The sequence below is a fragment of the Mixophyes fleayi genome, chromosome 6 (assembly GCF_038048845.1).
Source record: "Mixophyes fleayi isolate aMixFle1 chromosome 6, aMixFle1.hap1, whole genome shotgun sequence".
Taxonomy (NCBI): Eukaryota; Metazoa; Chordata; class Amphibia; order Anura; family Limnodynastidae; genus Mixophyes; species Mixophyes fleayi.
In genome coordinates, this window is record NC_134407.1 from 42155718 (window position 1) to 42227806 (window position 72089).

The window sequence follows — 72089 nt, forward strand, 5'->3', positions numbered from 1 at the left end:
CATGCAACATTTTTTGAATGCACAGCAAGGCTTCTGTACTGCAATGCCTAGGTGTAAACAAATAATGCACAATAATGCAGTGGTTCCCTAACTTTCTCAGTTCGAGGCACTCTTAGGGTCTCTATAATTTTTTCAAGACACCGCTAAGCCAAAATAATTACATAATAGTCCCTTTTTTAAGTAGTTGGGTCAAAATAAAGTAATATGTATTTAGGCCCCTTCATCATCACACTGTGCTCTCTCATCATAACACTCTGCTCCTTCACCATCACACTGTCATCATCATCATTTATTTATATAGCGCCACTAATTCCGCAGCGCTGTACAGAGAACTCATTCACATCAGTCCCTGCCCCATTGGAGCTTACAGTCTAAATTCCCTAACACACACACACACACACACACATTTTGATAGCAGCCAATTAACCTACTAGTATGTTTTTGGAGTGTGGGAGGAAACCCACGCAAACACAGGGAGAACATACAAACTCCACACAGATAAGGCCATGGTTGGGAATCAAACTCATGACCCCAGTCCTGTGAGGCAGAAGTGCTAACCACTAGGCCACTGAGTTGCCACTTCATAACACTAATCCTTCACTATTGCACAGTGTCTCATCATCATCACACTGTTCTCTCTCATCATCACACTGCTCCTTCATCATCACACTGCTCCTTCATCATCACACTGCTCCTTTATCATCACACTGTGCCCCTTCACCATCACATTGTACTCCTTCACCATCACACTGTGCCCCTTCACCATCACATTGTACTCCTTCACCATCACACTGTGCCCCTTCACCATCACATTGTACTCCTTCACCATCACACTGTACCCCTTCACCATCACATTTCGACCAGTTACGTCACATTGTGCCCCTTCATCATCACACAGTGCCAATTCACCATGGCACTGTTCTCCTTCACCATCACACTGTGCCCCTTCACAACATTAGCAGGTCTGTTATTGCATATTTTACATGTATCTCTTTTCCAGGGGGATACAGGGAAGGGCAAATTTTAGCCTGGGGGGCAAGACCCGACTCAGCAGCCTAGTAGGAACATTTTAAAGGAAAAAAAATGCAGGGGACCCAGCCCAGGGTAGCCCACTATTGGAACGGCCCAGGGGGCAGGTGCCCCCCTACCCAGCCTGCCCCTGGGTGTCAGTAAAGTGGGTGCATATCTGGATCTTGGTCAGGGGTGGGCAAACCTGTCCTCAAGGGCCATATCCAGTTCATGTGTTTAGGATTTCTTTAATCATGTACAGCTGAGTTAATCTATTTGGCTGGGTCAGTAATTATCCCACCTGTTTCTACAGACAGAAATCCTAAAAACATGAACTGGATATGGCCCTTGAGGACAGGTTTGCCCACCCCTGATCTTGGTGTTTCACCGTCATGCTCCAAATAAGCTCCATTTTGTAATGGTGCACCAACCTTCTGCTATGGGTACCTATGGACTAGCTCAGTCTCTTTACACCCCTGGATTGGAATGTGGAAAGGCAATTACACATGCAGGTTTGAAAGCCAGGCTGAATGACGGTCATCTCTGTTAGTTTAAAAAGGGCTCCAGACCATCTCTCAATATAGTTCACACTTTTATTGAACATCTCTAAGGTACAGGAGGTCAGGCTCTATTCATGTGATTGTGATCACCGACATCACAACTCTACTTACAGAATGGGTGATTTAGCAGTTTTGGTCTTGGTGTACTCGGGGACAGCTTAATGGCTACATGGGCCTGGAGCTGGAAATTTGCAAGGGTCTATTGTGAGCACTGTGCCACTAGAGGGGTTGTGGCCAGCACCACGGAAGTAAGTGCCTCCCTCTCCTCTTACCTTACTTTATATTCGCACCACTAACTGGTTTCATCATCATCATCACTATTTATTTATATAGTGCACCTGATTCTGCAGCGCTGTACAGAGAACTCATTCACATCAGTCCCTGCCCCATTAGAGCTTAAAGTCTAAATTCCCTAACATACACACAGACAGACAGAGAGAGAGACTAGGGTCTCTGATAGCAGCCAATTAACCTACTAGTATGTAAACCGGAGCACCCGGAGGAAACCCACGCAAACACGGGGAGATTATACAAACTCCACACAGATAAGGCCATTGCTGGGAATTGAACTCATGACACCAGTGCTGTGAGGCAGAAGTGCTAACCACTTAGCCACCATACTGCCCAGGTTTCTGCAGTATTTTGCTGAACAGGACTGTCCCCCAAAATAGGGACTATACTGATGGAATCAGGACAGTTGAGAGGTACAGTCATGTTATTTTACTGACCATAAATAATGACAAAACAAATTGAATATAAAAATGGCGTCAATCGAATTAGTGAAGCGTAAATTATGTCAATATAGACAGAAGATTGCAAATTGCATCCTCAGTGAGAAATAACAGGGATATATTGAAAGTATTGTCAGTTCTCTGCCTAGACTACTGATTATCAGACCCAGGTCAGAAATGTCTGTAATCTATTTGCATGCAGTAGCATCGTAACATCTATCCGTGTAGGGAGAATCGCACAGATGTGCATTTGGAGCCGTTGGTTCTCTTTCTTGCCTCTGTCATCCATGAGGGATGTTCCACTACTGTACTGGTAAGCAGGCGTTTGGGAAACTACAATTTAAGGCTTCAAATTATTTAGATTGTGTAAGGCCATGGTCGGGAATTGAACTTTTGACTGTGCTGCTGTTAGAAGTGCTAACCACTAAGCCACTATGTTTCTCTTGCAAATAAAAATTGCTTAATGATAAACATTACATCAATTGTTCTAAAGATTTATGCTACCTGAGGTCTGGGTTTTTGAGTGCTTCACTTTGTTCTTAGTATTGACATACTAACAGCTGCTGTTATGTGCACCCAGTATGAGGCCAGTATGTGTGGTCAGTATAGCCAGATGCTGGGTAAACGTGTGTCCAGTACGACCAACTTGTAATTAAGGACACTCACCCTCATCACAGAGGTCCGCCAGCCTTCCTCCACTGCCGGCGACCTTTAACTCCTAATCCAGGTTGTAGAGTAGTTCAGTACCCAGGCTATCCGCAGTGAGTGTGCGCTCCACTTGATCAGCCGCTGACAATCTGTCAGTGGTGGGAAATGTGTCTGTGTTTTACTTGTCCGACGCGATCGATACCTCCCCTGCCAATGCTGGTAATTCACAGTACATGAAGCCAGCCAACCAGCCCATAAATTATGAGTTATAACAATGACTCATAATTATAGTGCCTGCCAGATAGTGTCTTTCTTGTTCCCATTCACTGGCAGTCAGTATGATTTATTTGCGATATATACGGAATCTAAAATAAAATATATTAAACAATGATTCTTCATGGGCCTATTTGTGTGGAGGGGCCTGGAGCTGCAGCCCCATCAGGCTCGTTATTAATCCAGCCCTTGGTGTACTATTGGTTCCAGCATGCCATAAATCAATATTTCTGTAGCTCTGTGTGGCTCTTACTGATCTCACACTTGAAATACTGCCTATATTTTTTTACTGCAGCTTTCTTTGTATCTCAGGTGTCAATCCTGAACTCACTGTTTCTCGGGTTGACTACAAGACAAGGTCAAGGCTATCTTGAAGCCTTGTGGCAGAAATAGAGGTAGCCTCTATTATGGTGCACAACCCATCAAGCATTGCTCAGGCTAATAGGGGTTACACCTGTTAATATTCATTGAACTGGGGTATACAGAAAAAAAAATTGCACTATGATCTTCAGTAGTCTTGTTATGTTGGAAAATGTAGAGTACCTTGGGGTCTATTTGTCCATCGCATATTGCTCAGGTTAATTCTCATTTTTTATTGCAATAATAAGAAATTAATGTGGCAATTTATTAAAATTGATTAGCCGGGACAGTGTCTCCGCTAGAAGCCTGTCCCACCTAATAATCTATATTACAGTTTCTTATGAGGATTTCTCTCCTGCGATGCTCTCCCCATAGAATACAACAGCCAACACCTTCTTCAGATGGCATTAGCTGTCAGGGTCAAGCTTCAAATTTTGGAGGACCTTGATAATTAGTGCATAATAGCAGTCCCCATAGCCACCAATGGGGATTTTATTATTATCCCATATTTATAAGGCACAAGATTTTCACAGTGCCAAATCTAATACAAATAGTAGAGTATTTGCAATGAATGTGGGTCTCCATTATCTGCTGCAATGATCTAATAATAAATTGCCTTGTTACTTGATAATGTTTCAGGGATTTAAACCTCTTCTGAGATTCATACATAGGCCCCTTTGTCTGCAAAAAGTGAATAGCTTGGCTAGCAGTAAATTATCTAACAATAGGCAACCCAAAATACCCCCATATTCTGGTATTATAAATCTAGAATGAATGGATATATTTTTGTTCCTTCCTGGTGTAATGAATAGAACAGAAATCCAACAATGAAAATAATCTGATCTTTAGTATCTCAATAAAGTTATGTTGATAAAAAAAAAAAAAGAAGTGGGAAACTCGCTCGTGGACTACAATATCCGTGATGCTCCTGTCTGACATCATCTGCTACCAGCGGAAAGAAAAGGAAGCGCTACGGCCGTAGCTCCTCCCTGCTGCGTTCGTCTCCGCCCATAGTGAGTCAGGCCACGGGCCGGCAGTGATCGCGAGTGAGTCGCTTCCTTTCCACAGCACAGGAGCCGCAGTGACAGGCCTGACCCGCGTCCTATCACACACGCTCGTTGCTCGATCCCTTCTGTCCACGGAACGGCCGCAGGGAGCGGAAGCCTCTGAACCCCGGCGTTCGGCCATTTCTTTCCTACCTTCGTCGGCTCCTCTCCCGCCCTCCTCCATGGCGCTGAAGAGAATACAGAAAGTAAGTATGGCTGGGGGGAGCCCCGGGGAACAATGGGGGCCTCCTGGTTCGGTCTGCTGGCATCCACATCCATCGTCACCAGACGCCCCATGGCAGGCCCTGTAGGGGGACGATGAGCCCCAGTGATTGGGGCGTCACAGGGTCACCAGCGCGGCTGTATCTCCTTAGTACACTATATTATATGGACAGACCTGTGTCATCTGTCACCTTACAGTCTAACAATCTTCATGTAAGAAGAACTAGCACCATGTTAAAATTATATATTTTCTCAAATATTTTTGCTCCTCAGCATTTATCTATGTATTCAGTGTATGTGTGTGTGTGTGTATATATATATATATATATATATATATATATATATATATATATATATATATATATATATATATATCTCAATTTAGAATGTTAGCCCGAAGACTGACTCATGGCTTCTTATGGTAAACCATATAATATAATAGCTACTTTGTATTTAGGTCATGGTATTTGACTTGTTTATGTGAGATCTATTTATTACATATTTCCTTCAGCTATTCAGCATGTCTTGTAAGCATTTCCTGACATTTGTAGTAAATCTGCTTTAAGGGTGGTGTAATACTGGTGCTTTTGGATGCTAGCGCTTTTACAGCTTAAAAAGTGCTAGTTATAGTGCTGTAGCTCTAAAGGTGCTGTATATAATGTTTTCAGGACATCAGCCCTCCTGTGTGATAGGTTGTGTCCCCTATCCACTTTAGTGTGTCAGCATAGACTGCAGTGGTTCCCAAACTGTGTGCCATGGCTCCCTGGGGTGCCTCGGCGATCTTGCAGGAGTGCCATGTCCAGGGCTGCTGGTAAGCAAGCCGGGGGACTACTTGGTAATTATTTTGGCTTAGGGGTGCCTTGAAAAAATTGAGACCCTGGGGGTTCCTCGAAGTGAGAATGTTTGGAATCCACTGGCATAGAGGGATTTAAGCGCTATAGATGTTGACTCTCTTTTTAGCTAGAAACCTATAAGAATTTGAGCAGCTTCAAGGGAAGCCTGCTAGCAAGCAAAATATGTAGCTGCTTTTTATTTGTTATGCTTCCTATGACTACAAGGTTTAAATGTTGATGTGTGTTTGCATTTGTTTCCTGTGATCCTTTGTCATATATAATGACATTAGCAACGTTCATGGAGATGAAAGTGTAGGTGTTGGGAATATTTATTAAAATACTGAGTTCTCTTTGTATTGGTCTTGGTCAGATTTTCCACCCAACTAATTTAGTGAATAGTGATTTTCTTAGGAAATTATCTTATGTTGCCTTTCAGCTATGTGGGGGTTTGATAGGCTTCCAAAAATATATAGCTTGAGTAATGGTATTATATGGATGTTTGAATATGCTGACTTCCCCTCCTGAGAAATTGTTGTTTACATTGACCACCTAGTCTGCTAAATTGTAAATGTGTGTAGAATAATGTACCTGATACTTTATTTTTTGGACAGGGAGATTTGTTTACCAAAAAATACCGTATTGCTTTTCCTACCCATAATTATGCCAGCAGCACACTCTGCATTGTCTGCTTTGGTCTGGGCCTTCCTTCTCACAATTTCCTCATGTCTTTATTGCTGACTTATGTTATCACTTGAAACGCACCCTGCCAGAACCACTGTGACTCCTCTTGGAGCTCACATGATTCATTGTGAAATGTGTAGTGAGTAACCCTTAAAGGACCAGCAGTATGTACTAAATCATTTAAATATGTGCTGAGATGATGGGGAAACAATGTTTTTGAAAGACACAGCATTATATTGATTCAAGGGCTTTCAGATGCATTATTGAACAGATTGCTTTAACGAGCCCCAAGGAATATTTTTGAACTAGAGCAGAATGCAGTCTGCTGACTCTTAAACCTCTCTAATATTGTAATTGTAGGTAGTTCATCAGATCCATATTGATGCAAGGTTGTGGAAAAATAATGTACACAATGTTGACTGCTTATGAACGGGGTTGAAGTTGTCAGTGGATATTCAGACAGATCTCCCTAGGAAATTTGGCAATAGAAGCCAACATGTCTGTTTAATACTGTTTTGCTGGAGTTGTCAATTGGCCAGTCTGGACCTGATAGTTTTGTACAAGTTCCATACGTTATTTTAGGGTTTTGGGGGTTGTTTTTTTTTTTAACATTCTGTTATGAGGGTAATCAAAGATCATTCAGATAATGTTTACTTAGTCTGACACAGGCTGTGATAAGTACATAAATTCCTGTACTGGTAAATTTTGTAAGGTACAAATTGTAGAGGCTTCTTTAGTTTCAGTTTTGATTTTTAGACAATGATCTTTAAATAGCTTTTATATTCTGCTAAATGTTTGTAATATTCTGTGTTTTGATGACTTGAAACTTCAGACGATAAATGTTTGTTTTGCATCCTTACTAATGGCACTTATTTAAAATCACAGCATTTCCAAAATGGTTATCATCAAAGCTTTAATTACATATAGACAGTGGAGAGCAGAACATAGGGAAAATCCAAATAGAAATGATGGGAGTGAGTCTAACTACTTTATATATACGTTGTATTCATTCTACCAACCAGAGAGTCGGTACTTAATTTAGCAATGTCAGCTAGTTATTGGGGGTAGGTGGGAGACCTAGTATCTCTGGTATCAAGGGTTGGTGTGGTTCAGATCCCTATGAAAATGCTACAGTGGTCCAAGCCAACATTTAGTTCAGTTAACCTCATAAGTGAAGATGAATACAAAATATTTTGGATTTTTCTGTATTTACTATTCAGAAACCAGCTTCGGCAGTGATGTTTTATAAGGGACACCAGCAGATCATAAATAAAAAGGGAAACTCTGTACTCCAAAATTTGGCCCTTCACTCTGTGGAATGCATGCTTTACCCTGTTGTGATCTCCAATGTCTTCATGGTCAAGCCTAATAAAAGGGGAATCCTTAACCAGTGGAAATTCTGAGCCAGATTATTACGCTCCACTATGTTTGTGGTAATAATTTTTGGTTGTCTCTAGCAAGAGACCTCTTAATACCATTTTATTCAACCCAAAGTGGTATTGGCAATTTAAGCAATCAGATTTTTCTTTGGGATAATGTTTGTAGTATTGTCCTAAGTGGTCAAGTTTACAACTTATGATAGAGTGGAGCCTACGTGCTAATATATATTTATATACCGCCACCAATTATGCAGTGCTGTACAGGGAATATGACATTCACATCAGTCTAAATTTCAGCCTCCTCGCTATCCGTGAAAACAAGAATATGTATATTGAAATTCAAAAGTGCGATCAGTTGTTGGATTGGGTATAACTGAGAACTTCGCTTTTCCTCTCGGGTGGCATGGTTTATGCTCTGTAATATTATTCAAGGCCACAGCCAGGTGTGATACCAGAATATCCCCACTTTTATTTTATTTTATAGCCTAAAGAAAAGTTGTTTGACTCTGGGGTTTTCTGTGCCTTGTGGTCCTTGATGCAGGATGCTGTGGATGTATATTTATTTATAGTTTATCACCTTTATGTCAATACATTTAAAAAGAAAATGTGCATAGTCTGTTCCTTTTTACTGTTATAATTGGATATGTTGGTTCTTAAATTTAGCATGGTAACCATTTTTTGTGAATGATTTAGGAAGTTTGTCTGAGTGCTTTGTGCCAGGCTTATTATGCTGTCCATTAAGGTAACAAGTTGTGTTGGTTACAAGTACACTTTAGGGATATTGTAAAAAGGAGATTTTACACTAATGAATTTTGTCCACCCCTGCTGTACATAGAACTTTCCTATGAATATTTGCGTTTTTGAATAGCAGTATGAATAGATGTACTGCTTGCTGGGCTCTGATAACTTGAAATATTATTAATAGTGTGGTCATTAGTTTTGTGAGAAGCAGTGGGTGGGTTTAGGTTAGTGTGGTCAGGGGTGACACAGGCAGTGTCTACTGAGGGCAATGGAGGGAAATAGGAAACCAGATTGTGTATGGAAGGAGCAGGGTCCCCCATTTACACACAGTAGTGATGTGAAGCACTGTAATTCTATTGAATTTGCTTATCTGCCTGGCCCTTGCTATAATAGTAACATTTGTTGGTCCTACTGTCTCACGACCCCTCTTAAAATGTAAGCCCTCTCTACCTGTTGTCACACATCTGTGTACTGTCCCTGGTACTGTCATGTTTTTTGCTGCACTCTGTGAGAGTCCCCATAGCATTACTCACTCATCTGTGCTATTACATGTATTACCTCATCTATCTATTTGTTACTTGATTCTGTGTCCGGCGCTACGGAATCAGTGGCGCCTTATAAATAAGTATATAATAATTGAACTTGGATAATTCATAACAACCACTACAAGACATGGGGTTATTGATCTCAACTCTTAAACACAGATGTTAAGAGACCATGGGGCATATTCAAATAGGTTTCCGGTCTGCCGGGTAGCGCCGGAACGGGCCATGAAGTTAATCCACGGTACCGCAATAATGTGGATTTTCGTTCGCACTCCATAGGGTTGCGAACGAAAATCCACAATATTGCGATACCGTTTTACCGGCAACCTAATTGAATATGCCCCCATATGTCTGTAGCAGGAAGATGGATATATAGATATATGTGTAAATTATCTCAATTATGCAGATCAGTTTTGATATAGGAATCAATGATTCCTTTGTCTAACATTTTTGTCATTTTTGTTTTTAACTAAAATAAACACCACTGGTTATGAAGCCTTACTGCCTTCTAACCAATAATTCAGGTTTGTTCTGTTTTACAAATATAATTGTGACACGTTGTAGGATGTGCAGGCCCTGTACTATTTTGGTTTAATTCCTCAGGAGTCCATGGCCTTCCAGTATTTTAATGAGACCTGTAATGTACAGATTATCCAATAAGCAATCATTCATTTAACATCACATTTTGCAGAACATAGTTGTACTAATATTCCTATGGGAGTGCAGAGAATGAAAATTACATTTTTCACCTTTATAAGTCTTCTGTGGAAATGCTCCTGTTTTGCCTTGGATTGAAGGATGCACCTGCGTTGAAATAACTTAGATTTTTTCAATCAAGGGCTTTCACCATTTTATCCAGCGGAGTGAAGATGGTCATCGGTTCGTCAGTCAGTACAGCATGCTTTTAATTCCTGTAACCTAATACTCTGCCCTGTGATTGAAAAACAAGACCTCTAATATCTGAGGGTTTTTTTCTTCTCAGTGGAAAAGATACTTTTGGCAGATTATCAGAGAGGTGTCAACTAGGGGTACAGAGAACAGTATCTTACACATACAGAACAAATATTTGTAAGTTTAAGTGGTTTTACTAAAGCAACCCCAATCATTTTGTGCAAACAATTGTAATATTAAATATATTTGCTTTATAGATTTTTATTTTAAATAATGATAGTGTTTTTATTTCACATATGTAGTACATAAGACATCTTGTGGCTCTAAAGTAAATCTGCATAAGCTTTTAACCCCTAAATCAATAACATTTGTCTTGCACTTGGATCAGAGTGGAAGCTGCACAGAATGATCTACAGAGTAGAGGTTTGAGGGGGGGGGGGGTGGGGTCTTGGCACTATGGGAATAATAACACCCACTGCAAGATATATTGTCAAGAGGTATGCAAATACATCTGTTTTTTGCTGTTAGGACAGTAATCTAACCTATGCTGTTGCACCATATAATAAGCAATTTAGTATATCTTATCTACAGTTATGATGACTTAAGGCTTAAACAAGAATTTTATAAATGGTAGGATGCGAGGAATATATTCTATTTCTGTAATGGAAACATTATGTAGACCTTTAAAAAAAAAAATAAAAAAAAATACAAAGCTTATTGTACAGTAATATACATTGAAAGAGTGTGGGTGTCCTGCTTACAATCAAAAGGGTTGAGGGAGACACCCACATATACAGTATGAGGAGTCTTTTTTTTTTTTTTTTTTTTTTTTTTTTTTTTACATCTGTGCTGTTCATTTGCAAATACTTCTGTTAAAGAGATAAAGCACTCTCATGTGACAGATGATCAGCGGTTCCGATTACTACTTGGACTGAATGCGTTTTTGTTTTTTTTTTGCTTTCTAGGCACGGAAAAATACTGCATTCAAAATAGTACTTCCCCTTCAGTTGCATTTCACATTTTTACTTTCTCTTCTAACCAGTGCTCCACCTCTGTATGTCCTCATATGAGAGGAGAATCCTTTCACATTATAAATAAACCACTCGGCAGTGTCAAGGCAAATAAATCATCCAAATTTGGGGGTTTATTAATGTGCCTGAATGTATAGGACCATTTTGTAGGCATAAAAAGTGGTTTAATGTATGTAGTCTTAATTTTGTTTTAACGTCCCAAAAATACCCTACCTTAAAGTATTTAACTATTGCTTTGTAGTATGTGAAATGTTCTTTGCTTTATTGCATACTTGTGATTAGCCTTCTATGTACTGATTTGAGTCTTTCCTTGTCTTTTTATCCAAAGTGAACATTAGATGAGTCTGCAGTCTGTAGGAGTACTGCACTGCATATATTTGCAGTCTTCATGTGTTGGCTGTAAGTGTGAAGCTGCTAATAGCCATTTTCCCACATCATTGCTTGTAGATGTGAGGTGTTCTGCAGACTCTGATTTATAATTTCATTGTGGAGGCACGATAGGTTTTTTTAAAAAAATATTTTAAATGTTCAATTTTTCTTATAGTATGGAATTTTAGTGCAGAGTTTGTTTTTTTTGTTTTTTTTTCTTTCCAAGTGTATGTATATAAAATTAAACGCAAAAATTTTATACAAGTCTTATTTAGGCCTCGCACCTACTGGTGTTAAAAAAGCAAGCGTTAACTGGTGTTTTTACTGCTATACAATGGGTGCAAACCAGTCTGACAATGGATTCCATCCTCATATCCACTTTTTACTTGTGGCCCTGTGTGTTGCACCGTTGGCTTTTCTGCATACATTTTGCTCCGTTTAATGCGCTTAATGGAAATTGGACGTTAAGGTCAATGTCGTTGGGTTTGACAAGTATTTCTAAGTGCAAATCAGGAGTTTGTTTTTGTATAAATTAAAGTACCACTAAATCTAAAATATAGTTGTCTTAAATGAAAACGCTACAAATCTCATTCTCAACTAATCTTGGCCAGGTTTTAAAAAAAAAAAAAAAAAAAAAAAAATGGCCCTTGGCAGAGAACAGTAACTTGCAGCCAATTGCATAGCAATCGTGAATAAAATGTCAAATCTATGTTCTTCTACATATATATTTGGAAACTGCTGAACCAGTATCCATGATTATGCTGCCTAAGAATTCACTTAGAAACTAGTGCTGAGTGCCTCATTCCTAGTGACTTGATAGGCTATCGTTCAGCCCAGTAAATGGCTGTCCCACTAGATGTCTGGACCACTTAAATGCAGAGTGAGTTCTTTTAGTGGCCCTTGAAGAGCAATCACCAGCAGTAGACTTTAATCTTTGCTCTTTATGAAAAGCTGAAAATTCTGTTGCAATGTTCATTTCCTTCTACTATGCACATTATCTCATTGAAGTGGGAAATGTCTGAATCAATTCCTCCATTAGTAAAGTTTATAATCTTTCAGTATGTTATTAATCATGTCGCTGGTAATTGCAACCAGAAAGGATATATATATATATATATATATATATATATATATATATATATATATATATATATATATATATATATATATATATGCAGGTTATGCACTCTGAAAGAAGAAACTAACTTTAACATGAAAGTCTTCCTGCAGCTTGCTTTGCCTTTCTAACTAATTCGGGGAATTAAGAATAATAGATGTGTAACCGTTTTCAGGAACTTGGCAGACTTTAAAATAACTACTGTGCAATGCTGTTGAAGGGCTGCTAAATCCTGTAAGTTGCCCTATAGCAGGGGTAGGCAACCTGCGGCTTTCCAGGTGTTTGCGAAACTACAAGTCCCAGCATGCTTTGCCAGTAGATGACCAGCAGATAGGTGGCAAGGCATGCTGGGATTTGTAATTTCACAACACCTGGAGAGCCGCAGGTTGCCTACCCCTGCCCTATAGGAAAGAATTACCAATGACATTCAGAAATGTATTGGCTTTAGTTAAATATATTAACTCCTATCTTGAGATAAAGTTGTGATCCTGGGGTAAGATTTTTGTCCCATGCATAATAGACTTTTATTTCCATACATTTTGCAAAGTACACTGCCTTTTAGCCATGATATGGCTTTTACTTGTTTGCACTGCAATTGCAAAAGTGTCACGAACACGCTCTCAGCTACCGTGACTTTCTGGTGTTTGCTATGAGGTCACACGATTCCAGCCTGCAGTCTCTCTACCTATCACACAGGTTATAGACCTACTGAATCGCCCCCAAACAGCGCTCGCACCTCACACTTCAGGTTTGCCACCACCTATTGAATACGGGCAATAAGACCCCAATATACTGTCCCACACCGGCACACAAGGCTTCTATATATCCAGACTAGCAAGACTCACACCAGCAAGCAAAGGGTTAACTCCTCACCTCCAGACTGTTACACAGATGTAAATACAAGCACACACTAAGCTTAATCAAATGTATCAACAAATCACACACCGGGATTCAAAGGGTTAAGTTTGTCGAGCTATTTCTTAACAGGCTAATTGATTCGTTACCGTATCAAAGACGCAATATATAAAATTATAGAATTAATATACAAAAGTAAAGGGCATACAGATAAAAAAAAATAATAACCATTAATAGATTGGCATAACAAGCAAAACAGTTTAAAATAAAATGAATTCAATTCAGAGCATACCTTACAGATAAGTGATATATTCTGGCCAAGAGAAATTGGCTTGGAAGATCGACAGCTTATCCCCTTACACCTTGCCTTTTCAAAACACAGGTTTTTAAGCAAACTTAAATGGGACGGCATTCACAATGGCAGTGTGAATGTTAATGTGGGGGCGGAAATGTCCGTTGGGTGTCATCTAAGGCTTGTTCAAAACTATTCCTAAGATTTGACCGGTCTTAGATTTTCTCAGATTTTCCCAGAGACATAACTTTCCCTTCAATAAACCGGTCATAACTTCCCGCACATTTAAATACCAAACATGATGGAATTTTGAGAATGTGACATACCTTTTCCAAATATATGTGATTTTAGCTGTTCACGGATACCACTTGTACCTGTCATTCACAACCCTGGTGTGATTTCTTCTCCTGAGTATGGAGTGACACCCGGATTTCCCAAAATATGAACTATAAGTCATTTTCCTTGGAAGCTCATATTTCTATATACCTGTGTGTATATATACTGCCTTGGACTTCAAGGATGTCCAGCTGTGACCCTTGGGCTTGGCAGATTGTTGGTGACTTTAGTAAGTGCAGTTTCTCTGTGGAGTGGTGAGATGAAGCTGGTAAGGTGTTTGTAGTTTGAGTAATTTATTGGTGAAAGGGACAGATATTTTGTGGTTGTTATAGGCAGAGTCGAGAGAGAATTCTTAAGGATGGGTCATGGCAAAATTATTAAATAGAGAAGGACAAGTTGAAGAGATGAAGGCAGACATTGAGAGAGAGTAGAGAAGGTGTGAAGAGAAGAACTTTGACCCAATCACCAGAAATGATGGGACTGGGGGTTCCTGACGGAAGTTTCTTGATGAATGGGGTAGATTTTGAAGGTGAAATGGGTGTTGGAAGACTGGGAAGAAATAAGTCTGCGAGGGGAAATTCAATTGACTGTAATTTTAACGTAGATTTTTGCTCGCGGCTCTCAGAGCTGCGAGCAAAAAAGAGCATTGAAATTACCGTATAAACGGTAATAGTGCGTAGGTTGACTGATGCAGTCAATTGAATTCCCCCATGAATGATTGTTTAGAGGGAGAGTGTATAGAGCTGTTGGAAAACTAGTTGGTATAGAAACTTATTCTTTCTGGTATTAGTAGGTTGTGGGGTTTTTTTGGGGTTTTTTTTTTTTAATAAAAGGTAATCTCATAATTTTAGATGTACCCTTAAAGAAAACGCAGTGAATGTGCCACGAGCCATTTTAAATTTGTGGCTGGTTACTTAGGATGAAAGGTGACTATTCAGTTTGTGATGTTGGGGAAATTGTGCTGTTTTTTAAGGACATAATTTTGTGTTGTAAAGTTGTTTTCAATTGTATATTTATTTAGTTTTTGTTGGTTTCACATCAAATTTCATAGAAAGTTTTTAAATGACCATTTTGTTTTGAAATCTAAAGTTTTCTGTTCAGAGCACCCTTTGTAAAATCATTAAAATACTCTAATTTATAGTCATGGATTGTGTGAAACTTTATTTAAATTTAGTTCCGTCATTTACACATTTTCTGTGAATAAAGCTCATGTATTTATTTTACATTTATTTTAAATTATTTCTTTCCCTCTTTAAGGAGTTAACTGATTTGCAACGTGATCCTCCTGCTCAATGCTCTGCAGGACCAGTGGGTGATGACAGTAAGTTGCATACAGTCTGTTTATTTTTTTTACATATTGTGGTAACATTGTTTAAGTTTCTTGTTTTCTCTTTTCAGTGTTTCATTGGCAGGCAACAATTATGGGACCTGTAAGTATGAAGCTAGATGCATATTTACCCTTATTGCTTCGTAATAGCAAACATCAGCCTTAGAACTAGAAATACTAGATTTGCTAGAATGTATATCTGTAAATCAAATACAGGCTCCAGAGAACACTCTATCTTGCTTTTTAATTCTAAGCAGCATAATTACATATTGTGGTAACAGGCCCAGTTCCACTTCCAAGCCCTTGATTTCATTGGAATTGTACAGGGATGACCTAGCGAAAGCCACATTTTTCTGAAAAAAATGTTAAGTCATACACTTGTAGTACCGTTTTGTGAGGTGAACCGATATACATGAATGCAGCCTATTCATTCACCAGGAACAAATCCCTCCTGTATAATCATTCATTTACTGGAGTGCCCCTGGTTCCTGGTAAAATGTTAAGCTGTATTCTTATCAATTCAACTGTGGACTTCACTGTGTAGGTGTTTATTGAGGAGATATTTACACAGGAGTTTTCTTGTCTTCTGTTTCTCAGCCTGACAGTCCATATCAAGGTGGAGTCTTCTTTCTCACTATTCAGTTTCCAACAGACTATCCATTCAAACCACCAAAGGTAAGATGATGATCACACATTATTTTTTTTATTTTTATTTTTTTAAAGTATATTACATTCACCTATACATTAATGTCCGTCTATATTACGGACTTAAATATAATATAGATGAAATGTTATACTTGTCATCTGTCCATTGCGCTTTCTGTCCCATATCTGAATGTTGACATGTTTTAGGAAGTAGTATAGGGAGCATAGCTTAATAACATCCTGAAATGGCAAGGCAATGGGAATTGAGAGAACCAAAACCTTTATTGGTCCATGGATTCAATTACGACTGTGGGACATTATCGATAAATTTCAGTGGGCACGTGACACTTTGCTAATTCAGTGTTGACCAATATCTACAGCAGTTTAGTCAATGACTTTATAGTGTAAGGTGTTTTGTGATGGGATGTAGCTACTTTTTATTTTTAACTTATTTTTTTAAACCACTACAATGGAAAGTTGGGATAAGATTGAAGACTACATGGTTTATTTGTTGTTGTTTTTTTACTGTGTGGTTTACTTGATTTTGTTTTTAATTAGGGCAATCACTTTCATCAATATTACTCTGTATAGAAAATGCTTAGTGTACACTTCCATTGAAGCTGTAAGAACTGTCCTGTGCTCTTCAACAGTTAAATTGAAGTCAAACAATTTGGTTATGCTCTCCAGTAGCCTTCTAAACTGCAATATGAATGAGGTTATGGCCCATAAACCTTACACATTATTTACTTTAGGAGTGTAAACCTGTCCATACAAGATAAAATTTGAACCCCAAAATAATGCTGTTAACCCTATTGGGTACAAATCGCTGTGTATGTGGAAGCACAAATAGACCACCTGTCCCAATCTACGTTTTGTGTAGCCATCACGTCTAATGGGTTTGATTGCAGGATGTGTTGTAGATAACTGCATCTGGCTGTGCATGTGGTCTAAAGGAGTCTCTAGTAACGGCCACTTTAGCCACTATTTTTATCTATAGATTAATATAGAGATAGATCTGTATTCTCTGTGAGCTACTGAACTAATAGAACTGTAGGGTTTACTCTTGGCCAAATATGTCCAAGTTTAGGATGCTATGTTAGAAGGCAGGTGCTTTTCTCACTAAAGAGGGGACCGTGATTGACACCTTGGTGGACTTGCTCTGTGTAGTAGTTTATACACAGGGGTGGGGCCAGTGATGGCACAACAACCTAAATGTCTCCAGAACCAGCTTTTTTCCCATCAGGACACTGTCATTAAGATGTGGGAGGGGCTTCAGCTGTTTATAATGGGATGTGAAGATAACACTTAACGTTAATGCATTAGAATATGTTTAACACTAACTTGTTACCTTCCTGGGTCATGTACATCTGTTTTTATGGTTTATCACAAAATGTAAATGAATAAATGTTGGCAAACTAACATTTCCTGTTTGGTCATTTAATATTGCATTTTGTGTTTTCAGGTTGCATTCACAACAAAAATATATCATCCCAATATTAACAGCAATGGAAGTATTTGTCTTGATATTCTGAGGTCACAGTGGTCTCCAGCGCTAACTGTCTCTAAAGGTAAATGACCCAAACAGTGAACATTCACACCTGTTTTTTTGTTTTGTTTCTGGTTAAAGTTGTTACCCTCTTGAATTATTGGTTCCTGCCTCTAGTCTAATACAACATGTTTCAATCTGGTTCTTGCAAACAGTGCCAAGTCTTGGATACAGCATGTGGATTAACTAGTGGTTAATCTCTCTGGTGTTTGCTATAGTGAGATCAGAGCAAGGCCACAGGGCTCCAAGTGATCCAATAAGGGTTACAGTTGTGGTCCCACACTGACTGGCAGCTGCCGCCTCCCTTAGTAACGTCTCCTAACACTGAGCAGAGTTAATATACAGCGGCAGTGTGAATCAATAACATTTCAATACCTGTTTTATGATGACTGCTTTACCTTGAGCCTCTGCAATCATGTATACTTTAACCACTAGGTCTTACTAGTTTGTTTTGTTTTTTTGCAGTTCTGTTGTCCATATGCTCCTTACTTTGTGATCCAAACCCAGATGATCCCTTAGTACCAGATATTGCACAGACCTACAAGACAGACAAGGAAAAGTATGTTGCTGTTCAGCTGAAGATGTATACTGATAAATAATGCTCAAATTGTCTTTTAATAATTTTGTAATATCTGCAGAATATTCTGTTACCCCATTTCACAATTCTGATAGCCCCAAGTTACTAATTGGGAGGTATAATTCTGCTTGTTGACTAAATAGATTAACAAGCAAAGCTATATTTCTTCTGTAGACATTATTTTCTGATCACTGCAGATGGAACAAGATTTGTTCTTTAAAAACAGGTCCTGCCAATAGGAGGTACAGTATTTGTGAATGGTGTCCGTGCTTTATTTTCTCTACGTTTGTCTTGTATGTTTTTTACCCTGGCTGTGCCGCTTGTGTGGTGGTTGTAAGAAGGTGCATCCAATAGTAATTCTGAATGATATGTAAAAAATGGTGACGTACATAATAGGACTATGGATAGATTTATCTTTGGCTTTTCGCTTCTCATGCCTCCCGAGTGTTTAAGGGCCCTCAGAATAGTAGCAGTGTAGCATGTTGGTACTGGATAATTTTATTTATATACTAGCTTTACAGTTGGACATACAAAGAATACATGACTTGGTAACGTGTAAGCACAGGTGATACAAAACTATATAGTAAAATGACATTTGCATGCATAAGGGAATCGGTCATCTTGGGCGCACTCAGGTTATGCATTGAATACAAGGGACTGGAATACCTGTGACACTGACAAGGTATAGACATGAGACGGGGAAGAGATGGCCCTGCTTTTGCAAGCGTACAATCTAGAGGGAGGGCTGGGGGTTCACACAAGGATCTTGTAGGACTGGGATAAAACTGATGTATTATCCTTTCCCCTCTGAGTAAATGTGGAGAAGCGGGGTGGAGGAATTAATGATGGTGTGACGAGTTACTGGCTGGAGGGGGGGTGTATCGTAACTTTGTGTGTGGTCTGTTAGCAGACATTGTCTAAAATGTTTTAACATTTGCCTTGCTCCTAAATTTGTAGGCTTGCTCCAAGGTACATCATCATGGGTTAAGCCCAATCATAGCATATCTCCTGTGCTCAGAGTAATTTTTTAGTGCCCACTCTCAAGCAGTACTAGCTGCGCACTGAACAAGCATGCAGGCAAATGGGATAACTGGTAGATTACCTTTGCTTTCTTCGTTAATGCATGTTTGGGTTTTTTTTTTGGGGGGGGGGGTGTTCCCCAACTGCTGGGTTTTGGCAAAGGGTTTAGTCTAGATTCCATAGCTTACTGCACTTCAGTCTAAGTGCGCACTTCTATTGAGGTCTTGTCAGACTGTTCCCAGTCTATATACAGTAGCTTTCCACACAGGCTTACAGAAGTGTCTAGTTAGTAGCCCTGTTTCCACAACTAGAAAACGCCATCAGCCATTTAAAACTGAAAACACTTGAAATACACATGTTACATTTACACCTTTGCATTTACTACATGCATGATTCAACAGCATTAACTGTAGGCATGCTGAATGCATTGGAACTAATGAAATTGAATCCGGTGCACTGTCTAGTTTTAAACTGCTAACCCAGTAACACCAAGTGAGGAACTGCAGTGTATAATATTTATGTATGCCTAAGCATGGTGACTGAGCGGGGGTATGGGGTTCTTAAACTACATAAATCTGTCCGTTTTTTTCTTTTTGTTTTTTGACAGAATGATATTGGGGAGGAGGGTATCCTATTTCCTGAGCCCTTGGTAGTGTTCTATGTTATCTAAAATGGCAGAGATTGGTTCGTTGCAGGGCTAGTTACATTGTCATTCCTCTAAGAATCACTCTTTTTAAATGATTTAGACTTTTCTTTGAAAGACATGATGGTTATCAAAATGTCACTGTTAGTGTTCAAAATGTTTTTAAAGGTTATATGTAATTGGGGTAATAGTTCAGAAAATAAGACTCCAAGTTATATTGACCTGTATTATATTGAATGTCCCTTTTTTTTTTTTTTTTTTCCCATTACAGATACAACAGAATAGCAAGAGAATGGACTCAGAAATATGCAATGTAAACTTGTGAAACTATGATTTCTTATAATCAGTGTACTGTAAATTCTAGGTTTTTCAAAATTAGAAGAAACCCAACAGTTTACTGTTCCAGAGACCGTGAAAGACCCTTTTGATTTTTGTTTTGTTTTGTTTTGTTTTGTTTGGGTTTGTTTTGTTTTTTTTGTTTAGACACTTAAATATTTCTCCAGTGAAAAACAAATTCCAGAAATGAAAATTAAAAAGTATAATTTAAGTTTGTGTACTTTGCAAAAGACATTTGATGCTGTTTTTAAGACACCTGGATCTCTGCATGCTAATCTGGTAACCAATCCTACTGCAGAATTAAAAGCAACTAGACAGACTAGATTTTTTTTTTTTTTTCAATTAACTTGACCAATACGTCATATGTAACATTTTTTGTTTTGTAAATCTGTGTTCAGATTTTATTCTGTTAGCGCACTATTTAATTTGTATTTTTTACTGTATAGTCTAAATATTATTTAACTTTGTAAGTAAACTCATTTTTAGATTTTTTTTTTTTTTATGCACAGTATTTTCAAGGCAAAGCAGATAGTCCTAAAGAAACTATAAAATAGTATTTAGACCCCACCTTAGAGTAAATGATTGCAGATTTCTTAAAAACAAAAATGATCTTTGCACTGTAATTCTTGATATGCTAATTGTAGGGAAATGGTAATTTTGTTTTATTCTTTTGCATACTTGACCAGTTTATTGCAATGTGAGAATTGCACTGCTAAGAAGAAAAACATGTATCTGTTTGTTTCTTGCTCTGCGCATTTTTATTTTTCTAGTTTTGATTTTTCATATGGGCAATATATAATACAAATCACAGATCTTTTACAAACCTTACTGTCACTTTTTTCCATACAAATAAAATGCATTTTCTACTATGTTTTTCAGGAGTTTGTGTTTTTTGTTTTTGTTTTTTTGCTTTTGAGCTTAACACTTTTTTTTTGTTGTATGGGTCCGATCCTTCAGAAACTAACCCACATTTCTGAACAATAAAGTTTGTATTGTCTTGTAATCTAGGATAAACCTTGGGCATCCTAGGTGTTTATAAATATTGAATGTTTATTTCCCAGAATTCCAGTTAGGTGTTACAGATTTAATAGATTCTATGTTTACTTTGCCTTCTGAAAAAAGGTTAGTGTTATGGGGGAGGGGAGGGGGGGGGGTAATGGTAACATTTAAGTATCTCATATGAATGGACTTCTCCTTTTTTAATTATGCCCAAATTATCTATTTCACATGATCAGTGCACAGTTTCTTGTCTGTACTGTCACTTGAAAATAAATTGTGTAAATACTTAAAATCAACAAGTGTTGTGATCAATCTTTATCTAAAGATGTGTATTTGTTTTTTATTTTTATGTCTGATAACCAATAACACGGTAAAATCCCTCTTAGAAAAATAATTTTTTAATCTTTTTTATTATATATACTACAAAATATTATATCCTCCACACTCCCGTCTCGACACACATTGGGGGTTTTCACTTAGGTTTCTGGTCCTCTGTAACGCGCGTTACTGTGATAAGTGCGCAGTATTGATGGTATTACGGTGTCGCAATAACGCGGGTCTTCCTTCCCGACCCTATAGCGCGTGCACAAAAATCCACGTTGTTGCGGTACCATGGTTTGCCGTCGCGGAGCATTACCGTAGACCGGAAACCTAATTAAATACCCGCCATTGACTTTCAAAGGAAAAGATTTTGGTGTAAGGGGGAAGTCCATGCTGCTTCAGAGTTTGTTGCTCTTGAAGACCAAACATTTGAATTAGACTCTTTTGTCTTAACAGCCACAAAAGTGGAGGTTGGGGTATTACATATAGAACTTGAAGTGTACCGGTTATGAACATACAGTGGGAGAAACCATTTGTTGGCAGAACAGACATTCACGATTAACTAAATCTTAAATTTGTTATTGGACCTTATGCCTAAGATTTTGACAAGATGTTGCTCTTCAGTACAAGGAAATGTTGATACCACTCACTATACAACCAGTTATGGCCTTTGGCAGACCTTATGAGGAGGGAACACCTCAAATTAGGAAGATTCATAGATATTCTTTAACAGTTGCGTAGAAAAGTTGCGTTTTCCTTTATCGGTCAATCAGATGCTTCCTTCTAATCTGCACTACAAAAAAAATCTACAGGGAATTTTTTTCAGAACCATTGCGCAATAGACGTGTAGATGTGAACCTTTTACTGCTACTGTTTATACAAGCATGCATTGCTTATTCTTCTCACAAATTTAATTGTTTTTAGATAAATCCAAAGCATAAGTTAGTAATCTTCAGTACTACTACACTTTTGTACAAATTTGTTTCTAAGAACTGTAAGCAGCACCTGTGACCTGAAAGATTAGCATCAAGATAAGTCCGTTCAAGACTGGGCAGTGAAACTTTAGATAAAAGGTTCTTGTGTGCGCTTTTGTCTGGCGGAAAGGATCTGTCATCATGTCTGAAGTGGAAGAGGATTTTGTGAGCCAATCATTGGATTATTAATGCCATTGTTGGCTATTTTGTTTGTTTTTAAACGGCCTATAATTTTTGCCTAGCGTAGCAAGTAATTTAGGGCACACACTGACACTAATCCTGCAGGCCCATGTGAGCAGTTATCTGTCTTCTCCCAATCCTAACTATAACCTACCCAGACCTGTAATTGTTTCCATTGTAAACTGTTTCTATTCCCAAGATGGCAGGAATAGACAATCATATAGTTCATCTTTTAATATCCCAAATAACTATTGAATGTTATCTTAATATACCTACACCTAGAATAATTGCTGGGTAATTGTTGATATTAGAAAGTAGTGCTTGTGTTACCAACTCAGAAAATAATAAACTGAATTCAATAATGAGCACAAAGCCTTTGAGAGAGAACCCCAAAACAAATCTGCCCCATTGTTTAAAGGGGTGTTTAGAATAGCCTAACACAGAGGTGTCTAAGTTCAGTCCTCAAGGGCTGCCAGCAGTTCATGTTTTCAGGATTTCTTTAATAATGCACAGGTTAGTTAATCTATTTGGATCAGTAATTCTCCCACCTGTTTCAACAGACGGAAATATTGAAGACATGAACTGTTGAGGACTGAATTTGGACACCTCTGGTCTAACAATTTTGGTCAGGGCTAACCAGCCTGTGACTCTCCAGGTGTTGTGAAACTAAAAGTCGCAGCATGACCTGCCAGCTATAGACTGACTTTCTACTGGTAAAGCATGCTGGGGCTTGTAGTTCCACAACACCTGGAGAGCCACAGGTTGGCCAGGTATATTTTAGGCTTTTTCTTGCTAATGGAAATCACTGGCAAAAATGGAAAATCTAAAATGTCATTGAAATATTAAACGATAAATTTGACCATATAAAACTTTGCACTTTTGATAGTAAAGACAAGATAACAAACCATTTCCTTGTTTAAGGCAACAATTGAAATTACTTAAGTACATATATCCTTGTACAAGTAACCTTTTACTTAAATTTTTACATATATGGTTGTTTTTGCCTCTCCGTAGTTGGGTGATGCTGTAATTCAAAATCCAATTGATTCAAAATTACATGAGAGATCTTTTTGAAAATATCTGGGATCCATTGATTTAGTTGACTCTCAATGCCACACACTGTGATTGATAGACCATACAGATGAGTACACTATTCAAAACTGGCAATGGAGTATCCACCTCATTCCAGCATTGTGATTGGCTGGCAGTAAAGTTTTACTTTAAAGCAGGCCTGTCCAACCTGCGGCCCTCCAGATGTTGAGAAACTACAAGTCCCAGCATGCCCTTCCAGCTATCAACAGGTTGTCTACTGGCAAAGCATGCTGAGGCTTGTAGTTTCACAACACCTGGAGGGCCGCAGGTTGGACAGGCCTGGTTTAAAGTGTGTAATTTGTAAAATGGGCAGTGGGCTTATAGAGCGCTGTCTATTTTACTCAAAACATTTGATTCCTGATCTTTTAAATTATATCATCTCCTATAGCTTGTTGGGGAGGGGTCAGAAGCCACACTGCTTTTCAGGAAGGGGCACTCTGATTTCTGGGCAATTTTCAGGTTGTACTGGCTTTCCCAAAAATGCATTTTTATTGTTTTTTGGGGGTTTTGTTTTGTTTTATACGTTTATCCAATGGGTTTTCGCATTCAAGTAAAATCAAACATTTGTTCCTTATTAACTGTTTCCATAGCCCATTTGGTGGATGGAACTTTTTCCATTGAGTTCAATGCTATTGCCTTCCTTGCAAAAGCCAAGGTCTTGAATTGCTTATAGAGAAAAGGTTACTACATGTAAGAGGCACTCCTATTCATTCAACAATTAACACACACATACACATATATATATATATATATATATATATATATATATATATATATATATATATATATATATATATATATATATAATTTTTATTTATTGGTAAGGCTAGGTACACACAAGCCAGGTTCTTGCATGGAGAACCTCCAATCAGCTGCTATACGACTGGTCTGTCCGATATCGTGTGTATACTTGCACAATGATCTAAAGGGTGGATCATCTCTTCATTTGGTTGGTTGGGAGGAAAATATTAAACAGCACAATCACCTGATTATGCAGTGTTTATGCAATTCATGGACTGTCGGCTAATAGTGGATCTCAGTTTGACAGGTCTCATTACAATATGTGTCTGCTGTCATCTCCCTGCTCTGTTCGCTGGCTACCTGGCATTTTCATTCAAATGAATCAATTTACTGAGTTGTGACTCAAGTCAAAATAACTTGTGACCGTTCTATAACGCTCAGTGCAGACTGCAGTTTTATAAATTAAAAAGCATGGCTGTAAAATATACAATTTTTGGAGCACTTGGAGAAAACTAACCATCCCTCTTCCTTTTAGAGTGTAAGCTCTGTAATGAGCAGGGTCCTCCATACCCTTTGTTTTCATGTCTCCATTTAGTTTGTCTGTTCTTGTTTTACATATGTCCTTGTCTTCGCTGATCTGCGGAGCCTTACAAATCTATGATAACTGTACAGTTCTAGATCCAAGTACATAAAGAATGACATGTGGCTTGAAAAGTAACTATCAATATTTTTTGCTACATATGTAACAATTCTGATGGATTTGGTTCTGGGGAAGGGTAGAAGACTGAGCCCCAAGAACTGCGAATTTCTAAAATAGTTTTCAGTCTTCCTTATCCACCCCTTTCCTTTTTTCTGTGAGGTCACAAAGTGTGTGAGTATGTTAATCTGTTTTACAACTTTTAGGGACCTTTCTGTTCAAAACACTTAGAGTAAGGTTTTCTATAATTAGGATAGCTTTCTTCTGGAACATATGTCCATAAAATGTGTTATGGTTTTTTGCACATATCCATAGGGAACATATAAGTTATTCTGATTTCTTATCAATGGCACATGTAATTTGGCTGGTTACAGATTTGTACAGTGGTCTAATTAAAAATGGAAATATGAAAAAGATTGTTTTGATGTATTTTCTCTACAGGAAATATACCTGCATTTGTGGGGTCATTTCCAGCTGAAAGGATGTTTCAATTTTTTATGAATTTGAGGATGGGCCATAAATCACAGTTGGCATGTTAAGATAGGCATCTCCGAATACACAATCTGATAAGATAGTTTACAGAATTCTGCTCTTGGGCAGTAATAAACCAATGATCTACCTATAAATTGAATCTGGCACAATTGCAAACAATGGACTGAAAATACAGTGCTAAAAGCAGTCTATAACACACAACCAATGTAATAAAAAAAAATGATAAAAATCTTAAATTAAAAAAAAATTACAATATATACTACTGTTGTAGAACAGTTATTCATACTATGTTAATATGATAGCAAATCAGTACATTTGCTATGAAATACATTGGCGCACACTGCAACACTAATTGAAATGAATTTCTACAATAAATTATTTATAAGTGATTCAGCTGTAATAACTAATCTAGAAAAAAATATATATTCTACACAGTATTATAGTTGTTCCAGGTCCAATATGAAGGTTAACAGTTGATTGAGATAAAAGGGTTATAGGGCTTTGTAATTAATTTAGATATTACAAGCTGAAGATAAAATTGTGTTTGGATGTCTAAAGCTGGGTACACACTACAGAAATTTCAACCAACTTTTTATGCCGAGCGATTTTACATGCGATCGATGTTCCGATCGCTCGGTCCATGGTCTGCATACACACTAGCCTTGTTTAGAACGATAAAGGGAAGAGTGGACGTCCCTTTAGCGACTTTTTACAGCCATGTTGTTGTGAGCAATGACTGTAATTTCGTACTCACTGTTGTGGATCGGTCGGAAGTTTATACACAGTGGAAATGAGATTGGAACGAAAATATTAAACGGTACGACCAACCAAATGAGGTGACAATCGTCCATTTGGGCAGACTTTCAACCATCGTGTCACTGTACACACTGACCCAACTTTTGAATGAGCGGCCGTATGTCGGCTGTTTGAGCCGATTATTGGACGAAAACAGTGTAGTGTGTACCTAGCTTAAAGCTGCCTATACATGTATCAAGCTGCTAAACAACTGGATTTCACTGCAGGCATCTGCCTTTGTCAGTCAAATGACCCCATATATGTGGTAATAGAGGATGACTGTTCAATCATGTTTTCTGTCACACTAGACCCATTAAGATTGTATTTGGGCATGTGCCTGTGTACATCTTCATGTTTGGTCAACCTGCTTATTTAAAAGCACACTGTGAGGCTGATATATAGTTAAGAGTAAAGGAGGATATTGTGGGTGTAGTATTTGTCCTTTGTATTTACACATCTTGCAATGCAACATGGATTACTTGGCTGTAAATTCCTGGGCAAAATTAACACCTAATGAGCTCCTATGTGTGGACAGCTTAACTTAATATGTATGATTTAAAAGTTTCTTTCTAAGTATATGTATATATAAAGTGGGGCAGTTAGTAAATTGTTGTTGTGATAATTATAAATATGCATAGGTTATATAGATTCTCCGCTGACAATCATGCTTGTTACATCAACAAACACCCGCAAGAGATGAGCGAATTATACTTGCTGTTCATTATTTTTTTTTCCTCCAATTCACATTTGAGCAATTGCTCCTGACCTCATGAGCCACAAGCATTTAGCCCCAAATCGTATTCTGGTTTTCTGCTAATAAAAAAAAGTCCTATCTATGCCTCTATTAGTGCTAATAGCTTTGTAAACATGAACACTATAGAAATGCATACACCCAGGTCTGATACATTAAGGCACGTAAATACTGTTATATGGTTCTTTTATGTGCATGTCCAGGAAAGAACCATACATCCGGAGAACGCAGCAACGTCCTATTCATTTTTGATCGCAAAGGACCCTCATTACAGCCTACGATTTCATGGGTGGAATGGGGAGGGGAATGGTTGTATGCATGTAGTGAATGTACAGTAAGGGTGTGCCAAGCTTGAGCAAATACAGCAACGTCCGATGCAATCTTTGGGCATCGCAAATGCACATGATTTTCAGTGGTAGCACTTGCACCGACTACAGGTCTTGTGTAAGTGCCAATTACTAGTGATGATGTCTGTGTATGTATGCTAGAACATGTGTTTCCAATCAGGCTCAACTATAAAAATGTATTTTATGTACAGTAGACATTAAATGTATGTGAAAAAAATAAATAATAAAAAAACACTTTTTAATGTTTTGTCATTAATGACTATATTATTGACAGGTGACATTCATTGAATAGTTTTTTGGGTTTTTTTTTCTGTGAGTTCTTTTGAAGCTTTATATTCCACATATTTATTAGATGTATTATGCAGTATATTATCTATTAGAGCAGACCTAGACCTGTATTCATAAACAGATGTATCTTCATATCTGCTCCTTGTTCAATACGGATCTGCGTGTACCCAATATATGTGTAGTTTAAAAAATTATTTATTTTTAAAAAAAATCGCAATATGTTCGTTTTGCGTTCCTGGATGAATCAGGTCCCCCATGGCAGCCCTTACAATGGCTTAAATCCCTAATCATTTGAGCAGAGATAGGAAGATGGAAACACACCTGGAGGGAATATAAGGTGAGTCCTCCTGTCCTACGAAATCATAAATATAGGACATGGGTGGGGTAAAAATAATTCACTCATTTCCTTTGCATACTCCATGGCACCACTAACAATGGTATGTACAGGAGCAGTATTAATTAGCAGGGTGGGTTTAAAAACAATATTATGATAATTTAACTTTTTATTGGACAACTTCTTAGAGGATTTTTGTCTCTAACTGTGTACGCAAAGGATGAGACATCTAGAAGACATTGTCTGGTGAAGATGTGAAGAGATGACCATCCAGTTGTTTTACAGATGTTGTTCTTTGAGACCTGAGATTTGTGTGTCCAGGAAGTAGCTACTGCCCTTGTAGAATGTGCCTTTAGAATTTCATGCACTTCACACCTATTCACCTTGTAGGTCTGTGCAATAAACTTCTCTAATCCACCTTTCCAAAGTAGATTTGGAGGAGCACATCCTTTGCGGGGACCTCCAGGAAGAATAAAAAGGGTTTCTGTTTTTCTGATATTGTTTGATCTAGAGAGGTAAATATTGTTCTACCAAGATAGAGCATATGTAACTGTTCTTAATTTTTATTAGATGGTTGTGAATAGAGAAGTGTTAGTATAATCTCATGGTGATATGGAAAGAGGAAACTACTTTAGGTAAATAAGCAGGGTTAGTTCTTAACACTACTTTGCATAGGATCTTAAGAAAGGCTTTTACACCACAAGACATGTAGTTCTCCCACTCGCAAGCAGAAGTAATTGCTACCAGTGGCAGTCATTTTTACAAGTGCAATAATTCCGACACTAATTACACCTACAGTAATATGCAGATGAATATAATCCCGGCATACAGAAAATACACACTTACCATAAAAGCGACTCACCAGATTTCAGAGACGACGCATATAAATGCCAATAACAGAAAATGCAGGCAGTGAGATTCTCGTCAAATTGCCGGTTTTAAGGGGGCAATGCCAGGACCCACCGCCTCTATAATCAAAAAAAGGGTTAAGTTTAGGATTAGGGTTATGGTTTCTATATTATAGAGGCAGCGGATCCTGCCATTGCCCCCTTAAAACCGGCAATGCGACGAGAATCACACTGCTGACATTTTTTGCTATCGCTATATATATGCGTGTGTCTAAAATGTGGTGAATCACATTTATGGTAAGTCTGTATGCTGGAATTCTACTCATCTGCATATTACTGTCAGTCTAATTACTGCTGCATTTCTCCTTTTCGTAAAAACGCACCCCACCCATTGCTACTAGAAACAATACTTTAAGATCGAGCCAATTCAAGGAATATCTTACAACAGTTAAAATGGATCCAAAATTAAGGCATCTATATAATACAGAATTGCAGGATGCCACAAAAGTTTTGATCATAGGCCGTAATCTTTTTATTGCTTTAAAAAAATGAAAGATAGGGACTTTAGGAGCCAGCTTGGCATACTGAGCACAGATACCTGAACTTTCAGTATAGAGAGAGCCAGACCTTTATCAAAACCATCTTTAAGAAATACCAGCAGGTGTGGGATCTTTTATCTTCTTTTCTCCAGATTATATAATAAATAATAGGAGAATTATTATTTTTTTGCTTGAATCAGTATATCAATTACTTCAGCGGAGACACCTTTGTGCCTCAAAAATGACCACTCAATCTCCATGCCATCAAAGGCACTGAGTAGAAGAATAAGTCCTAGGTGTAGAAGATCTGACATGCACGGTAGAGGCCAAGGTTGTTTCTGAAGCAGTCTCCAAGCCACTGCAAACCATGGGCAGCGAGGCCAAAACAGAAGCATTGATACTACCTCAACTGTCTCTTTCTTGATTTTCCTCAGAGTGCAAGCAATGATGGGAAAAAGAGGGAAGACATATCCTAGGTTGAAGTTCCATGATATTGACAGAGTATCTACTTCAAGTGCCCTGTTGTCCCTTCGAAGAGAGTAAAATTGGATGATTTTGGCTTTTTGGGCTGCTGCCAAAAGATTCATGTTGGGAAGAACACATTTCTGAACTAGCAGCCGAAAGACCTCTTAAGGCTCAATCTACTGGGTGGGTCTGACACCTGCTCAGGTAATCTGCTATGATATTGTCTTTGCCTACTTTATGAAGTGCAAAAAGGGACTTCAGTTTGTTTTCTCTTGGTGCCTTGGAAAAGATCTTTAGATGTTTGTGTTTTAGGGAAAAGACTGAAATTGCTGTATTCCAAGCTGCTCTCATCTGCAGAACATAGGCGTACAGATGTTTTTTGTTCTTTGTCCAAGTGCCTTATATCATTTTTGCAGGCAAATGAGCTCCCCATCCTGTGAACCTTGAATCTGTCATAAGCACTATCCACTCTGGTTCTGAAAGACTCATACTTTAACTTGTTAACCTTGGATTATGCTACCAGAAATTTGTTTCCCTATTGTGTTGAGTTGACTGAATCCATTTGGAAATATCTTGCATACACAAAGTGATTGAATATCTGTAATGGTTCTGAAACCTTCTGACAGTTTTGAATAGAACCTGGTGCCTTCCTGATTTGAGAGAACAGGAACAACCACCCTTGCTTTTAACAAATTCTGTAAACTGTCTTTTAATGCCTGTAATTCCAGAGAGTATGGAGTTTGGGACCTGATGATTTTGTTCCCTTGGGGCAAATTATGAAATTCTATGTACTAGCCATTGCTACTATATCTTGGACCCATCGATCCTCAGTTTGCACTTCTGCCCTCTAGTCCAACAAAAGATGTTGGGTTGGGAGAGAGTAAGTGATAAGCATTTCTTCTTCACAATGCTGGGGACATGAGGTCAATTCCCAGCCAATGCCTTGCCTGTGTGGTGTTTGTATGTTTTCCCCATGTTTGCATCGGTCTCCACCAAGAGCTCCAATTTCCTCCCACAAAAAAACATACTAGTAGGTTAATTGGCTGCTGACATTATCAACCCTAGTGATAGGTTTGATGATGATGGTTAGACAATTCTTTTGATTGCAGATCTGCAGCCCAAATACAGCCAAAAAGCCCTTTTGTTACTAATGTCATATTTCTAGAAGAGAAGACAATAGTATTCAACAAGGCCTCACAAATTAAATGAATTCTTTTATGCAGAATTTCCACATATTTCAGTAGATATTACCTATTCATATTTTCTTCAATATCTGTATGTAGGGTTTTTGCCCATAATCTGAGTACGGTACTCTAGAGATTGAGGCTACAGCTATTTTGGACTTAAGTACAATGTATGGAGAAATGTGTAACTTATTTAACAACTTTCCATTTTCTAATTCCATCATTTAATGGAATAGTGGTACTTGTTGAAAGACATGCTATAAACTAATCGATTTTGGTCACGAGGCTTCATTTAGAGATATCCTCATCCTGAAAAGGATACATATGGTTACATCTCTTCATATTAGGCTGGTGTTTATCTAACATTTGCCGTTCCTTGAATATAAGATCTTTTAAAGCTTTGCGAGTATGAAAAACTGGTTTTATGTGATGGTCTTGAAAAGGATTCTCCTGAAGGGCAACAGGGATAGGCATATAATGCATTCCCATGGTCTTATTGATATGTTTAAGTATTAAATTAACTACATCCAGATTAAACAATCTGGGATCCTCTTTAACCTCTTCTGATTCACTATCCGACATAGATTTTAAATTAGTGCTAATTATGGGAGCAGACAAATATCACATCTATTTATGTAAGTAAATGTCTCGGAAGGTAGCATGTATATTTTTAAACAATTTAACTTAAATGATGTAACTTGCATTTGGATCACAAATGGAATAATGATTGTTCTAATACCCTGATATATTCACCTGTGCTCTTGTCGAGAGGCTTCCGTCTATCAGTTAGGAAGAGGTTACTGTTACTGGCCCTGACATAGGCTGGGGATATTCCAACCCAGACAGTTTAGCTCAAAGATTAGTATGCATGAATCACAGAGTTCTTAGTAAGGGGCTGTTTGGGAAATTTTCCATTTGGGTGGATTTCCCTTGGATCTGCTATCAGCCTCTGTTTTTATTAGCTGATAGCAGCTCTGTTTCCTTTTCACCACTAAACACCAGTAGTACTGTTTAGTTCATAACAGGAAACTGATCTCAGTCTATTATTGGCTGATAGCATTAAGTTTCCTGTCCGACAATGCACACTGATGCCATGTAGGTGGTGCGCAACAAACCTCCAGAGTTCTACTAATGCCCCATGCCACTGGGGGATGAGAATGATTAGGAATCCTGTGGCTCATCAGAAAACAGATACTGGAACTTGTAAAAAAAATTAAAAATGATCTTTATATAGCACCAGCGCCTAGTACAGGCAGCACATGTGAAACAGAACAGAGGGAGACTGCTTGGAAACTACATCCCCCAGACTGCCTTGGGGTGGAACAGAGCTCAGAGAGACATGTAGAGGCTGGCAGAGGTAGAAAAACTGTTTGTGAAGACAGGAAGGCAGAGGAAGTAGGAGCTAGAGAGCTGAGAGAAGGTTGTGTGAGAGAAGATGGGAGTCAGAAATGAGCCATTGAGAGAGGAGGAACTGGAGAGAGCTGTGCAGTGGAACTAGGAGTTGGGTTCATTACTTAGAGGCACAGTCAAGGAGAGGAAGGGACTAAAGTAGAATTTCAGGAGTGTGAGGTATCGGTCGAGTGGATCAGACTGACAGACACCATTTCTGAAAGGAGCCTGTGTTAAATGTGACAGTTATAGAACTGTGGGATGAGTATTGATTATTTATCGATCTGTTGAACAGGGATTTGTGGCTACAGTGTAGACAGGGAGTTGGCGGGGAGACCCAAACATATTAATTTAAAGCCCTTTTGCAGGACTGTGTATTAGTTTTAAGGGTATTTGTGCAGGGAGTGATAGCCAAGGATTCTGGGACTGAGATACCTAGAAGAAATAGCTTGTTAGGTGCAAAGTAGAAGCCTTCTTTTGAAAAGTATACATATGACATAAAAGTTAAAACATTTAGTGGCCCCCACACTTTAGAAATAAACGTGCCAGTGTGGCTTCTGAAGACCAGCTTGAAGCACCACTATTTGATTTTTGTGTCTGTGATCATAGCTAGGAGATGGGCAGAGGGTTCCCTTAGTCTCCCTCTGGTGTTGCAGGTTTCCTGGACATTCCCCATGAAGACTATGGTGGAGACACTGAGCAGGAGAGACAACAGTGAGAGCTACTATTCTGCTACAAACACCTCTTGCATAGGCACACCTGGGAAAGGGGTGTTACATTTATTAATCCCCAAAGTACTTAACAACCCTTGGTCTGTGATTGGTTGAAGCTTTCAACCAGAGTAGTGGCAAAAACTTGAATGTTTTTCCCACCACTTTTCAAGTACCTAATTAATTGATAAATGAGAAGTAGTGGGAAAGATATAACAATATTTTCCACCGTCCTCTGATTTATGATGTATAAGAATTGTGTTTGGTTAGAATTTATATTGGGTTGGAACAAGGGACCAGCTCATTGATGAACGACGGGATGTACTGAAAACTACTCGTCAATGTTACTTTAATTTGAGGTGAAAGTGTGCCTATATCAGGTATCCATGTAGTGAGGAATTTTCCTACATGTTTTCCTTGTCGTTGTATTGATCCAGTCCAGTCTAAATAAGTAAACATTCTATCTGGAACCATATTTTGGTTGCTGTGTGTAAAAAGACAGAAATGACCCATCACATATTAAAGATACTCTATACTTGCTATGTATACCTGTATTGAAGTAATGTGGAAAATCCTTTACCTCCGTCACTAAATAATTAGTGACGGAGACAGGGGCAGACTTTTTTTTGTGTGTGTTTGGGGGGAGTGATTTGTGCCGCCAAGCCCCGCTTCTTATCATGCTGCAATGAGTGGGAGTGACAACTCCTATTCCTTGAGTCTCAGAAAGTGACACTGGGCAGTGACAACATAGCCCAGTGTCACTCGTCCGGGCAGTGACAACTTAGCCCAGTGTCACTCGTCCAAGCAGTGACAACATAGCCCAGTGTCACTCGTCCAGGCAGTGACAACATAGCCCAGTGTCACTCGTCCAGGCAGTGACAACATAGCCCAGTGTCACTCGTCCAGGCAGTGACAACATAGCCCAGTGTCACTCGTCCAGGCAGTGACAACATAGCCCAGTGTCACTCGTCCAGGCAGTGACAACATAGCCCAGTGTCACTCGTCCAGGCAGTGACAACATAGCCCAGTGTCACTCGTCCAGGCAGTGACAACATAGCCCAGTGTCACTCGTCCAGGCAGTGACAACATAGCCCAGTGTCACTCGTCCAGGCAGTGACAACATAGCCCAGTGTCACTCGTCCAAGCAGTGACAACATAGCCCAGTGTCACTCGTCCGGGCAATGACAACTTAGCCCAGTGTCACTCGTCCAAGCAGTGACAACATAGCCCAGTGTCACTCGTCCAGGCAGTGACAACATAGCCCAGTGTCACTCGTCCAGGCAGTGACAACATAGCCCAGTGTCACTCGTCCAGGCAGTGACAACATAGCCCAGTGTCACTCGTCCAGGCAGTGACAACATAGCCCAGTGTCACTCGTCCAGGCAGTGACAACATAGCCCAGTGTCACTCGTCCAGGCAGTGACAACATAGCCCAGTGTCACTCGTCCAGGCAGTGACAACATAGCCCAGTGTCACTCGTCCAAGCAGTGACAACATAGCCCAGTGTCACTCGTCCGGGCAATGACAACTTAGCCCAGTGTCACTCGTCCAAGCAGTGACAACATAGCCCAGTGTCACTCGTCCAGGCAGTGACAACATAGCCCAGTGTCACTCGTCCAGGCAGTGACAACATAGCCCAGTGTCACTCGTCCGGGCAATGACAACTTAGCCCAGTGTCACTCGTCCAAGCAGTGACAACATAGCCCAGTGTCACTCGTCCAGGCAGTGACAACATAGCCCAGTGTCACTCGTCCAAGCAGTGACAACATAGCCCAGTGTCACTTGTCCAAGCAGTGACAACATAGCCCGGTGTCACTCGTCCAGGCAGTGACAACATAGCCCGGTGTCACTCGTCCAAGCAGTGACAACATAGCCCAGTGTCACTCGTCCAGGCAGTGACAACATAGCCCAGTGTCACTCGTCCAGGCAGTGACAACATAGCCCAGTGTCACTCGTCCAGGCAGTGACAACATAGCCCAGTGTCACTCGTCCAAGCAGTGACAACATAGCCCAGTGTCACTCGTCCAGGCAGTGACAACATAGCCCAGTGTCACTCTTCCAGCCCATCACTGACATTAAGGAGCAGTAGCCATGAGCTACAAAGGTAAGAAGCAGATGGCTGCTTCTCCTCCAAGAAGCGTAATGTGGAGAAACTGTGGGAACATTAAAATCACAGAGTGAGTGACATTATGTCATTCATTCAGTGTTTTAAATGTCCTCCTAACCATTAGCGCCCTAGGCAACCTCCTAGGTTTACCTAATGGTAGCACCGGCCCTTTGTGTTAGCATTACTATATCGTCCTGGACCTCATTGTGTGTTTATGTCATGTTTTTTGCACGATCTATGAATGATGTAAAAAATTTCCCTTATACAGTATATATAAAAGTTGGCAAACTAGTTTGAGGGTGTTTTGTAGTAACTTGGAATAATATTCCAAATATTTTTTACATGATCATTTTCCCAATTGTAAATATCCTTTAATGATACTGGAAATCTGTTTTATTAAATGGAGAGTAGCTTGAATGGAGTTTTGTAAATTGTGCATTTGTATGTGGTAAAACCACTAAGCTCAGCTTTGAAATATTTATTTTTTGTATTGTTGTAAGGTCTGATATTGTTCTGGTGACTGAATATATTGTTTCGTTTGAAGATGAACTAAGTTCATGAAATCACTTGGTTTTTTTTGTCCAGTCCCAATCTTTTAAAAGGGACTTTAAAGAGATTCTGTAAATCTTGCACTTTCACTTTACAAGGTTTAAGTACTTGTGGATTCAAATGTGGACGTCACCAAGAAAGGAAGTCAAGTTGTCTTCATAACTGGAGACTGGGGGGTATATTTACTAAGTGTTGGTTCCGATGAACCGCCGATTCTCGGCGCCTTGCAGTCATTTTTTAAAATGCCAGTTTTATTAAAGACAAAGCCATGAAAGGGAAGGTAAGTTATTAGAATATCCAATACAGAAGGTCAGCCTGGCTGTATGAAGGGTTTTGTAACTGTGGTTAGCATGGAATATCATAGATTAATAAGTGTGTGTTATGGTTAAAAGGAAATTATTCTCTGTTATATAAGTCTTGGCAGCTCACAGCAAGAATAGGTAACAAATCAGAATGCCCTCTGTCTGGATGATGTGCTGAGGGTCATTTCTGGTTTATAGGATTGTCAGCTCACATCCTTTTTAAAGGATATTTTTTTTCTTTTCTTTAAATAGCAAGTTAAGTTCCTTTTAATGATGTGTCTGGTAGTCATTTTTATTATATATCCTCCTTTATCCATTATCTTCTTTTCAAAAGCTCTCTGGTTGGCAAACAAAATGGCTGCCAGGCATAGACAGTCTGTCTGTTCCACAGACAAAGGCTTTCAGCTCGCTACATGACAGAGCTCAGAGGGGCATTCCAAAGCCGCTCTGCTCACTTGAAGATGTGCCATGTGAGTGTGGTTGCCATAGTAGTTCCAAATCATAAACAATTAATAGCAGCCTGAAGAAAAATAACAAAGGAAAATGATGAATAACATTTTTCTCGTAGCCTGCCACAGTGATTCAAGTTAGAAAAACACCTGTTTTTTTTCATGGGAGTGGTGTTTTACAGTTGGTGTTCATTTAACCAGTTTTGCTTTTAACTCAAACTGAACTACTGTCCTGGTATTTAAACTGTTCTCTGTTTAGTCACCACTGTTTAGTCAATAAATCATCTGTATTTCTTCGCAAAGACATTTGAGTTGGTGGTGTGTGTGTGTAGTTGGGAAGGAGACAAGGGGCTAGATTTACTAAGCTGCGGGTTTGAAAAAGTGGGGATGTTGCCTATAGCAACCAATCAGATACTATCTTTCATTTATTTAGTACCTTCTACAAAATGACAGCTAGAATCTGATTGGTTGCTATAGGCAACATCTCCACTTTTTCAAACCTGCAGCTTAGTAAATCTAGCCCAAGGTTTCTTTCTCAGAAAGTTGATGTTTTCTGCCTGAGGTACTGTGTGGGTCTATTGGTATTTTGTATTGCAGGAAGTTAACATCTGACAACGTATAGATTCAGGCTGATTCTCGTACTGTAAGCAAACATACATTTTCTGAATGAACTGTAGTTCAATAGTGGGTGGACCACACCTGGGGTTCATCCACTAATAACCAATTAGAGCAGCTTTCTCATGCTCTAACCAATTGGAGTGAAATCTCTCTGTTTGGTTATTAGTGACAACCCTGGAGTCTTGTCACTCGCTTCACGGCTCCTTGACTAAGAAATGGATAAAATAGAGTGTGTAGGGAGATTTTTTTTTTAAGAAAAATATATTTTTACAGTATCTTCTTCCCAGTAGGGGAGCAGTAGTGCACAAGGTAAAAATATATATAGAATATCTTTAAACATTTTATTACCTCAACAGGATTTCAGCACAGGGCTGTCATTTCCTTTTTTTTTTTTTTTTGCGGGTCTGATTCGCTTAGTGAATTGAGCCCTGTGCTGAACAGGCTATGGCTGCATAACCTAATGACAGGGGGCCACACAGTGCGCTTTCTCCATTATAGTGTCGCCAACCTAGCCTATCATAGTACCAAAACATCCTCCAAGAGCAAGTTCTCCTAACCTTCCAAGACCAGTTTGGTGACGCACAATGCCTTTTCCAGCATGATGGAGCACCTTGCCATAAGGCAAAAGTGATAACGAAGTGCTCGGAGATCAAAACATTGAAATGTTGGGTCCATGGCCAGGAAACTCCCCAGACCTTAATCCCATTGAGAACTTGTGGTCAATCCTCAAGAGGCGGGTGGACAAACAAAAACCCACAAATTCTGACAAACTCCAAGCATTGATTAGGCAAGAATGGGCGGCCATCAGTCAGTATGTGGCCCAGAAGCTGATTGACAGCATGCCAGGGGGAACTGCAGAGGTCTTCAAAAAGAAGGGTGAATGCTGCAAATATTGACACTTTACATAAACTTATTGTAATTGTCAATAAAAGCCTTTGACACTTATGAAATGCTTGTAATTGTACTTCAGTATACCATAGCAACATCTGACAAAAAGGTCTAAAAACACTGAAGCAGCAAACTTTGTGAAAACCAATACTTTCTCACGACTTTTGGTGATGACTGCAGGCGTAACTCTGAATCAGCCCCAACATGTTCTGCAAAGAGAAGGCTTTTCCAGAGATCAATCTATGTCCACTTGCAAAAATCTGTTTACACTCTCTATCAAATTCTAAAATGTGCAGTAAGAATCCAGTTTGTAGGTCTGAACCTATACTTAGCAAAGACAACCCTTACTTTTCTTAGAATTAAATAATTAATAAAGATAAAACAGGTTTTCTTAGTTCCTGGTAGTATAACTTCTTGTGGTGAGTAATGATTATGTTGATTTGGGTTTTAGCAAATGGAGAGTTATTGACCAACATGCAAATCTTCACTAAACTATAGCAACCAATTCTAGATCTATATATCCAGTTCTAGATATACGATATATATCGTATACCATAACTTACTAGGGTCACCTCTATGATCAAGTAATTTACTAAAATCATAGGGGATGTTGTTTGATGTCTGTGATCAGTAATGTGATAATGGTAGAAATGTTCTTAAGTGATTCATTAATGATGTAAATTATGTGATTTTATAAATTAAATTTCTTCGGGGTGGGGACAGTTAAGGTTGTATGCATTCCTGGGGCAGGCTGGGCCTGTCCCCTAGGCTGGTCCCAGAGAGGGCTACCTTAGGCCTGGATCATTGGGTTACCTGCATATTTTTCATTTACAATGTTCCTAATAGACGGCTAAATGGACTCTTTGCCCCCCCCTGGGCTAAAATTTGTAGCCAGCCCTTGCCTGATGCATGGTTAGCTTTGGATATAAATATTTATTCCACATTTTCAATAACCAGGCATAAACATTTGGTGTGTAGTCAGAATTATTTTATAGGTGTGAAGGAGAACCAGTTACCATGGTGATCATTGACTGGGGAATTCAGCTGTGTCTGCACTTTTATTATTGCACAGATGACTAAACATGTCCCAGTAGTGTCAATGTAAGTTTTCCTGTGTTTGTCTGCATTGGTCCGATCTCAAGTGTTGAAATTTTAATGATGTTGGGGTTTCTTTTAGCATTCAAGCTAGAACAATGTGAAATATATATTAAATATTCTGTATAATATATACTGAGACAAAAAAAGACAATTTGCATTGTATGAGTCTATAGAATACCAATGGTTCACAGAAAATAACACAACTTCACTTTTAATATTTGTTATCTCTAAGTGTATGAATTAGAGGATTCAGGCTTGTGTGTTATTAGTCACACTGGGAACAAATTCAGCATTAAAACTTGTATTCCCCTTCCACGTTGTGATGTATTAAACGCTGACCACAGGTTCCCTAAACACCTATAAAATCAAGTAACACGTTTCTAAGTGTTCACAGTACTTTTTTTTAATGTATAGCGTTTACTCAACATAATGCATTACTCCTTGAAAACAACTGCTCTTCATATTACTTTTTTAATTGTTTTCCACTGTGTGTAAGTCTATTTTTTCATTAGCTACAAAAATTAATTACAGTGTTTAATTTTTGCAGTTATTATAATTATAAGGGTTTTCAGTATTTTGTTACATTTAGGATTATTTTTCTTTTTTCACATGCAAAAAATCTTTGGTTTTCAGTGTTTAATGAATAAAAACACCAAAAAAAATGTAACTTGGGAATAGAGGAGAGCATGCCAGGTGAGAAAGGACAGGTTAACAGGATCTAGGGGATAACTTTGTATTTATAGGCTTTGAGATTGGAACCCAACACTACCAGTGTCCCCTCCCAGCACTGGGAGGCTTCAGCATATTTTCCGACAGATCCAATACACTCTGCTATTGCTATCTAAAATGTACCTGATATGTTTCTCTATGAATTGCAGTAGTATAGGAGCCTATGGGGGCTCCAGCTTGTTTGGGCCCCAATACTACCACTATTAGTGTAATGATGAATCATCCATTGCTTTTTATTTTACGAAAAGCAGGGTTAGAATGGGGACTCGATAAAGTGTTGTTGGAGACTGCGAATAATTCCATGAAAGCTGCAGGGAGACCCTGATCAAAAATCAGATTTCAGGTTTTTTTTTATTGTATCCCAGGAAAGCCCTTGGTGGAAGCTTGTTTGTAGATTCCTGGTTAAATATTATATTGCTTTAGCTACAAAACACTTACATGTGACAATGAATAATTTTATTCAAATATCTGCTTCAAAAATAGTCTGGATATAGTTAATAGTATTTTACTTTGTAATTCACAAATGTTAGAGACACAACATGAGTGTTTATTTTAGGCTATATAATTTTATGTTAGCAAATAACTATTTTACTTTCAATTCTGTATTTTATTTACAAACACTTGGTACTGCCATGGACACCAGATTTGCTCCAGGTTTTGCTAATCTATATATGGGACATTTTGCTAACCCATTTGAAGCAAATCTGGTGCTCTTTGGCAGATACATAGTATATTTATTTTTGATTGAGCGGGGGATTGAACTCTTAAAAGTTTTCTAATTCACTTAAATCGGAATGCTTCTAACCTAAAGTTTATGCACACAAACATCCTTGATATTGCTCTTATTTAGAGATAAACAAATCATTACAAACCAAAAGAGAGTAGATTCTAACAATGATCTGCATTATAAGAGCTGTCACTATCAGCCCTGGAAGAACATCATCATTTTTGTTTTTAAAAAGAAAAAGGTTATTTGGAAAAAAATCTTATTGTCAGCCCTTTTTTTTTATCTAGAGGTCAATTTAAAAATTTGTATATAGATAGAAGATCAGTCTTTTATAAATAAGCATAAGTCATATGAAAAAAACAGAAATATAGTTAGAAAAGTTTTTCAGTTTTAAAATATGATGAATATGTCATTAAATAATCACAGAGAAACCCTTAGTAGTTTTTAAAAAAGGCTAAAAACTTAGATAAAGCCAACCAGCCCCAATATTTTTAGATATAAAAAAAAAACACACTTTTTAAAATCTTCTAGATATACATTTCATTGCAGACCAACTTGGTTGAGTCCCAGACCAATATTCTGCTATAAATGTGGCAGGAATAAGTTGATCACCTGGATTACATTTTATATAAATGCTACTAAATTTAAGTCAAACATCACTAATGCTAAATTTAATATTGAAAGTCTGATCAACTGTTTGAATATGTCATTTATCTTATGCAATTTAGTTGCAAACTTCAATATGTTGGTCGGGCCATACGTTCACTGAATGTAAGGTTTTTAGAACAGATGGTGCGGAAGTCTAAGGAAAAAAAAAAGTGAACAATAGTTGAGGCTGGACATTGCCTTAGAGCCTCATCATACAGGGACCAAGAGGAACTTCATTGAATTCCCCCCTTAATATTATGGCTAATCTGCAAATTCTGCCCTATATGACACTCTGTTTAATCAATTTGCTTGTCCATATCATTTATGCTACATTCCATCATTTGCTAATCTAGATTCATACCCAATATATAGTGCACTTCACTGTGTGTAGTGTTATGGTTTCATCAGTATATTTTATAAGTTTCTAAATGACAAGTTGTTTTTTTTTTTTTTTAACTAGTCTATATTTATCTCCATATTCTCTTATATTTAATGTGATTGGTAGACATATTTTATAAATATTTGGGAATGATTGTAGCTGCCATAACAGATATGGCTCTTGCATTATATTTGTACAATAATATGCTTAAAACAACTGATGAATTTATATATTCTACTAGTTCTATTTTTATTATGTCAGCTTTGAATAGATATACACTCCTATGGTTTGACATTCAGATCAGCTACTACTGCTAATCATCATCAAGGAGTCTATTTATCAAATGGAGATAAGCCTTAAATCCTGCAAAAAAATAAAATAAAGAGTTTTCACAGGATTTGGGGCTTATTCTTATTCACTAAAGCTCTCTCTGCCAGGGAAGGCTATCATTTGCAGTAGCCTTCGCTGAGGTCCTCCTGCGATGCTTCTCCATGCAAAGTGGAAGGCCTATTCACAATGTGCGAGCTGGCACGAGTGCGCAGAAGCACCATTCACTGGCATACCAAGGGGTTAACTTCTATTACCATTCCCGGAGAGCTGAGCATCACTTAGTATTGTCTTTCCACCGTTGCTCCTTAATTAATGTGAGGATCAATCTTTTAATCTAGTTCGCACATAGGTTATCTAAGAAAACCCTTGTATTTTTATGTGTTTCTAAAACCAATAAAAATATTTCATAAAAAATAAAAAAAGAACACTTTACATTGATATGATGAAGTCTGGTTATATATTCTGTTACATGTATATGTTTCTGCTCTGATCTTAGATTAAATGAATTCCTGCTGTGTATGTAACAGCAACTGCTCACACAATTAAAATTATCGATCTGCTACATGGACACTCCAAATCACTGGATAATTACTTTTTTTGTATACATATACATTACATGAATTAGCTTGATTTTTCTTACTACTTATTCTTCCGCTGATGAGATCAGACAATGGAGGTGGAGAAACCAGACAATTTAGAGATTCATAAGATAAGAACTATTATTTTTCTCATACTGTATAATGTGTATACGTTATGAATTTTGTATGAATTACTGAAAGGTTTTCTGCTTTTGATATGCATTACTGATATACTTTATATATGCTAGAAGTTGAAACAAAGTTATAATGCCTGCAGTCACAAAATCTAATTTTTCAGCGTTGCATTAAACCTTAAAGAGCTCTATTATCTACTCACATGTCCTGAGGTGTTGTACATAGAAACGTTACAGTTCTAAGAAAAAGCGCATACTTTGCTCTAATTTATGACTTATGGGACTATTATGTTAGGAATGATGGGGGTAGCTACCATTTATTACTACAATTGTGGAACTTATTTTGGTCTCTTAAGCACCTAAGTAGTAGGGGACATTTCCGGACCCCGATTCATCTTCAACATTGCCGATTCCATTTTCTGGCTACAGCCAGAGAAAAAAAAGCAATTTATTGTGCTTTACAAACTCTAATTTTTAGGTCCCTTAATCATTACTTGGGACTTCTATGCATTTCACTAGTTCCTTTGCACATTTAACCCCGGATGACTTTTTATTTTTACATACACAAACACACAGGTTTGTAATTATCCTATTCCAGTCAGTCCCTGAACGTCAGTGCTGCCAGAAAATTTGTTTTAAGGTAGGAAATGAACCAGTAAAAGGATAGTATCATGAAGACCAATACAGAGAAGGGTGTGCAGGAGAAAAAGCTGATCAATGTTGAGAAAGGTGCCAGAGAGCTTCTGGAAGATAAGTATGGAGAGGATATATGGCCTACAAGTACGTCTTGCAGCTACCAGACAACCTCCACAATCTCAACTGTATGACTATTTTTCATAGCATTCAGCCCACACTTGCAGATCATAATAAATAACATCCCTTCTACTGCAGACAATATAGTTAAACCAAGTCAATTCAGAGTTCTGCATACTTACAGAATTTTAGCATATCCCCTCCGGGGGATCCCTGAGGGTAGGTCAGGAGGCAAGTGCGGGACGGGAATCATGTGCAATGACGCTATTCACTGCATCACAATCGGAGGGCAGAGCATACTGATGCGATTCACATTAAGCCCCGCCTCCACCAGGACCTATAAGGGTGCCTGCTCTTCCAGGAACCCCCACCCCCACTCCGCCCGTTGAAATTTGGGAGGAAAAAAAAAAATACAAACAAACCAAACCAAAAAGTGTCAGCAACCCAAAGCAAACAATAAGACATCCGGGTTAAAACAATGGATTCAAACACTTTTTTTTGTGCTATGGATATCTTATAACAGTGTTTACACTGCCATAAAACACACAGGTACTAAACACACACAGACTTCAAATCAGTCGCATCATCAGTAAAATGGGAAAATACTATTTAACATTTAGTACACAATTTAATGTCAATGTAACGGTTTTAAATTCCAATGTCAGTGTTTCACAAACTGAGAGAACAGAAAAGAATGCAGTTTCTATCCCACAAAATTAACTCGCAGTATACACAGTAGGTACGCAACCTGTACAGTGCAAATGAAGTTTATAATTCCCTGCCAGATTAGAAGGCGTTTTATCACTGCAGAATTGAAACATTTAAGGCAGATGACAGATACGAACGTTGGTCTTTCCAGAACATGAGGTTTTTCTGCAGAAGACAAATGATATTTGCTGTGACTATTTTATACGATCAGTGTCAGGACTCGGTCTGACACCAATTAGTGTTAGGCGTCAAAGCTCTACATTTGTTACTTAGGATTCCTTTTTCTTTATTATTAAAGGACCAACGTTGTCACCGGTTTCCTCGTTGTGTTTTGTGTGGGCTCCATCACAAAATGGGAACTGGAAAGAAAAAAAAAGAAAAGAAATAATGTATGAAGCAAAATAATTTTAGAAGAAACAGAAAACTTTGAAAAAACACATCGCCTTCTGTAAAGAGAAACACTTCTAACAGCAACAAATATTTATGCAAATGATCCCATAAATTGACAGAACTTCTTTGACAACAATCTATTTTGCAGTCGTCAGACATTTGTCATAAACTAACTGCAGCATCTGTCAATGAAAGAAAGATATCTTCCAGCATTAACTTACTCTTAAAGCTGCACTACCACCGGCTACATAAAACTGTTCTCAATTGGTTGTTCTTCTGAAAGCCTCAGCTGAACACCCGAGCTATGTGGCTCTGCAGAGGGGGCGTGTAAGTGAATTTAAAGGGGTGAAAGAAATAAGAGCCCCAGGAAAAACGGCTGCACGGAGCGGCCCCTAGTTAAGGGAATCACAAAGTTAAAAAAACTTTAATATTTCTTATCAAACTTTTACATAGTATGGATAGAAGTAGTATTATCGTTTTTACCATTTTTAACGTTTTATTTACTTACATCATGGAATAGAAATGCATTATTTTATTCCCAGCCTTCACCCCCCTCCCCAACTTCTCCCCTGTACTGCTATATTTAGGAGAATATATAGTGGTATGTGTTAGATTTGGGTTTATTAGTAGAAAAGGTGGCTGGAGCATCAGTTACGTAAATACATTCTGGGGGTATTAGTAGGATATTTTTATTTTGGCTTTCATCCATTTCTTATACTTTTGATCTGCTACACTTTCTCTTGGCTTTATTTCTCCTAAGCTATGCTGTCCTGTAGTGTTCACGCTGCTTACTTATTACTTGATGTTCACTTATTCCCAGTGTTCTGTACTTGCTGCTCATTTACTGTCTCCCTTCATGGTTTACTCCACCTTTATTGAGTGTCTTATAACCTTAATGCTGTCCTTTCCCCAGTGGGTACGTCTCTCTCCTGGATCCCTCTCATAAGCTTGTACCACTACTACCTCCTCTCTCTCTCATCTCCTGCTCTGTCCCCTGATACTCCCTGCTGCTAATGGCGGCCATTCACTGCAAACTCTATGCCCATTCCAGCAGCTCCTGCCAAACGGAGACCGGTCCTGAACACAACATGTTAAATTACATTTATATATAACAATTGTGTCAAAAACTTGTTCTTTATTACATGTTTAGACTGCCTGTGCAGACCATAAGGTCTATATCTAAATGGGTGTTTATGTGCATTTTTTATACCTTTGTCAGAGGAACCATTTGAATATTAATATATTACTTTAATTTAAAAAAGCATGTGTTATCTTTCAGATATACAAGTGCTAATTTAAATGACAACAGTGCAGCACTTTGTATTTAAAGTCGTATTGGAACCAGGAACCTGCTTCTAGCAGCGGAACATCTTGTGGTGCCTTCACTGGAAATTACTCAATGTATGTGGAAGTCTCAATGAACTCAGCATTCTCTACGATTCATGTGTAGCAAAAGGTCAGGAACTGCTTTTACTGTTTCTGGGCTGATTCTCTGAAACTAGAGGCTGTTGGAGGAAGAGGAAGCACCCTCCCTCAAAGAACATAGAAGCAATGTAAAATGCTAAATAAAAGTATATTGAAATTTGGCAATCACTAAGAGAAGGGATTAGCTGAAGGCTTCTTTAATTGAACCTTGCTCTGTCTAATTTAAAAATAATACGCTTTGCTGATTAAAAGGTATTGGCCATTTTACTACTGTTGAATAAAATTAATTTTTGGAAGAGGATGATTGCAATATCTTTTTTTGCCAATTTTAGATGGTCTAAAGTTAATCACCTTCTTTGACCTCCAGCAGCGGCAGTACACGGCTTTATCTCCCAAGTCTTCCATGTCAAACGCATGAACGACCTTAGGATTGTCCTTCTCTAGCTCTTGGTTTACCATGGACTTGCAGCACTTGTCTTTACAGCAGAGGGCTCTGTAAGCCAGATATCCTACGGCTGCAGTACTAACAGCCAAGGCCGCAGTACCAGCCCATTCTGTCAATGGGAAACAAAATAATAATTATATATACATTCAAAGAAAAGAAGTTAGTTTATTTGTAACTGTGTACAAGACATGCAGCTCCAAGTCAGAGTCTTACACATCAAGGATAAATGCAGGTGGAATATCATCAAATAGAAGATTACAGCAATCTAGAGGGTTTCTCCAGACTACCTACCTGCACGTTACCATTACTACACTGCAGGCAGTGTCTTGGGGTAAACATGCTACCTGTCTGAAAATAAATATATAAAGAAAGAAAAAAGTGATGGCAGAGTAAAGAGTGCTACAAAACGTAGGGATAATGATAGAACGAAGGTCGGTAACCTTTTGCGACAGGCTTTTACTGATGATATTCCACTTAAAATTGTAATTACAGTTTTATGTAAAATTAGCCTTTAACTCTTACGATAGTATAAGAAATACACATCAACATTTTTTGGAGAGGTAATAAAATAATTTAAAAAATGACACCTGTAAAAGGTGTTGTCCACCTTCAGATTACATTAAAAGTATTGGTTTGCATAAGCATGAGACAGCTTAAAGGCAACCCAAAAGATTAAGGAATGTATCTAAAGTTGGAAGAAGGTTTGTACAAGATAATAAATCAAAGTCATCTGAAAGGTGGACAAAGGTCCCATCACTGATTCAGAACAAAGTCTATTTGTCCCCAATTTAACTAGAACAAGAGTAGTTCTCACATGGTCATAACGTCTCTTCCTTGACATCATTAATCTGTTTCCATATAAAAACCTATTATGTGTTATAGATGGGTGGTTGGCTGGCAAAACAAAAATCTTACCATTCAAACAGTGGCCCAACATATATTACCATAAATATATATCATCGTCTAGCCTGGCATCTATTAAGATCATCTATAGTCATTATTAATTTACGGGGTCAAGTTTAGAAAATAAAAATAATGTCCCACATAAGTCAGCAAGGTCTGCAACAAACTTGTGCTACATACACAGTTTTAGGTCTGATATTCTGTAAGTGATGCAACCTACCAAACAGGATACAGACAGGATAATGAAGTCAGGGTAGACTGTACATACAAGTTGAATTATACAAGTAACAGAATTTGAACATGTCAGTGCTGATATTATTTAACTATAATCATTGTGGATGACTTCAGGGACCTGTTGATGCTAATACGGAGTATGTACTTTCAAGAATCTTCTTATTAGCCATTTGCAGGATAGTGAGAGGTTCACTTTAAATATTTAAGTCTGCACACTGCACATAGGGAAAACATTTCCCACAAGCAGAACTATTCCTGATATGCATCACAATTCTGTTAAGCTATAAAAACTTTCAAATATGTCCTTGCAAATGTGGTTATTAGTAACATATAAAAACATGTATCTCAGGTTTAGTGAACTGTTACTATTTTCTGAGTCAAATGTATATCTGACCTAGAAAACAGTAACAAAAGGCACTTTACAATTGTGTATAATACTCAGACTTAAGTCTCTACACTAAATGTGTACCTTAAACCCTTAAGTAGCAAATGTGAGGGTGTTGGAACATAGCACTAAGCTTCCAATTAGGTTCTACATCTCCTCCACAGTAACATTGTAAATTATTGTATATCAATTAGGAACTACTGTCTGCAGAATATCTAACTTTATAAATATATAACTGTACAGTCATAGCCAAAAGTTTTGAGAATGACAATTATTATTTTTCACAAAGTCTGCTGCCTTTGTTTTTATGATGGCAATTTGCATATAGTCCAGAATGTCATGAAGAGTGATCAGATGAATTGCAATTAATTTCAAAGTCCCTGATTGCCATGACAATGAACTTTATCCCAGAAACAACATTTCCACTGCATTTCAGCCCTGCCACAAAAGGGCCAGCTGACATCATGTCAGTGATTCTCTCATTAACACAGGTGAGAGTGTTGAGGAGGACAAGGCTGGAGGGGTCATGCTGACTGAGTTAGAATAACAGAATGGAAGCTTTAAAAGGAGGGTGGTGCTTGGTTAACCATGGTTACCTGCAAGGAAACACGTGCAGTCATTATTGCTATGCACAAAAAGGGCTTCACAGGCAAGGATATTGATGCTAGTAAGATTGCACCTAAATCAACAATTTATCGGATTATCAAGAACTTCAAGGACAGGGTCATCAGTTGTGAAGAAGGCTTCGGGGTGCCCAAGAACGTCCAGCAAGCGCCAGGGCGTTTCCTAAAGTTTATTCAGCTACGGGGTCAGGGCACCACCAGTGCAGAGCTTGCTCAGGAATGGCAACAAGCAGGTGTGAGTGCATCTGCATGCACAGTGAGGCGAGGACTTTTGGAGGATGGCCTGGTGTCAAGAAGGCCAGCAAAGAAGCCACTTCTCTCCAGGAAAAACATTAAGGACAGACTGATATTTGGCAGAAGGTACAGGGATTGGTTGAGGACTGGGGTAAAATCATTTTTTCTGATGAATCCACTTTCAGATTGTTTGGGGCATCTGGAAAAACGCTTGTCAGGAGAAGGAAAGGCTAGCGCTACCTTCAGTCCTGTGTCATGCCAACAGTAAGACATCTTGAGACCATTTATGTGTGGAGTTGCTTCTCAGCCAAGGGAGTTGGTTCACTCACAATTTTGCCTAAGAACACAGCCATGAATAAAGAATGGTACCAAAACATCCTCCAAAAGCAACTCCCAACCTTCCAAGAACAGTTTGGTGACGAACAATGTCTTTTCCAGCATGATGGAGCACCTTGCTATAAGGCAAAAGTGATAACTAAGTGGCTCGGGGATCAAAACATCGAAATTTTGGGTCCATGGCCAGGAAACTCCCCAGACCTTAATCCCATTGAGATTTAATCCTCAAGAGGCGGGTAGACAAACAAAAACCTACAGATTCTGACAAACTCCAACCATTGATTAGGCAATAATGGGCGGCCATCAGTCAGTATGTGGCCCAGAAGTTGATTGACAGCATGCCAGGGCGAAATTGCAGAGGTCTTCGAAGAGGAGGGTCAACACTGCAAATATTGGCTCTTTGCATAAACTTTTGGTAATTGTCAATAAAAGCCTTTGACACTTATGAAATGCTTGTAATTTTATATCAGTATACCATAGCAATATCTGACAAAAAGGTCTAAAAACACTGACGCAGGAAACTTTGTGAAAACCAATACTTGTGTCATTCTCAAAACTTTTGGCCATGACTGTATAATTAGCACAATTCATGGTCAACTTTGAGGTTTTACTTTATGGGGTTAGAAAACGTACAGAACTATATAAAATCACAAAGTAAACATAAATTTATTCATATTAAGTGGACGAGTTTAACTTTAAACAAGATTTAGTTAATATGTAAGGGTGTATGTATTTTATTTTTAAAGACTGACATATCTGAAATAAGCCAACGACAGTAAGCATGACACAGCGATTTCTAGAGTTGGAAATATTATAGTGCTTTCTTTCCTGTAAATCGTCAGCTGTTAGTGAACTACAATTACCATAATGCTTTACTGCATGCTTACAGGGGTTGTAGTTTAGGGGCAGATTCAATTAGCTGCGACTTTTACGGTTCAAATATCACTCATTTTTCCCTCGCCCCTCTGTGGGGAGGTAGGAAAAACGAGCGGATGTTTCTGTAAAAATATCCGCCGTGAAGTGTCTCCGGAATGGTCGTGATACACTTTGAGGCTAGTCGAATCTGTCCTTAAGTGTCAACTATAACATTTTCTCTAGATATACATTTGGCATCTTGGATCTAAGAGATGTAATTATGAAACTAATCACACCCAAGCCTTTAAACTAGTTCTAATAGAACAAAGCTTTTATGGGCCAATAACAAAACAGAGATTAAAAGGCATATGACTTTTTAACACACTTCTATGAACAATGAGTTTCTGTATAGTGGATAACAAGCACAGGGAAATATATAACCATTTCCAATGTTCTAAATTCAACCATGAATTTTCTGTAATTAAATCAAGCTGCCGAAAGGAAAATTACTAAACAGGGGGCTCTTTAACTGTGTATCATATCACTCCCCAACCCCCCATCCCACAAAAAATGTCCCATTTCAATGCAGTGTGGATCCAAATGAACCATAAAGTTAAATTATTGTTTTAACAATAAATAAGATTGCTGAAATACAACATTTATGAGCGAAAACAATACACAGTAACTTATATAGTCACTAAGAAGGGTGATGTGTTAAATGTTCTGATGACAATACCAAATTATTCATTCAAAACTCAACCATAGGACCAGGCTTAATTTGGGCAATAGTCAAAAATAATATTATTGGGACCAGACTAAATACCTATAAAAAAAAATAAAAAAATTGTATGTACATTTATTTATAACTGCAATAAAAAATAAAGTAACTTGTACTCAGTACTTGTAACTCAGAGGGGCTGATTCAATTGGCCACGCTATTCTAGGAATAACGCTGTGCTAATAGGATCACCGTTAATAAGGTAATTTTAACCTGGATTTTTGCTTGCGGCCCCGAGTGCTGCAAGCAAAAAATCAGCATTAAGATTACCGTACTAACAGCAATACTGCGCACTATTACCGTTGTGATGGTAATAGTGCGCAGGCCGCATTATTGCCAGGCTTAACTGCCGAAAAAAACGTGGCCAGCGCTCTATTACCATTAATACAGTAATTTTAGCCCGGATTTCTGCTCACAGCTCCATGAGCACAAGCAAAAATCAGCGTTAAAAATTATTGTACTAACGTTAATAGTGCATACGATTACCGTAGTAAAGGTAGTAGTGCACACATTTACCATAGTAACGGTAATAGTGCGCAGGCCGTATTACTCAGGGCCGTAAATAGGGCTGTGCGATAGGGGTGACCGACCAGGGCGCAACGCTGAAGGGGGCGCAATTTAGGAATATTTTAGGTTACTTTGGTTAAAATTGAGGGCTAGGGGGGCGGCATTTGTCTTTCTCGCCCCAGGCGCTAGAATTCTAAGTTACGGCTCTGGTATTACTTTCATCAGTAACGCAGCCGATTGTATTCCCTCCAGAGAATACTATAAATATGGTTAAAAAGTTGGCATTTAATATATTTAAGTTTGCCTTTTTTAGAGACATCTGTAAATTAACTTCCATATAATCGATTAATGGTTTTCACATGTCTCAATTAAGCACTGCGTATAAATACATTTCACCTTCCTTGGCCATCATGTGGCTCTCCAGGTTCCATAGTACTGCAAGGCTCAGCATTATATGACATTTGTAGCACCTACTGAGACTTGCACTTACACAGCAGCTACAGAGCGATACATGCTGCTTATAACACGATCAGCAGTATTATTACTACGCTTACACATATGCATTGTATAGGAGACCAGACAATCACTGCAGTAAACCATTGAGAACAGCAGGGGCCTCGCTGGCCGCTCACCTCGCAATCCGTAACTGGAACTCATGTCTTCAGTGGGAGAATCTCAAGGACACGGTGCCGGACTCACCTATTCTGCGCTCAGCATTGCTTTTCCAAGACTGGTGGATAAAAAAAGAATTAATAGTCACTACAAAGGTAAAGCACGAGAGTGAAAGTTAAATTGAAATAAGCCCACAGAAAAATGTCTCCCGTTTCTCTGACCTTACAGATTACTTTTTACCACAATAATAATGTGAAATTGTCTACACAAAAATGGTTCCTGCAGCGTCAACAACATATCTGTGCTGTTGAGTCTCTAGTGCGACGTGTAAAGGGCTAATGCTGTTTGCATCACAGGAAGGGAAGTTTTATAGACATTCTGTGTTTGTGGAAGGCATTGGCTGAGAAAACTCCATGTTTATCTGTTAAACGTCATTATTTGAAATGTGTTTTTTTTATTTGTGACTACATGCAGGTTAAAATGACGAACAATGACACCTCTATTCTTCTTAGCTTGAGAAAAATCATATCAGCATACCTACATGATTTGCTTGTACCAGATCTAACAACTTGAATTTTGTTTTACAGTAAGATTGTTGGGAGCAAGTTACCGAAATGCCAGAGGAAGACCCTGTACAAATGGGTGTTGGAAAACACCAACTAAAATCCAAGATGAAAAACTTTTTACTTTGTTGTTGCAATTAACAGAGCATTCAAAGCTTGTTCTCAAAGGCTTTCTGTAGTATAGTGTAGTGCACTGAGCATTCCCGCTTGCCAATGCTGCAGTCAATGTAAAAATTGATGTGAAGCAAACACGCCATAAAGTGTGTTTCCATTTATTTTAATGGGTGTCTAGAAGGCTATAATAATGTTCATTGAATAACTGATTTCAATATCAATCCATCATCATCATCATCATTTATTTATATAGCGCCAACATATTCCATAGCGCTTTACAATTGGGGACAAACATAATAAACAAACTGGGTAAAACAGACAGAGAGGTGAGAAGGCCCTGCTTGCAAGCCTACAATCCATAGGAAGTAATTACTGTAATACATTAGAGTACTACATTTACATAAACATACTAGGGATACCCATGCTGCGTTATAGTGGCACAATTCCAGTATGGCATAACTTGGTGCTTTTGCTGGGGGACCCTATATTTTTTGTCATTATTAATGTTACTTGTCAGTCATCATTATCAAGTTGGCGTATCTAGAACGCGGCCGCATCAACATACATTTATACCTTGTATATCAGCCATTCAAATATTTCCATATAGCCTCTCATATCTTCGCATAGCTAATATACCTTTCTATAGTCTCCTACATCCCTATGTAGCCAATATACCTCCATGTTACAGTATATAGTCAATATGCCCAGATTTGTATGCCTCTAGAGTATATGGAGGCCTATCACACTAGATAATATGGCCTACTTACCCCATTACCCAGATAATACCCTGTCCGGTCCTCGGGAGCAGCGACCTGGTAGTCGTCACGACCTGGTAGTCGTCACTTTAGATTTATTGGATGTGACATCGCTCAGTGGTGAAAGAAAACTATCAGCCTACAACATTATAGTCTGTAGCAGCTCTGGGATCTAGAAGGAGGGATCATTTTAGGAATGCAGGAGTAAAAGACTGGCTAGTGACCTGGTGTTTGGGTGCTCTAAACACTACTGTCCATTTATCGGTAACCATGGCAATTTGGTGTCCAAGATTTGGTCTCCAGAGGTGATGAAACTACTTCAACACCTGTTGGCCTCAAGTGTAAGTTTATTTTCCATATATCCACCAAACACTGAAAATTACTGCCTGTAAAATAGATTAAGAGTGACTTTGTCCTTCAAAACTCTAAATACTTTTGGCCCCTAACAGCACCAAACACCATCTTCAATTTCCAGGGACAGGTGCCCAGATGATCTAAACTCCATTATTGCTTATGGAGAACACTCTGGGCTTATTTAGCTTATCTAGCACTATTACTATTTTTGTGTTTATGAATGGTGCAATTTATCTGCATTAATGTTAACAAAATAGTCTCTGATGTAAAATGTTATATATTATTAATGTAAAGCTGAGAATGTGGAGTGCATCCATTACACCCTATTCACAATAAACAAGCATGTCGATTAGAAACTAAAGACTAAAAACTAAACACTTGTGATATTCATATGATATCCCTATATTGTATTATATTGCAGAATCTTATATATATATTAAGCATGTTATCTATTATCTATCTATTATCTATGTTCGATGTTAATTTTTAACATAGCAAGTGCGTAATTAATCATAATTGGACATCTTCAAGTTTGGGACTCAATCAAAGCACACTTATCCTTCTGTTGAAAGTGCTGTGTTTCCATTAAGTTAAGCACATGTAACTTCTATCCGGAAAGTTTTTTACATAACTTGAATCCCTTTGTGGCAATGAATTAGGTGGACTTTATTTAAATCTACTCTGGAGAGCTCATGAAGATAGACTCCTATACCTCTGGTGAGATTGCAACAACGAAAGCGTATACCACATTGATTATGAGAATAGTTTAATTTCTCCCCTATAGAGCCCCTCTGGTAGTGGAACATTACCAAATTGGTTTAATTTGTGATTTCCATCTATTTAGCCACATGTTCTCAAATTGTTTTACATGGTTTGTGAGATTTCATATGTTTATTGTATTTTAATTATTTTTTTTAATAAACTTTATAACTTTTGATATTATTAAGTTTCTGCAATGTATAACTTTTTGATAATAAATTTGAGGTATATTTATTTTTACCAATTTTGGGAAGTGGAGCGAGGCCATACACATAGGAGCTTACATAGTTATCCATTGTAGGAGCTTACACAGTTATCTATTGTAGAAGCTTACATAGTTATCTGTTTCTCTGCTTCTGCATAAAACTAACTAAGAGCCATAGCAGCAGGAAGACAGGTATGCACGTGAGGATCTTGTGATGGGTGTACAGGTAGATTCAGTTGGGGGAAGAAGAGCCACACATTAGAGAGGAGCAAGTCCTCAGTTGGAATTAGGGTGGGGATACAACTCTCCCCTTTGGACAATTCCTCCTCGGATACCACTGTTTTTTTTCTGCAATAGCCCTAAATATAGAGAAGAAAATAAAAAAAGCAGTAAAGAAAAACTCATATCACACATATGGAACTCTAATCTCACATATGGAATCCTAGGGCTAGATTTACTAAGAATCGAGTTTGGTGGTTTGAAACCCGTTGCCGGCAGTTAAATCATCCAAATCGCCGCATTTATTATAGGGCGGTTAGAGGCTTCAATTTAAAATGACTGGTGATGTTTGGCGGATTGAGAAAGCTAAACCTCCGGCAGTTTGGATGAAACCGCCATCAAAACCGCCATCCACATGACAGGACAGGACAGTTTTAATACCTGCTTCAGAATGGCTTGATAGCTTAAACATGCTGATTGAACTGTTTTGCCATTCATAAAATAACAGAAAGCACCACTGACATTTAAATTATTTTGGCAATCATTATTAATTGAATTAAATATTAACTTATGAAGGGGGAAAATATCATATTACGGGAATAAAGTTATTTCATTTTTATATTATTCGGGCAATTTGTAATGACAAATTGTGCAACATAAATAATTATATCCATCATTAACAATCAGTAATATTATATATTCACATTTCCCACATACCATAATGCTATAATAGTGTCCCCTTAAAATAATATTAAAAAAAATAAGTTAATAGTAAATTAATTTTGTCCCTTAATCAATAAAAAATGACTTTCCAAATAACTAAAATGTCAGTGGTGCTTTTTCTTATGTTTCTTCTTATGTTTTTTCTTATGTTGAATGGCAAAATAGTTCAAATAGCAGCAGTTTGAGCAATCTCGCCATTCACAACCACCTCTTTAATTTTGGCCGTTTGGATGGCTGTTTTGCGGCGGTTTTGAAAACCCCAGCTTAGTAAATCCGGCTGTTTGCATGTTCATCATTGTTAAAATTTGGGTAGCGGTTTGTAAAGTGGTGGTTTTGAAAAATTTAATTTCTCACCGTTTTAACGGCGGTTTGGACTTTAAACCCGAAAAATAGCCGAAAACTGTCGGAACCGCCCTTTAGTAAATCTAGCCCCTAGTCTCTTCCTTTTGAAATATCAAAGTGGTTAATTAATTCACAGAACCACAATTAACAAATGATTGTGTAACACCCCTCTGGTGTTGTTCACACCTCCAAGTTTCTGAATGTGTATCCTAGCACTAGGACCTAGGACTAGCGGATCAGAAGCTGTGTGGAAAGGGACAGCCAGGGACCCAGGACAGAGGGGAGGAGGCCCTGGGACCCCGTTTAATCTGGGGAGCTGGTCCATCGCCTACTGCCACTAGGGGCCAAAGTACAACATCACAGACATAACACTAGTGACATGGGGCAGATTTCAGGTAGAAATTACCTCAAAGTGACAGGATCATAGAAAGGAGAGGCAGCAAACATTGAAGAGGTTGAGAGATATTAACCCTGCAGAGGAGCGGTGAGAGATATTACACCCTCACAGAGGAAGGGGTGAGAGATATTACCCCTGCAGAGGAGCGGAGAGAGATATTACACCCTCACAGAGGAAGGGTGAGAGAATATTAACCCTACAGAAGAGGGGAGAGAGATAATACCCCTGCAAAAAACAGGAGAGAGATAATACCCATGCAAAGAACGGGAGAGAGATATTACCCACGCAGAGGAGGGGTGAGAGATATTATCTCTGCAGAGGACGGGAGAAATATAATATCAAGGCAGAGGAGAGGTGAGAGATATTACCACTGCAGAGGAGAAGTGAGAGATAATACCCCTGTAGAGGAGGAGTGAGAGATAATACCCCTGCAGAGGAAGGGTGAGAAATATTACCCCCACAGAGGAGGGGTGAGAGATATTACCCCCACAGAGGACTGGAGAGAGATATTACCACCACAGAGGAGGGGTGAGAGATATTACCCCCTCAGAGAACTGGAGAGAGGTAGTGCCCCCAAAGAGGATGGGTGAGAGAAGATATTATGCCCGCAGAAGACAGGAGAGAGATATTGCCTTCGCAGAGGAAGGTTGAGAGATATTACTCCCCCACAGAGGAGGGGAGAAAGATAATACCCCCGCAGAGGAGGGGAGAGATATTTCTAACCTCTCTTCTGAGGGGGTATTATATTACCCTCGCAGAGGAGGGGAGAGAGATAATACCTCTGCAAGGGAAAAGTGAGAGATAATACCCCTGCAGAGGAGGGGTGAGAGATATAATACCCTCACAAAGGAGGGGTGAGATATTACCCCGGAGAGGAGGGGTGAGAGATATTACCCCCGCAGAGGAGGGGTGAGAGATATTACCCCTGCAAAGGAAGAATACGTGGTATAATACCCTCACAGAGGACAGGAGAGAGATATTAGCCCCGCAGAGGAGTGATGAGAGATAATGCCCCCGCAGAAGAAGGGTGGCATATAATACACCTGCAGAGTAGGGAAGAGAGATATTACCCACGTAGAGGAAGGATGAGAGATATTACCCCCTCAGAGGATGTGAGTGAAATATTACCCCTGCAGAGGACAGGAGAGAGATATTACCCCCGTAGAGGAGGGGTGAGAGATATTGCACCCACAGAGGACTGGAGAGAGATATTATCCCTGCAGAGGACAGGAGAGAGATATTACCCCCACAGAGGAGGGGTGAGAGAAGATATGCCCAGAATACAGGAGAGATATATTGCCTGAGAAAAGGAAGGTTGAGAGATATTACCCCCCACAGAGATGGGGTTAGTGATAATACCCCCACAGAGGAGGGGAGAGATATAATACCCCCACAGAAGAGGGGAGGGATATAATTTCCCCGCAGAGGAGGGGTGACATCCTGTCTAGAGATGAACAATCAGCCCCCTCTGGTCAGGTTGTATTTACTGCGGAGCTGAGCTCTGCAATCAGAGAGGGGTGTTGATCACACATCAGACTTCTGTTAGTGCAGAGCTCGGGGCAGCAGAATGAGACTGGTCTCACAGTTTTGAGAGCCATTATTTTGTTTAGCTCATTTGCATAAATCATAACTATTTACCTAAGTTTTTATTAAAATGTTTGGAGACGGTGCCCTTTTACAGCATCTGGGGGAGGGACACTAAACGTACCCTGAGTCCACCTAAAATCCTTTAAATCTCAATCTTTTTGCACCCACACTTTCCTGCACAATGCTAGGTAATAGAACCACCCTTTATCTGTTACAATATTGTATTTTTTGTAATTTATGTAAAACTGTTAAGCTATTTGTGTTTAGTTTAAAGCGCTCCCTTCTGTACCAGCCGACACTGCAAAGTATTAATTTTGCTCACAGGGAAAGGGAATGCTGCTAAGCAGGAACTGAGCTGCAGATTGGGCGTTGTGGCGAAGGAAGCGAAGGCAACCGGTAAGCTTGTTAGAAAACCTGACCTACCCATTCAATATTTACCACAGGGACTGTTCTTGGTCTGTACACTTTCTGTGGATAGAGCAAGGATTTGTGAAAAAAAATTGCTGGCCCTTGTAGGATAGTAGCAGTACTTGCTATGTTGCAAAATATGACATTGTATATAAGTTGCAGATGACAATAAAAATCTCTTTGATCATTATGATTTATTCTAGAATAATATTTTTCCAGTGTCCAAAAATATTGATCATTTCCACAACTGTGCATAATGTTTATTGATATAAATCTGTCCATAGCTTCTAAGAGTTGTAAATGATTCTAGTGCTAAAGAACACAAAATTTGAGGCACCAAATTAAATGTTTGTGAATGAGATAAGCTTCATAGCTTCTCCCTGCAATGCATAAACAGCTTCACTAGGTGGCAGTCAAAAATCATAAAAGTGGTTTACTTTATTTCTCTTGTCAGATGAACCACTTGCACCTGAGTACAATGCTTTGATTTCTGTTACCACTTCTGTAGTGTCATTCAGAAGTTCTGAAACTAAATCTATTTGAGTCCTTCAATTAAACCATATAAATGAGTTTGATGAACCTGTTGGAAGGGATCATTGCAAAATGTGCACACTCAACAGATACTTTATTCCTGACCCAGATGTATTAGTGAGCAATAATGGATTTGAAGTACTGTTTTCTATTTATTATACAGGGACATAAGTCTTGCATACTGTTTTACTATGTGAACATTACAGCATATTGTTATAGATTAGTTGTAGTTTATTGTCCTTACACCCTTGTATTAGTGGATTTATTTTAATAAATGTTTATTTTAATGTAATTACTTTTTAAAATAATCAAATGAATCCCTTGCAACAGAGCAATACATTTTTGGGATGTTTTATCTATCTATTTTTCATATTTATATACTAATACCATACCCCTCAACATTGGTCTCCTGGCAACCGGCAAGGAGACGTGACCATGCTTTGGTGGCATGCTTAAAGGATACGTGACCATGCTTTGGTGGCATGCTTATGTAAGTGGGGTGTGGCCATACCGAGTGAGGATGTGCCCTTCAGGGGCGTGTCTAGCATTAAGAAGGGCCAGACCACCCATAACTGCCTCTATTCTCTTGAAAACATCCTTGTATTGGCGTGCACACAAGATAAAAGAGTGCCACACCCATTCACCATGGTTTGGGGTCATACCTCCCAACAATCCGGCGCTATGTGCCAGAGCCGTAACTTAGAATTCTAGTGCCCGGGGCGAGAATGACAAATGCCCCCCCCCCCCTCAATTTTAACCAAATTAACCTAAAATATTCTTAAACTGCACCCCCCTTCAGCGTTGCGCCCTGGGCGGTCGCCCCTGTCGCACAGCCCTAGTTACGGACCTGCTATGTGCAGACAGATAATCTTGCCTGGCTGCTCTGATTGTATTTTAAACACAATCAGAGCAGCTGGGCAGCATACTCTGCCTATCTGTCCCTGCTGGCATGGTCCTGCACATACTACCACTACTGATAGAAGTGGAAAAGGAGGTGGGGACTATACAGGTGTCAGAACTCAGTGACCTCTGTTATCCTGATATTTAGGGTGTGCATTTTTCTTATTGTAAACGAGTAATAATTTAATAACATAAATCAAAACCTAATATTTTAGTTATAATATAACAGTATTCAATTATGTTTGTTGTGTATATATATATATATATATATATATATATATATATATATAATTAGTGTTTTTTTTTTCTTTTAATGAGAGATAGGAAAGCTGCCTGCCTGTCACATAGATGTGTTTTGTCAGAGGATTTTGCAGCAGAGAGAGGCCTGGGCAATGGTGATGCAGGGGTTTATTGTGAGTAGTGTAATGTCTGAATAAGGTAAATTTGTTGGCAGAAGAGAGGAATTAGGCAGACAAGCTTTCAGTATTTTTTTAAACAAAGTTGACTTCATTTATGAAGCTTCATAGTGTTGCACTGCTGTGTCTAGTTGGTCTAGCCAGCAAGGTACCCACTCTTGGGATATGTCTCTGCAAACCTGAAGTGTGCACTCTGAAAAAGTGTAAACGTCACATTAACATCCAACCTCTAATAATTTTAGATCCACCCCCTTTCATTCAAAAAAACTTTTAACTATTTGTCTTAAGATACTGCTCAGTGTAGTCTCATTTATGGTTTAAATTAATATTGAACATGAGGGGGAAATTTGGGCTGTCTTGAAGGTTTTTATTTCTTTGCATTAAAACTATTTATCTGGCATTATAAGTACATATCTTCCAAGAGCAGAGAGTAGATGTGCACCTTGAGGAGTTTTCCTACTGTTCTTTATAAATGAAATCCGCTCAGTTCAAGCAATACTTAAAGCTCCTCTGCTTCATTTCTCTCTTTATCCATCAAATTTACTTCAGCCAGATATCCAGCGATATTGTAAATGAACTCTAGAGTGGTTAGACAAACACTGTTATCTTTATATGCTCAACACTTTTTATGGGTTATAACGTTTGAGATGATACATGTGTTATTTTTTTTAAAAACTTTCATATTAAAATGTTACCTTCTAGCTAAGTAAAACAAGGGGACTCTCATAGTTCAGAGGGCAGTTCGAATGTTATTGCTTTTCAAGGCCACAAGATACCTGCAAACATTTTTACCTAAAAATGGGGACAAATTAGTAGAGATGCTTAGGCTCGGTTCCCTGAGAACCGAGCACACCCAAACTTAGGGGATCCGAGTACCAAGCCGAGCCGGCTCGGTATTTTCGCGCGCCCTTGGATTAGAAAACGAGGCAAAACGTCATTGTTACGTCGTCGGATCTCGGATCTCACAAGTTTTGGATTCTTTTTTAAGATCCAACATAAAAGGGGGTGGGAGGGAGGGCGGACACCCATTTGTTTTTTCTGCCACTGCTGTTTGCCAATGTGTCCTAGATGTTCTAGGAACTGCCGTGTGTTTGTGTCATTGCTGTGTCACTTACCATCAAGCCAGGTCGCTGCAGTATTTGTCCGAAAGTGTATGTAAATAATATTGTGATCTGTGCAGTGGTCAAAATTGACTGCAAATGACTTGAAACTAGTGTTATTGAGGTTATTAATAATGTAGGAACAAAAAAAGAGCAAAAATATGTGAATTTAGCATATTTTAGGATTTTTTTCACTAAAAAAATCCAAAACCAAAACACACGAGGGCGGTTTTGCCAAAACCAAAACACGAAGCTAATCCAGATCCATATGATATAAACATAAAGCTGTTTTCACTGTTTAATATATCAACACTGGAAAATGACCAGATTTATTACTTAACCGCCTGAAGTAGACATTTTCTAGCTTGTTATTTGTCTGTCTGAATTAGGCAAATATAGCTTTGCGATCATGGGCATTTCCACCATGAGGCAAGATGAATACCTAGTCTCGGGTGGCAGAATAGAGAATGCTACAAAACTGGGGAGACTAAAATACTGGAGAACTTTAAACATTTAATGTAAAACAAGGCAACTGTATGTATGTACATAAATTTGGGTTGGTTGTATATGCCTGTATTATGCAACAGACATAAAGATACACACATTGTAGTTGGAATAGCTCTTAGGATAACATTTGACTGCCTGCCAAGGTTTTGTAAAAAATGAACAAGGAGGGAGCTGAGAAAGCTCTGACTTGTAAATTCACTTGATAAAAATCAGCTGGGTCCTGCTTCAGATAAGCATATTTGTATAAAAAATGTAAGCACTGTATTTCAGCCATAAAGTATTAGAAAACAAAATGTTATTAAAAATTGGAAGTAGTAATGAGTGAAATTTTGGAGTGTCCCCTGGAATATTCACTTAATTCTGCATGTGGCTAAAGAATTTCACGTTTCCCTGCACAGTTTTACCTGTGTTCCATACATAATTCCACCTCATCTCAAAAATCATTTTTGTTCATCTGAAATGTGGATTATGTACATACAAGGGCTCATGCTGAGTTGGGAGAATGCCGTTTGCATTGTATAAGATATACAAATTTAGACTGTGCATGCCCACAAAAAAAGCATACTCCTATATTTGTATGCAGATCTGATATATGTGACTCCTTGGATAGACAGATCGGGGGAGGGAAAGAAAGAGTGTATAAATACAGACAGTAAAGTATGAGTGTATTTGCTTAATTCTGAGCTAGACCCTCACAGAGAAGCATATATGCGTCAGGAGCCATATCACTTGCGGGTGCAAGAGGGCTGATTCATATATATAGACTGATGATGATGACAGTCAACAGCTTTAGCTAGGCGCTTCTGATTGGCTGATTGACCTCTGAAGCTTTCTTCGTTGCTCGTTCCTATATAATATGATTTTGCTACCTTCATTGTTACACAAGAAGAGAGGATTCTCTTTAGAGCTTATTTTTTTTTTACATGTTTGTGTCCAACTCAGCATGAGTCCCCACAGTGCAGAATGGAATTCTGTGAAATGATGAAGCAAAAACTGACCTTAAAGATTCTTTGGACCTCCCCTGCAAATCTACCTGTCTTATTGCAAAATTCGATTTACATTCACTAATTTTGCCACAAGTTCACTTATGTCTAATTAGAGGACATGAATTTAAAGGAAGATTGGTGGTATTCTTATTTAAGTAAAACTTAGCAGCCAGTGAAAATCACAGTTTTGTTTTAGGAAAAATGGCTCTATGCAAAATACAAAGCTTTGAAAAATTTAAATGTTTTACAGGTCAATCCAGAGGTTGCAGTGTTTATACTCTTCATTGAAGAGTTTTGGCACAAGACGTAACTTGTTGGATGATAAACGTCACTAAATTAATCTTGTTACTTCCAGCTGCATGCAAAACCTTAAAAGGCTAAACAGATAAAAACACAAAAACTACAACTCATTACATGGGACTGGTCAGGGACTGATGTGAGTGAGTTCTCTGCACAGCGCTGTAGAATTAGTGGCGCTATATAAATAGATGATGATGATGATCTCATCCTTATAATGACTATCCTTTGTGATATATCCAATGTTCAAATTCAATCCAATTAGAAGATAAATAAAACAAATTTATCCCACAATGCACATATGTAACATGTATGTAAGTGGATGAATCAAAAATAATGTACAAGAACAATGTGCATATTTAACCAAGTCTACCGACTCCTTTAATAAATGCTACGTTGCGATGGAAACTCACAGTCTCCATCTAACTAATAAAACGTTTAAATTAGGCATTCAAATGCCTAATTTAAACTTTACATGAGATTCACAAACAATTTGTCAGTAAAATAAGCCTTGTAGAGATTCCTATATTCCTCAAAGCAACTTAATTACAGATAAGCTCCCTTATACTTCCTCTCTTAGAGGGTAATAAGAAAAGTCCATAAATAGAAAAATTCAGCAAGCTGCATGCAAAAAAAAAATGTTGGAGTAGTCGCGCTGTACACAAGTTCTTTATATTCATTTTGCAGTGCAGGATCGCTAACAGGTGCTGGTAGATTAAGCATCTAGTCATATCTCCAATACATGCATAGGCCCCGGCATCCGTCCAAGAGTGTAGAGGGTTTCCTTTCTCTTGGAACGCAAGATGCTTTCGAAAAGCCAAAATTCCGATGTCGGCTTGGAGCGCATGCACTCTCTTCTGTTCTCGAGCAGTTCAGTAAGAACGAGGTGATACAAAACCTCGTAACTGTGTATGTTATGTCCACTGGAAGGTAATGGTCCTCGCAGCTGCATGTCTTTATTGCATCTTTGCTATGTCCCAGCTGGTTACCAAGCAGCCGGGATGCTGCTTCCGGCCAATTTGCTGTGAGGGTGATGTGACAGCGTAGCGCACAGGGGCTCGTCTCCTTGGAAGCATTGTGATTGGCCACTAGCACTTTAAATAGCAGGTAGAGCTTAGCCTCCATGCCGGTTATAGCATTTACACCCTGAATTATCTGTGAAACCTGTTTTGTCTCTGAAAACTTATATACTGATTAACTGTTGTCTGACCTTGCTTGTCCCTGGATATTTCTTGTCTGCTGCCCGTCTCAACCCTTGGCATTGTTATTGGACCTTCCTTGCTCGCTGCCTGCCCTGACCTTCTGGTGTGACCTTGGTTTCCCTGTTTGCTGCCTGCACTTGGCCAATTGCAATGGTACTAGTTACCCTCTATATACCGCCTGGTGTACTATTCCTCCAGTCTCTATACCTCATCGCTACCTGATACCTGAGATAAACTTATACTATAATTACACTACTCTGAGTTTAAGTCCTGGGGGCATCTGAGTACCTGTGGGAATATCGCTCTCTACGGGAAAGGCGGCTTGCTTTAGGTGAAGACCCCTCTCATGTCCTGTAGTAAAAGTTTATCTAGGTTTCTAATGAAAACCATTACAGTCCTTGGTTATCTCATTTTAACTTGCCTCCCCCATTTTGATTGGCCAATGTGGGTGTCTGGGAATCCACTGTCTCCAAGCTGGCAGGCTCCTATGGTTTGGAAGTAATTGCCCACAGCCCCCCATCTTCACTCTCTTCTTCTGAAAAATAATTTTGACACTTTCTGACATCACTGGTCATCAAAGATAACAATATATCTACTACAGTGTCCATTTTAGGATATTCCTTATCCTTGCCATCATGACAAATATAATATAGTTGAAAGTTATTCATGCATGGTGTTCGGACAATACCTACAGCTTATTTTCTCTATATGGCAGTATTCCTTTCTTCAGTTGAAAAATACATAATATATAATGAAACAAAAATAAATAAATATGAAAACAGACTTTAAATAAAATAGCAATAAAAATACTAACAAATTACACAGCCCCTATGTTGAAATTTCATTAGTCGTGTCTGAGAAGTCTGATATAAAAATGTCTGGCCTGTGTGCACTTATATGAGCATGGAACTCCGCAGTTGCTTCTAATATCCTTTTATTTTACAGAGGGGAGTGCATTATTTATTACATATAACACATTAAATCCCAAATCCCCCTTTGTCATGTTCTCTTTAAATATTTAACTTTTTTTATAATGTAAGGTGCTTTGCTTCTCTTTCTGTCATTATTTCTTCAAACAACCACAATCTCCCAGTGGCCACATGAGATAACTATTGGGACTCATGGTTATGTAATAGATTCTGCTTTATCTCCAAGATAGCATTGGATGTCTTTGACAAACAAATAGATGCAAATAAAATAGCAGGAACCATTTCAAACCATTTACCTCTGATTGGCTGGCCTGTCTATTAGAGAACCCTGGTCACAGGCTGTTGGTGTTTTTTTTGTTTGTTTTAAGAAAAGGGTGTTATAAGGAGCAATCAGGGATTTTTTTTCTTGACAATCAAACAAAAATGGGTTGAAAAGGTTTGCACAATTTCTTTAGGGAAGGGGCAGCATTGAGATTATTTCTGTGGCCAGAGGTGCTTGTCCATTCTCTATGGAGCTCACCATTCTGTAGTGGTTCTTCATTGCGAATGCGTCAGCACTGCGCATGAGTGGGGGACATCTGCACTTGCATCACTGCCCCCCACTCAGTTCTTCATAGTAGTGCATGGATTGCACTGACGTTAGTTCTGCCACTACCTAAGGGCACACATACCAGAGGTTGAGGATCAGAACTGCGCAAAATGTGGTTCTGGACCTCAAGCTTCATGCAAGATGGTTGGAGCAGATAGTGTTTGAATCCTGCCTGCACATAGCTAACTGTGCAGAAATGATAACACAAAATGTCCTAAGGCTGCAAAGCAGTGCCTGTTACCCAGAACAAGCAAACTAAACAATATCAGTCTGCAAACCTACATTTTTGCCAATACAATCTGTTGTATTGGTAAATATATATGTTTAGGCTTAAAATATGTTAAAGAAAACAAGATATTTTAAAGTGAAAGTGTTCTTTAAGAATAATAAACTGAAAAAATTTAAGAGAGACACCACCAGGGAAGACGTTATTGTTATCGCTAAAGAAGGACGTGAGCCAAGCCGATATGGGAGCTATCGGCCGATCTCACTCTTGATCGTAGATTTAAAGTTATTTGTCAAGTTGCTTGCGAACAGATTAGCCCTAGTGATACTCGCCTGGTCCACCCAGATCAGGTAGGCTTTATCCCCACTCGCAAAGGGGCAGACAACACAAGACGAGCTATTGATCTAATCGAGGCAGCAAAGCGCTCTCAAACCCCTGCCCTGATGGTGTCTCTCAATGCAGAAAAGGCGTTCTGTAGTGTCTCTTGGCCCTTCATGAGGGCCACTCTCGCTATAATGGGCTTTCAGGTCCAATTCCTATGTGGTTTGGCATCCCTCTATTACAACCCTTCAGAAAATTTACCTGCCAATGGCGCTGCATCACCCCCCTTCCTTATTACACACAGTACCCAACGAAGCTGCCCACTGTCCCCTTTGCTATTTGCCCTAACAATGAAGCCAGTGGCGGCTCGGATCCGCAACAATTCCTTGATCACTGGAATCCAAGCAGGTACAAATAATTATAAGATCTCTATGTATGCAGATGATATTCTTCTCACAATTACCAATCCCCTCACCTCCCTCCAGACCGAACTCGGCGCAATCTCTAATTTTAAAATGAATACGGACAAATCCGAACTCCTTCCTTTAAATCTACCCCCCCCCCCCCCGCCCCCAACTTCTCAACGATCTGAAACAGCAATTCGATTTCCGATGGCAACCGAACAAGCTTAAATACCTGGGGATCCATTTGACTAGCCATTATAACCAACTGTATGCTGCTAACTTTGCCCGACTATTGGATTAGCTTAAACATGACCTCGAGAAATGGGATAAATTGTATCTCCTGGATAGGCTGCATAACAGCAATAAAAATGAATCTGTTGCCAAGGATCCCTTACTTGTTCCAGACAATACCGGTGCGAATACCCTCTTTAGCAATTCAGACCCTTCAGAAACAAATTGCCTGATTTGTCTAGGCAGGTAAATGTCCCACATTACGAGCTTGTACACTTTATCGACAAATGCAGAGGGAGGATTAGGTCGCTCAAATATCTCAAAATACTATATAGCCACATATCTCACCCAGCTGGTTCTATTCCACTCCCCATCTTCCACAAGACTCTCTGTTGACATTGAGGCCAACCTTTTACACCTACTCTCACCTTATACTCTACTATGGATATCCCTCAAACATCGCCCGCCACTCTCTCTACTTCCACCCACCACTTGCTTCTCGCTACAGATATGGGACTATAGCACCCGCGCATTTCAATTGCTAAAAAACCCTGAAGTCATGTTCCCATTGTGGAACAATCCAGCCTTTCTCCCGGGCAGCAACATTCCACCTTCCGACACTGGTCCCAACGTGGTCTCAGATTTCTGACAGACATAGCACCTATTCATATATTCCCTGAATTTGCAGACTTTCAACAACGATATGATATTCCCCATGATTGTTTTTACCAATATCTTCAATTAAGACACCTATACCAATCTATTCCAGCATTTAAGTTGGTTTATCAGCTAACGCCCCTATAATCTTTCTGCAGAAGTAAATCCCTCCCTACTGGTTTAATCTCCACCTTTTATCATCTACTGGTGGCATATTGCCTACCTGTCAAGGACCGCTATGAGCTGAAGTAGGAAGAGGACTTGGGTGTGGATTTGGAAGTGGATGAGTGGTCCGAGATAAGGACACGAGTCGCCAAGAGCTCTATCTGTGTGCGCAATAAGGAAAATTCGTACAAATTACTTTATAGATGGTATCTGGTTCCTTACCGCCTAAAAGTCATATATCTCGATTCCTCTAACTTATATTGAAGGTCCTGTGGACAAGAGGGCTCATTCCACCACATTTGGTGGTCTTGTCCAAAGATCGTGAGATTCTGGCAAAGTGAACATAATTTGATCCGCAGAGTCACTGTCTCTCGCCGGGTGATCGGGCAGCCCACCTGACCCCCGGCAGACTTACCTTCCTCTGCCGGTCCGCTCCGTCCCGGGCGCCGTCATCTTGGATTCGGGTCTGCGCAGACCCGCGGCATATAAAACCTCTTTCCGCATTCCTATTGGCCAGGCTATTTTGGCACCAAATATAAAAGACACCTCCTCTGAACATCCAGTGCCTGTTCCTTTAGTTACCTTTGGTGCTAGACATGGCTACATATCTTTCTACTTGTCTACAGAGCTGACGCTCCATCCAAGCACCTGCATATCTTTCTACTTGTCTACAGAGCTGACGCTCCATCCAAGTACCTGCAGATCTATCTACTTGTCTACAAAGCTGATGCTCCATCCAAGTACCTGCAGATCTATCTACTTGTCTACAAAGCTGACGCTCCATCCAAGTACCTGCAGATCTTTCTACTTGTCTACAGAGCTGACACTCCATCCAAGTACCTGCATACCTGTCTACTTGTCTACAGAGCTGACGCTCCATCCAAGTAACTGCATATCTATCTATTTGTCTACAGAGCTGACGCTCCATCGGCTGTTCCGGTATTTCATCTATTCTTCACCGCTGCTGACTGTTCCCTATCTCCTGACTTCCCCAAAGGGTCTCGCTCAGTACTCTAGCAGGGGCCGCGACCTGCGAACCAGATGCAGCTAAGACCATACTGCTTTGCGGCGGTTCCTGGTGAACACTATCTCCTCGTTAGACTCTGCGCCCTGCTGCAGTAGCGCTACCGGGACTCTCAATACCTTGAAGAGGGATTCTGCTGCTCTGAGCATGTTTGCGCATAGTGTAGAATCGGCCGGGCTCATAAATAAGAAATCATCAAGATAATGGGCGACGTCTATTTATCCTGGTCCTGCCTAAATGCACCAGTGCAGGAAGGAGCTGAATTTCTCAAAAAAAGGCACAAGAGACTAAAAAATCCATAGGGAGATATCTGTCAATGTAATAATCATCGGGCAGACGAATACCCATGAACCGAAAAGATTCCGGGTGCAGGGGCAGTAGACTGAAAGCCGCCTCTATGTCCAATTTTGCTAGCAGAATGCCTATACCGAAAGATTTTACGATATCCAGGGCTGATTCGAATGATTGATATGATACTGAGCTGTCGATGGGATCTATTGAGTCGTTAACCGATATTCTTAGGGGGTGTAACATATGCTGTATAAGCGTGCGCCTGCCAGGTGTTATTTTGGGAACCACCCCAACCGGTGATATGACTAGGTTGGGGATGGGGAGGGGGGGTGGAGGAGCCCAACACACGACCCAACATTACTTCATTGTGTACTTTTTCGGCTACTATATCGGGTAGTTGGAATGCTTATTTTAAATTCTTTACCGCTTGGGCTTTAACCTCTCTACGCACCGCAAGTTTAAACCCGGATTTGCAACCCTCACGTAAGAAGGAGACTAATTCAGTATTTGTAGAGAGTCTAAACCAGCGATTTAATTCCCCTAAACGTATTGGGGAGCTGGCTTTAGTTAGTGGTGGGGGTGGGGCTCCACGACCTTTACCAGGCTTGTGTGTCTGAAGTCGTGCCAGGGTGAACCATTTGTAGCCATACCTCTACATCTTTGCAATCAAAAGGGGCCCTGATACTCTCTGCCTAAACTTTTCATCGTAGTTTCTCCAATGGGCACCACGATTCGTAATGAAAATATCAGTAATGAGGTGTAAATACCTCCAAACGTCTGTAACCGATTCGGGCCTGGATTCGATGTATGATGCTTCGAAAGAACAATAGCCTGATACCCGACGCGGGAAGGATTTATATGCGTCCTCTCCTATTCCCCCTTTTTCTTTGGCTGCGGCTAAGTCTTTCTTGGCTTCTTCTGTGAGCTCGAACAAATCCATGTAAAAGCCTTTGTTTATCCTGACCTTAATACTGGGGCGAATCCTTGTCAACAAGGCAGTATTAGAGGATTTGACTATGTCTGCACTGCACCCCTGCGTCCTGCTATGTATGTGACTATTTTTATGGTGTGATTTTGGGCCTCTACAATGAGCGTGAAGAATTTAAATTAATTTACGCGGGCCTTGTTCGCCATCCGACGAGCCCTCGCTAGTCGAAAGTAAAGGAGGGCTGTGTATTCGTGAATGTGTAGAACAAGTTTGTTCATGCTCACCTGATGTCGCCATTGCTGCATCCATGGCAGCAAGGCTCACCGTTTCTTTGCTTGTAGACGTTGTTGGCGGTGTGCGTGAGGCTTGCCGTGTTGACTGTGCTGTTCTCGCATCCAAGGAACTCGGGCCGGGAGAGGTATCTGCTGCACTTTTGATGCGTACCTGAGGGGCTAACAAATCAGAAACATTAGCCTGGTCCCTGTTATGTGTGGAATTGGGGGGTTGTGACAATGATTGATGATCTGCTGGGGGAAGGGGGTGTGTTGACAAGCTGACCGTGAAGCCAGGTTCGGGGGTTGGCCTTCCTGCCTAGGGGGGTGTTGTGTGGCAGGTAGCTAACCTTTACTAGACATTGAGGGAACAGATGGGGGATAAGGTGCAGACCATGTAGCCTGTGATTGCGACGCCGACTGCTGATTGTCAGACCGCGGTGGTGACATATAAGTAAATGCAGCTGGGTAAAATGGTCCCGCATGTGTAGCATATAGCTGCTGAGTATTGCTATTGTAGAAGGGGGGCCGTGTGTCAATAGACATTATGGTGGGGAGGAAATGCTCCTGTTGCGGGGTTTGTACTTGCTGTACGGTCACCTGCTGGTATCTGGAGGTAATGTTGTCTTGTGGAAGAGCATAGGGGAGGAAATTTGCAAACGTCTCGTTGGAGTGGCAGCCATTGGCGCATAGGGAGGGGGGCGATTTATGGCGTGAGGAGGTTGAATATGTTCAGCTGCCCAGTGCTGCAAATTCGGGTACCCCCTAAAAGGGCAGTTGGGAGAACAACATAGGCGGCTAAATGGGTTCAAATCTCCTGCTATGTGGGAGGGGGGTAGTAAAACATCTGGGGGGATGTGGATCTAGGAAATTCTCCAGCCTTCCGGAATGAATAGAGTTCCCTGCATTTATTCGTGTATTGATAGGGCCAGTGGGCCCATTTGTAGGGTTGTGCAGTGGTGACTCAGCACACCCAGCAGCGTGCATCCTGGATCGAGTGGGAAGAAGTCTCCCTCTCCCCCGGCGCCTGTTGGCCTGGCTGTTCCTGAGTCGGGCAGAATCGAAGTTCACTCCGGAGCTATGGATCGCCGCCTTGCGCGGCCATGGCGGGCGGAGCTCACACTGAGATCCGCCACTGCTTGTACCAGGGGCCAGGTCGGTGCAGTTCTCGGGTGCTCAGTGTGTTGGTGAACGGGGCCATAGGAATCTTCATTGATCTGAGTCATGTGCAATGTGGCGGGGAGGTCAGTGAAACGTGTAGGAAGGGGTGCATTTCTGCGGGGACGGGGCATGGCTTATAATAAGACTATATTAGGGGAGAATATTGGCGGCTAAGTAGGGACTTACTATGAACTTATTGTGGGTGGATGGTGGGAGGGGAGGGCGGTGATTCGAACTATGAAGTCCCGTGCTGCAGGGGGCGGAGAAACAGGGAGATAGGTGCCGCTACGAGAAGCTAAGGGGATGCCCAGGGCCGTGAGGGTGGGGGAAGGAAAGGATCGATGACCCGATCGGAAGTACGTTCACATGGTGCGGGGGAGGATCGGGACGGGAAAAGATTATACAACACTAGGGGTCGGGATGCGGGGGAGCAGAACGCAGGGGGTGCAAGCTGGTCACTAAGTTAAAGAGAGGAGGGGAGGGGGAAACGTAAGTCAGACCGGAAGTATGTGTCTACTTCCGGTCACCCAGTGAGGGGGTAGATGGGAAAAGGGGAGTGGCAGGGCCATTTTTTCACTGGGCACAATGGGCAAGTGCCCGGGGTCCCCACGGGCAGGGGGGCCCCATAGGCAGGGCTCTTTCTT

The 72089-nt window shown here is 39.5% G+C and overlaps 2 protein-coding genes across 2 annotated transcripts; one reads left to right on the forward strand and one right to left on the reverse strand.

The window, feature by feature from the left end:
- Nucleotides 1–4579: 4579 nt before the first annotated feature.
- Nucleotides 4580–20885, forward strand: UBE2D1 (ubiquitin conjugating enzyme E2 D1). The gene is made up of 7 exons (XM_075216366.1): nt 4580–4832; nt 15176–15239; nt 15317–15348; nt 15843–15920; nt 17353–17458; nt 17902–17995; nt 19948–20885. The coding sequence occupies exons 1-7, from the start codon at nt 4809–4811 to the stop codon at nt 19991–19993; spliced, it is 444 nt and encodes a 147-aa protein (XP_075072467.1). The 5' UTR covers nt 4580–4808; the 3' UTR covers nt 19994–20885.
- A 23170-nt stretch (nt 20886–44055) lies between these two features.
- CISD1 (CDGSH iron sulfur domain 1) lies at nt 44056–52018 on the reverse strand. Its single transcript, XM_075216369.1, has 3 exons — nt 51903–52018; nt 46322–46524; nt 44056–44514 (listed from the first exon to the last, which is right to left on the reverse strand). The coding sequence occupies exons 1-3, from the start codon at nt 51925–51927 to the stop codon at nt 44425–44427; spliced, it is 318 nt and encodes a 105-aa protein (XP_075072470.1). The 5' UTR covers nt 51928–52018; the 3' UTR covers nt 44056–44424.
- Between the last annotated feature and the right edge of the window lie 20071 nt (nt 52019–72089).

Excerpts from the sequence above, each read along its gene's own strand:
- UBE2D1 (XM_075216366.1), top strand. The coding sequence starts at position 4,809 with ATGGCGCTGAAGAGAATACAGAAA. Across the intron at positions 4,833-15,175 it reads CGCTGAAGAGAATACAGAAA|GAGTTAACTGATTTGCAACG; the intron begins GTAAGTATGGCT and ends TCCCTCTTTAAG. Across the intron at positions 15,240-15,316 it reads AGGACCAGTGGGTGATGACA|TGTTTCATTGGCAGGCAACA; the intron begins GTAAGTTGCATA and ends TTCTCTTTTCAG.
- CISD1 (XM_075216369.1), bottom strand. The coding sequence starts at position 51,927 with ATGAGTTCCAGTTACGGATTGCGAG. Across the intron at positions 46,525-51,902 it reads TTCCAGTTACGGATTGCGAG|AATGGGCTGGTACTGCGGCC; the intron begins GTGAGCGGCCAG and ends TCCCATTGACAG. Across the intron at positions 44,515-46,321 it reads GCTGCTGGAGGTCAAAGAAG|TTCCCATTTTGTGATGGAGC; the intron begins GTGATTAACTTT and ends TTTTCTTTCCAG.